General features: G+C 39.5%; 1 protein-coding gene, 4 long non-coding RNA genes and 2 pseudogenes across 5 annotated transcripts; 3 read left to right on the top strand and 4 right to left on the bottom strand.

Moving 5' to 3' along the window:
* Positions 1–130: 130 nt before the first annotated feature.
* LOC114460512 (uncharacterized) lies at positions 131–4,337 on the bottom strand. The gene is made up of 4 exons (XR_003673662.1): positions 4,171–4,337; positions 3,703–3,795; positions 866–1,036; positions 131–474 (listed from the first exon to the last, which is right to left on the bottom strand). It is a non-coding gene; the product is annotated as an uncharacterized LOC114460512 (long non-coding RNA).
* Positions 4,338–27,544: 23,207 nt separating this feature from the next.
* LOC114460518 (hydroxycarboxylic acid receptor 2-like) lies at positions 27,545–31,609 on the bottom strand (annotated as a pseudogene).
* Positions 31,610–32,678: 1,069 nt separating this feature from the next.
* On the top strand, positions 32,679–39,993 carry LOC114460517 (centrosome and spindle pole associated protein 1-like). Its single transcript, XM_028442395.1, has 19 exons — positions 32,679–32,887; positions 32,988–33,049; positions 33,125–33,248; positions 33,452–33,585; positions 33,659–33,687; positions 33,799–33,862; positions 34,910–35,003; positions 37,232–37,283; positions 37,368–37,451; positions 37,524–37,626; positions 37,719–37,782; positions 37,934–38,103; positions 38,178–38,608; positions 38,951–39,017; positions 39,119–39,188; positions 39,262–39,409; positions 39,494–39,592; positions 39,674–39,735; positions 39,832–39,993. The coding sequence occupies exons 8-19, from the start codon at positions 37,259–37,261 to the stop codon at positions 39,991–39,993; spliced, it is 1,485 nt and encodes a 494-aa protein (XP_028298196.1). The 5' UTR covers positions 32,679–32,887; positions 32,988–33,049; positions 33,125–33,248; positions 33,452–33,585; positions 33,659–33,687; positions 33,799–33,862; positions 34,910–35,003; positions 37,232–37,258.
* An 8,891-nt stretch (positions 39,994–48,884) lies between these two features.
* Positions 48,885–56,035, top strand: LOC114460513 (uncharacterized). Its single transcript, XR_003673663.1, has 4 exons — positions 48,885–49,023; positions 52,143–52,520; positions 54,675–54,896; positions 55,900–56,035. It is a non-coding gene; the product is annotated as an uncharacterized LOC114460513 (long non-coding RNA).
* A 401-nt stretch (positions 56,036–56,436) lies between these two features.
* LOC114460516 (hydroxycarboxylic acid receptor 2-like) lies at positions 56,437–57,926 on the bottom strand (annotated as a pseudogene).
* A 4,796-nt stretch (positions 57,927–62,722) lies between these two features.
* Positions 62,723–64,360, bottom strand: LOC114460510 (uncharacterized). The gene is made up of 3 exons (XR_003673660.1): positions 64,257–64,360; positions 63,685–63,813; positions 62,723–62,787 (listed from the first exon to the last, which is right to left on the bottom strand). It is a non-coding gene; the product is annotated as an uncharacterized LOC114460510 (long non-coding RNA).
* A 5,015-nt stretch (positions 64,361–69,375) lies between these two features.
* Positions 69,376–71,554, top strand: LOC114460511 (uncharacterized). Its single transcript, XR_003673661.1, has 5 exons — positions 69,376–69,872; positions 70,773–70,862; positions 70,963–71,024; positions 71,100–71,223; positions 71,428–71,554. It is a non-coding gene; the product is annotated as an uncharacterized LOC114460511 (long non-coding RNA).
* The last annotated feature ends 535 nt before the right edge of the window (positions 71,555–72,089 follow it).

Here is a 72,089-nt window from a genome sequence, read left to right as displayed (position 1 = left end):
GCAACCACAGCTGCCGGTATTTTACCGTTAAAAAAATACAGTATAATACATGAGGAACATAAATGACATTTTACAATAGCAACCACTAAATCTAGAACAATCTAAAGATTCTCATATATAACCAAGGTAGTGAATATTACTAATAAACAATAAGAAAATTGACATTTCATCTATAAAACAGACTGAACAGGTCATGTGTTGTGTTTCTATACTCACAAAGCAGCATAGATCTTGAGTATACAGCATGTGTCCATATTTATATGGCTGGTAATCCATGAAGGAATGAATAAACATAAAACAAAAAGTCACTTGCCCCTGACCGATCAAGAGTAATGAGTCACTGGGTCCTGCCTTGGTTAAGAAAACACTCAAACGTGTAGTGAAGTTTCTAATGCACATGATGTTGAAGATAGAAGCTCTGCTGGAGTACTGAGATGTCCATCAGGAATTCACTATGGACTGGCAGGATCTCCTCTGTAGAAAAACATGGACACAAAGTTTCAAAAGTTTGATCAGTGCTTGAGCAAAATGTACAGTAATGAACAAAACCTGTTGTCAAAAACAGGTCCAATGATAAATTATTTAAGTAGTAAGTTTGCAGTTCTTAAATCTATTTATGTAAAAGTGATACACAGCACAGCCCTAATTATAATCATTATTTGTGTTACAGTGTATTTAAGTTTCCCATTGATTTATTATAGAACTTGAAGTTAATGACTCAATGTGACGGTGACTTATTTTATAGTGTCAGTTTCCTTCATTGTATGAAACTACTCACCTGGACAATGAACCTGACCTAGACTGATTAAGATTTGTGTTTTCTGTCCATCTTTCTTTAGTTAAATTGATCAATACCCTTGCTTACCTCTTATTGAATCTTTAGGTGCAGACTTAATTGAAGATGGTGAGGGCCTCGTACAGACAGGGTGTGATGTTTAGGGAAACCAAAGAATTCATACAGGTGTCATCATTTCTGCCAGAAGACTCACAGCAACGTTGGCAATGAAGCTTTGATTGTGGACTGGTTAGATCCCTTCTGCATTCAGAAAGAAAACAACAAAAAGGGCATACACCATAAATAATAACAATGACAAGAAATTAAAATAAAATAAGTGCAAAACAAGTTTCCCAATATTGACACTGTGCAAGTTTGTGCTGCTTTCCATACGAGTGATGACCAATACATCGGCCAGCTGATATTATTGGCCGATGTGGGCTGGTGCGTTCGCCGATCCGCATTATATACAAAGAGCAGAAATATTTTTTACTTCATCTTGTTCTACATCACCTGTTTTTAATATTTGTTAAATATTTTTTTACTTGTCGTTCTACCTGACCTTTATTAATTTCAATAAACGTTTGTTCTTTTAAAATTGAGACTCGTACCATTTGTGATCATCATTGTGTAATTTTCATGATGTAAATCCCTATTCCATACTAGAGATAGACCGATAGGGCCGATACAGATTTTTTTCCATCAGCCTTAGCCGATGACCGATACAGACGGCTGATTTTCTTCAGCCAATATTTGAAGCCGATACTACGTTTGCTCCCTCAATTTACATCATAAAAACTACACAACGATGATAACAAATGGTGAGTCTCAATTAAAAAAAAGAACATTTATTGAAAATAACAAAGGTGAGTTAGAACGACACCAAGTAAAAAATATTTAAATAATAAAAACAGACGATGTAGAACAAGAAGTAAAAATAATTTCTGCTCTCTGTAAATAATACGGATCGGCGAACGCAGCAGCCAACATCGGCCAATGTCGATACACGTAAAAAACGCAAAAATCGGCCGATGTATTGGTTCAGTAATAGGCTAAATTACTTCTCAAGTATCATTATTTAGACGTTAAGTTTTATACAATGACATAAGTAGTTGTTTGCTTTGGGCTGAGGTTTATCCAAACTACTTAAATTTTTTTTTTTTTTTACTTCCTGGTATCAGTTAATTTAAAAAATGTGCATGCCTTAAATGTATTATAATAAAACATTGAACCAAAGATACATTAGTTGGTTGTGGTAATTTTAGCTGAATGTTTTTCAACAATTTGATTTAAACTACGGTGTAACAGTTAGGCAAGTGTCAAAAGGGTAAAACAAAAAATCTACCTAATGCTACAAATAAAGTAACCTCGAACCTTGTATGTATGAAATGAATAGTTGAATTTTTTTCTCAACTTTACTTTGGCAGTGACCAAATTCTAGATTTTTGGGGGCACACAACCAAGCTAGAAAATGGTAAAGATTTCTAATGTATACATAATTTGGATTTTAGATAAATTAGCAAAAATCCTTGCAGCCTGTGAATCTATTGAAAAATACAGCAGTTTAAAGGGGACATATAATGGTTTTAAATCCTTCCTTTTTAGATATAAATCATACAGTTGTGGTCTATATAAAGTGGAACTGCACTGCTTGGGTCTGAATTCCTCATTATTATAGCTCCCCAGACCCCTTTTCTGATGTGCTTCTAAGAGCAACTCATTTTGGTGCGGTCTCTTTAAATGCAAATGAGACACTTCATACCCCGCCCCCTCTCCAGGTTCAACTCCACCCTGCTCGGCCATTTTTGTAGTTTGATAGAAGAGATATGGCCACGTAGCGGCGCAGAAAAAGTTTATTCACACGTTATTTACACAATGTCAACAACGGAATACTTGTCCATCCAGCCTTACATGTTTGAGCCAGAGTTGGACCCGGCAGAGCGAGATGAAAATGAAGATGATGAACCTGCAGAACCCTAACAAGTGAGCTAACACAAGCACCGAGCTAACGCTAGCGCCAAGCTAACGTCACGAAATGCATTTTAATAGTCTTTTCGGAGACAAAAACGGCAAAATGAAATGACTAATGAAAACTTTAGACTTAAATTAAACCACGTAGGCCATATCATCAAGGATCTAAAACGAGCACACAGCGCTAACAAAACAATGACAGGGACGTCTTATCGTCACACTTTTGAGCGTTATTTACAGCATACCGAAGTGCTCTGTTCGTCATCTCCAAAGATAGAAGGAATTGACCCCTCAATCAGACAAAGTCTTTCGGCAAATCCTTCTTTATACTGGCGGAGGTTGCAGAAGCAGTCATCCTTGAAGTGCTGTGCGCGCACAAAAATGACCTTACCCACAGATGTGGGTACATTTCCGTGAAAAATAAAACTCAACCAGGCACTTTGAAAAGGTTCTGATGCTGGGAGACAGTGTAATGAAGCGTGTGGGTTACTATATCCAACAACCAAACATTTTGACTTATCCTCTCACAACTTCTGCATCCTGGAGCTTGGACTACAAAATAAAAGCGAGAAATAAAAATGGCGGATTGCTCGAAGTGTTGGGCCTGGAGTCGATGTCCTAATTTGGCAGTTCCGCTGACATTATTGTTCAAAAAACGGAATAGATAATCGAAAAATTGAAACAGATTGAAAAATATGACCAAAACAGAATATAAAGATATCTACAGAGCACCTGAAGAGACTAATTTGAACTGTGCTTCTAAACAATCTAAATATACATCAAAATGCATTCAAGGGCTAAAAAAGTGGATTTAGCATGATATGTCCCCTTTAAGACATAACCACAGAGTTTAAAATGCACAGACTACATATTACAATCAAATGACTAAATACACAGTCAATAACATTAACAGTTAGACCATCCAAGTAGTCAAAATGGTAAAATACTGTACATACCAAATATTTCCAACCAAGGTTTTATTATATCTTCAGCATGTTTTTTCCGCTGTTGTCTTGACACTGTTTCACCTGTCACTCTCTTCTGATGCTCTTCACAAAAACAAAACAGTAATATTGTAAAAAGAAAGGAAAAATAATTTGAAAATTTGCCTTAAACGTGCCATACTTGGTACATGTCTGCTAGCAGTCGGCTTCATTACACCTAAATAAACGTGGTTCATTCCGATGCAGTTTACAATGAACAATTACAATGATGACTAAAGTACTTTACCACATAAATTACAGGTTAACATGTCTTCAGGTACTTTGGTAATTCATCCCTAACAAATTAAGCATATCAAACACAGAAATTAATCACGGGCAATGCTTTCCTCACCACAGTAATGCTAACTTAATAAACATATCTATCATAGCTGTGCTGGTGGGTTTTTATAACAGATATAACTTGAAGTCACATGTACTCACCTCACGAGTTCATTTAAAGCTGCCAGGATGTCTAAAAAGTCCAAAGATGCTGTGGTCCAAGCACCTAAAATGGCGCTGGTACGAATTCAAAACTGCGTCCGTTAACGAGGTCACCAGGTGTCCAGGTAAAAAGAGCGGTCTGTACACGTCTCAGCAGCGAGCCACGCTATTGGTCTTTGTCAGATGACGTGTTCTTCTTCTTCTTCGTTTTGTTTTTTGGCGACTGACACCTGGTGTTGCAGATGCACTACCGCCACCTACTGTATTGGAGTGTACCTTTAACTGAGAGGACCCATCTAACTTTAAATTAAAACACTTAAGGTGGTCTGATAATATGGCGTGAGACATAACAGAACATAAAGTTGTTTTTAAATAATAATTAAAAAACGATTATTTAAATCAATTTTATTCAGCAACCTTAAACTTTATTTTATACATATGTTTTTGCTGTTGATTTTTTTTATGAAAAGGTTAACAATGTTATACTGCAGACCAAACTATTAATGTGCATATCAGTATCTGAATTAAAAAATAAATAAATAAAAAAAGATAAAATTTTATTGTCTTTTGCTGCTGATATTTGCCTTTTTTAATAGTTTTTACTGGTTGTATTTTTACAGTGGACCCTATTTTTTAACATTTTGCTTCTGTAAAAATGAAGGTTTTTGTTTGCTTAGCAATCAACAGATTTATATTGTAAATTCTAATGTAAACAACCCCATAAGATGTAGTTTTGGCCGAATAATGCCGTAAAATCTAAGGTTTTCAAACATTTTTTTTCATTACGATATTTACTTTTAAAATGTTTATTTGTTTCTACAGAAAATCTTTATCATTTCAACATTTTATTACAGTAAAAATTGAAGTTTTGTCCAGTTTCACAATTAACTGTTATTCGATGTATTTATTACAGTAAAAGGACGTTTTGGGTTTTACGCTACTTTACTGTTGGAATTTGACAGTCTTTTGCTGTATATTTTACGGACTTTTTTTTACAGTGTATAAGATTTTGCAGCATCTGGATGAGCCAGTGCTGGAAGAGATCCATGCCTTGTTTAACTACATTTGGGAAGCTGGATCGATGCCAAGGGTGTGGAAACATGCTGTAGTAATTCTAATCTTGAAGCCGGGAAAGGATCCCTCTTCTCCGTCGTCGTATAGACCTATTGCATTGACTTCAGTGCTATGTAAGGTGATGGAGAGGATGGTCACTAATAGACTTGTGTATTTTTTAGAAAGAAATGGTTATTTTGTGAATTATCAAAACGGATTTAGGTTTGGAAGAAATACCATGGACTCGGTTGCAGTATTGGATCAGGATATCCGAAGGGCAGTGGTTAATAAGGAGGCCGTGGTGGCAGATTTCCTCGATATAGAAAAGGCTTATGACAGTATGTGGCGGGAGGGTTTGCTGATGCTGGCATTAGGGGAAGAATGTTTGTATGGATTAAAGAGTTCCTTAATGGTAGAACAATACAGGTAAGAGTAGAAAATCAACTTTCAAAAATCGTTAGTATTTTGAATGGTACGCCTCAAGGATCTGTAATTAGCCCTGTTTTATTTAATGTAATGATTAATGGTATTTTTCAGGGTGTTAATCCAGGTTTTGGAAAATCCCTGTTTGCAGACGATGGCGCTATTTGGCATAGGGGTAAAAATACAGAACACTTAATCAAGCAAACTCAGGTAGCCCTGGATCAAGTAGTACACTGGGCAAAAATGTGGGGTTTTAGGATTTCAGCATCTAAAAGTAAGTACATGATCTCTGGCCTGAAAAAGAAAATTCCACAAATGACTTTGTATTTATATGGAAACCAGTTAGAAAAGGTAAAAGTGTTTAAATTTCTCGGAATGTGGATGGATGAGAGGCTAACATGGAATACGCATATTGAAAAGACTGTTGGTAAGTGTGAAAAAGTTGTAAATGTACCTCGTAATTTGGCTGGCAGTGACTGGGGAACATAGGTCAACTCTGATTATGATTTATAGAGCAATGATAAGATCTGCATTGGACTATGGGAGTTTTGTATTTGGGGATGCAGCAAAAACTGTGTCACAAAAGCTGGGCAGAGTTCAAGCAAAAGCCTTAAGAGTGTGCAGTGGAGCTTTTAGAACCACACCCATACCTGCACTGTTGGTTGAAATGGGGGAAACATCTTTAAAAATTAGAAGGCAGAAGCTGGGGCTCCAGTACTGGACTAGACTAGCAGGACTGCAGCATAAATCTGCGGCCAACTGCCTCTTGGAGGATTGTTGGGAGTTTGCAAAAAGGGAGGGAAAAGCGCATTTTTTGAGACATATTTGTCAGCTGGCTGGTAACGTGGGTTTGGAGAACGGGAGTGTTGCTGAGCTAATGTGGTCCCCTGTCCCATTCTGGCTTTTGCCAGAGCCGGACGTTCAATTGGGCATGTTGGGGATGGATAAGAGTTTTGTTTGTGGCCAAGTAAATGAATTTGTGGCTCTAAATAAAGAAACGGCTTGTCACATTTTTACAGATGGGTCTAAGGATCCGACATCAGGAAAAGCCGGTCTTGGAGTCTACATTATGAATAATGAAACTGGGAAAAGTATGCGTGTATGTGATTATGTATCTGTGTTCACGACTGAGTTGTTAGCCATTAGGTGGGCTTTAGATTGGACTGAACGAAATAAACCTGAGATGTCGTATATATATTCGGATTCCATGGCTGCCTTACAGGCAATTTCTGACCATCCCTCCGGGGCTAGGATAGATACTGTGGTAGAGATTTTGTGTTGCCTTCACCGGATAGAGTTGATGGGGTCTAGTATTGTTTTCTCCTGGATCCCATCTCATTCAGGTATTGTGGGCAATGAAGCTGCTGATAGGCTAGCAAAGAAGGCTCTTCTCGAGACGGAAAGTGAATATGTGGTCCGATTGGGGAAGGCTGAGTGTGTCAATGTTTTCAAAGCTACTGTGTATCAGCAATGGCAAAGGGAGTGGGAGAATGAGTCTAGAGGGAGGCATTATTTTAAGTGTCAACCTTGTGTGCAGGGCAATAGACTCCTGTGGGCAACTTGCCGATCAAATCAAGTTAAGATAACCAGATTAAGACTGGGGCATTGTGGACTAGCTGCATATTTAAATCGAATAGGCAAACATCCGGATGGATTATGTCAGTATGGTCAACTTGAGACTATTTCCCATGTTCTATTGGCCTGTAGATGTTATTCTGTTGAAAGGGGAACGTTATTTAAAGAACTTTCAACTCTTGGGCTGATAGTGTTTTCAATAAAGTCAATATTTGCACCAAGAACAGAGTCGATTTTAATAGATAAGGCAGTCGTGAGGTATCTCCAATCTTCCAACCTCTATTTGAGAATCTAAAATGGAGTGACTCTAAGTGAACAGAAGAGGGCAGCATTACGCTTCTTTTAGTGTATAGCCTGCCGGAAACCATTAGAAGAAGAAGAAGAAGATAATTTAGACCGAAACACGGAGCTCTCTGAATAGATCATTTGAAACCATCAGCCACTGGTGAGTCTTTTGCAGACACGTTTCTCAACCCGTTCAATTCTCCATCTGGAAAAATGTGGATTCTCTGTGGTGCCGTGCATGGAAGCTAAGCTCTGACCACTCGGTTCAAAGATAAAAAACGATTTTTGTTTTTTAAAACAAGACAGCCGAATTGTAGATAATACTTTAATTTACTTACTCACTCATGTAGTTTGGAGCTTTACGTTTTGTTTTGCGCAGTTTTGTTGTTTTTCTGATTGGCGCTACAATCAAAAATTATACTAAATGAGTAAAATAAAACAAACAACTAAACAATATTTATACAAAAAGTACACAAATTGACTCCAGAATCACTCTATAATGGCAACCAAAAACACTTACACAAAAAAATGCACAAAAAGACAACTGAAAGATAAAAAAACACTCAAAATGACTCCAAAAAACATACATTACAGAAAAATACACCAAACAACAAAAACGTAAAAATGACTCAATACACAAAACTAAATATTTATACAAAAAATACACAAAATGACAGCAGAATCACACTCCAATGGCAACAAAAAACTATAATTATACAAAAACACAACAGAAAGATACAAAAATACACAATGACTCCAAAAAACATACATTACAGAAAAATACACCAAGCAAAAAAATATAAAAGTGTGTAAAAAAAAAAAACAACAACAAACACATTTATCATGTTCTTGGAAATCACACACACTGTTTTACTTTGCACCCACAAATAAAGCCCTTTATAACACTACAGAGCACAGAGTATGTACACCTCTTTGTACATCCAACCTTCAAACACATACTCATTTGGCCATAATTAACTCTACTTAAGCTCCCACATGAATGCATATTTCTGACGGGCACTGTACTAGTTTACAGAAATAAGAATAAACCAGTTGTAACCACAGGGTGCGACATCAACCCAGTTCTTCTCTATATGTTGCTTTATGATGAGCACTTAGGGACTGTTCTCTCACCCAGGGGGTTGATGGGTAGGAGGTGTGGTTTTACGCCCTATATAATGTGTTGACGCGCTTTGTATCATTTATTCATGTGATGCTGCTGAACTGATTAAAAGCTATACTAACCTCCACCTCATCGTTCCTCATCCTGCCCCAACATCTTCAATTACAAAAAGATTTTGTGATTTATATGCAGAAAAATAGCATATGGATTTATAATGATTAACATTATATTTTATAATATTAAAAATATTGATAATCCAATATTTGAGAAATAATATTTATCTTTTTCATTTCATTTTTTCATTTTTATTTGCACAAATAAACAAGACAAAATGTATACAGTGGTTAAAAGAACATAACTGTGCAGGAGAGAGTGAGAAGACCATTTGAGGCATGAGCAGGTAGGTCAATATTTTAAATATATATACACATATTTAAAGATGACTTGTGTATTAACATTTTTTTAGCTGCATTTTAAAAGAGTCAAAAGTGGATATAGTCTTTAAAACAAGAGATAAATGATTCCAGAGTGAAGGTCCTCTATATTTGAGTGTATTTTGTCTGGCTGAAGTTCTACAGAAGGGCAGATGCAAATCTCTGCAATGCCTGGTGGAGGACGTATGAACATCTGAAGTATATATGAAAAAAATGCTACAAGCCCTGGGCCTTATATTGGACATATGCACATATTTATACATGAAGAGACAAGTGCAATAAATATTAACATTATACATTGTATTTCCTGAAAAGAGGAGCAGATTAGGAAAATCTATTTGAAAAATTCAAAATTCTTAAAAATATTTTTTGTATCAATAAAATCTTATTCAGATAAGTTTGGCATGTAGCACCCCAAATCATATTACAGTATGTTATATGTGGATAAAGTAAACTATAATACAGTGTCATCATACATTTAGGATCTATTAAGGAGGAAATTCTACTCAAAATAACTACAGATTTCATTATTTTTCGACAAACATGTTGAGTGTGAGATTTCCAGGTTAATTTTTGGTCTACAATGACGCCTAAAAATTTAGTTTGAGTCCCTTGACTAATTTTGGTTCCATCAATTAATAGCTCTGCATCTTCTTCATTGAATCTTTTGTTTTTTGTGCCGAATATCAAAAAATTAGTTTTTTGTACATTTAGAAAGAGTTGATTTATTTTAAACCACTCAGAGATATTTGATAATTCTTCATTTGCTTCTCTTATTAAACTATTATAATTTGAATGAGATAATAAAAGACGTGTCATCAGCAAACATAAGAGGCAGTACATTATTACAAACATTTCTTAAATCCTTGACATAAATAAAAGAGGTCCCAAAATGGAACCCTGTGGTACCCCGCATCTGTGTTTACCTCTGTTTGAGCTTTGATTGTTAACATAAACAAATTGTTCTCTCTCATCCAAATAGTTTTGTATCCATTTTAAGGCATCATCTTTAATACCATCATTTTCTAATTTTGTTGAAAGGATTTTATAATTAACAAATGCTTTTGAAAAGTCTAAAAATATACCAATAGTGTTATTTTTATTATCTAGATCATTTGTGACTTTATCGACAAACTGCATAAGTGCCATTTCTGTACACATTTTTTCTCTAAAGCCATACTGATGGTCATACAAAATATTATTTTCTGTCGTGTTTAGATATTCTTTAATTTTTCAAGTACTTTAGAAAACAAGGGTAAGACATAAATTGGTCTGTAGTTGTTAAACAAACTGGAATCACCAGATTTGTACATAGGAGTTACTTTGGCTAATTGAAGATCTCCAGGAACAACAGCTGTTTTGAGTGACAAAGAGAGAACATGAGTCAAGGGCTCAAGAATAGAGGAAGCTACTTTCTTTATAAGACAAGCTCTAATTTAATCGTGTCCTGGTGCTGCGTCCCTCATCTTTAATATTATCTGAAGTACCTCATTTGGAGTTGGAGGATCAAATGCATTTAAACAAGAATAAATTTTAGCACATTTTAGTAAAGTAGGTTTTCCTGTTAATACAATATTTTTTGCAAGTGAAGGACCAATATTTACAAAAAAAATTGTTAAAACCATTTGCTATGTTTATGGGATTATTATAATCTCTGATGCCATCAGAAAACTGTGGTGTATACTTCTAGTTGTTTGTTTTTTGTTTAATAATTCATTTATGACATTCCATGTTTTTACTTGAATTTACCAGTTTTTCAGAAATATATTTTCTATTGGCAACATTGAGAATTTTAATGAATTTATTTTTATATTTTTTATAGTATGAAATATTTAAAGGCGCAGGACTAGTGAGAGACTTTTTATACAACTTATTCTTGGTAATAGAGGATTTTTGTAAACCATGGCTCAGACATTTTCCTTTGTTTATTTTTACTTTGTACATAAGGTAATGATTTATCAAACAAGGATGAAAATACATTCATAAATGCGTGATAAGCCATCTCGGCATCCTGGTGTTTGAAAACCTCATCCCATGTTGAATGAGCGAGTGCGGTTTTAAAACATTCCTCATTTTTCTGGTTGAATCTACGACGTCTCAAACTGCATTTTGACTTTGTTTGCAACGGATTTGTAAAATACTGAAATACAGGAAGATGATCTGAGATATCAGCAAGCATAACACCTGAAATAATTGGATTTACAAAATAGTTTGTTAATATGTTATCAATTAAGGTTGCAGTTGATTTAGTTTTCCTTGTGGGTTTATGAATAAGTGGATAAAAATAATAGGTAAAAAGTGTATTTAAGAAGTCAACTGAAGAATTTAATTCATGTTTCAAAAGATCAATATTAAAATCCCCAAGGAGGATCCAAGTCTTATTTTTAACATTTATCATCTCCAGTGTAGAGGACAACGCCTCATTAAAAATACCAATATCATTTTCAGGTGGCCGATAAATGCAACCACCAATGATTAAGGTTTGACCCCCAAAACTGCTGCATTTTGGAATTTCTGTAAATGATGTTTCTACCTCAGTTTCAACAAAATGAATACTCAGATCCTCTCTTTCAAAATATTCTAAATCTTCATGTATAAAAACAGAAACTCCACCAACCTTTTTGTGTTTTCTACAGACATGTACTGCATTATATTGGGGTACAGAGTAAAATTGTTCACTATCCTCATTAAGCCATGTTTCAGTCAGAGCAAACACAGATAATTTATGTTCTAAAGTTGATAAGAACTGCATTAATGCGTCAAAATTCTTTGGTAAGCTACGGACATTTAAATGAAAGCTAGAAAAGACATTTTAATTTGATTTACTTTTGAGCAATGAATTAAAGTCAATTTCATTATAATAATTGCATTTATTATTTGGCCTTAAATTGAAACTATTTTTATCTGGATCAATCAGATCATTATATGATCTGTCCTTGTCGTCAATATCATATGGATTAAAGACTAAGTCACTAACAGAGAAACTTTGTGAAAGTGACATGAAGAGTTAGAAACAATCAAACAACAGTAAATACGTTTAGAATGGAAGGCATTTACACTGGATTTAGGAGAATGTACAACCAGTAGGTCATACTTCAGGAAGGCCATGTTCCCTTTTCTCCTCTCTTCTCTAAGTTGTGAAAGCAGTTCTTTGTGTTTCATGCGAACTTTGTCAGAGAAGTCCTCGTTGATAAAGATGTTTGTGCCTTTCAGGGACTTTGCTCTCTTCAGTATTTCTTGTTTGTCCTTATATTGAAGAAGTTCAATCTTGTCTGATTTATCTTTCATATCATCCAGATCAGCTTGAGAAAACTGGAGGCTTGATTTTAGGTCGTGAATGTCTTTAGTCACACTTTGGACATCTTTGAATAAATTATCCATGTGAGTAAACATGGAGTCCACAATCACTTGAACACATGATCTGAAGCTCTTCCTTTGCTGATCAAGAAATTCTTTATAAAATGTCTTTTGTTGTTCAAGTAGCTCATGAACCATAGACAATGTAACAGAGTCGTTGATGATGTTTGAAATATTGCAGAAGATTCAGGCTAGCTCACAAGGAGCTGGAGCAGGCCTTGTTTTCAAATCTGTGTTTGGCTGGATCCTGGACCTGGTGGATGAGCCTCAGTGCTGCTGCTGCTGCTGCTGCTGCTGCTGCTGCTGCTGCTGCTGCTGCTGCTGCTGCTGCTGCTGCTGCTGCTGCTGCTGCTGCTGCTGCTGCTGCTGCTGCTGCTGCTGCTTGTCATTTTTTGTAGTTCATTGTGGTTTTTTGTTTTTACTTTTTGAGCTTTTGTAGATTTTGTTGGTTTTTAAATGCAGTTCACATTCAACCTGTAAAAACATATGTATATATAATTTAGATTATAGACAACCATTTAGAATAAAAGCATATTTAATTCCTGATTTTAATTATTTATTTCATTTTTGAATGTTTTTTCGGTTTATTTATAACATCAAACTGATGGAAACGTCATTGATGTGTTTTTTTGTCCTGATTGCACGTTTCACTTGTTTGCTTTTTAACCGTCGGCTTTATTATTATTTTATTCTTAATAAAGTTATTCTAGTGACGGGTGATAAAAACTAGCTTTAGCTACAAACACTATGATACTTGCATGTTTTCAGCTGTGTTTGTTCATTGTATCTGTCACTAATAATGAATAACCTTAAATCAATCAATAAATCAATATATTGGATGGTTTCACAGAGTGCTGCTATCTGCTGCCCTCTGGTGGCTGTAGTGATCACAGCAGAATATGAAGCTCAGATACTTTCACATGTTTGATTTCTGTCACAAATTTTTCTTTTACAACATTCATGTTTTCATAAAGTCTAACAATGTGTGAAAAGTGTGTTTTTGTGTATTTATTGTTGTTGAATTAAAGAAAAACATTCAGGTCACAGGGCCGGAATAGGGGGCCACATCCCGGCGGGGCGGTCTGGCTTGGCCCTTGGGGGGGCCCTGGCTTTAAAAAAAAAAAAAAAAAACTGAAGCTCGTGGCGCGGGCGGCATCAGCGAAGGGTGATCTGGGGCGCCGTGGGGGGCTAGGTTGGGGTGCCTGGGGGCCGGCAGGGGGACTCCCGGCGGCCCCCTGGTGCCTTATGCGGCTTGGGGTGTGGTCGTCCTCCCTGGGCGGGCTGCTCCTGGTGCTGCATCCGTTCCGGGTCCTTCCGGCCTGGGGTCGGGCCCCTGCTGGCTCTGGGCTCGCCGGCGGGTGCCCGCTGGCTGCCTGTTCGGCGCGGCTCTGGTCGTCTGCTGGGCGTGGGCTTCGGCTCCTCCGCTGGTGCCTCGGGCAGGGAGTTCTCTGGGCCCTCCCCTCGGGGGGTGGGGTGGGGGGGTGGGGGGGCCGATGGGGTGGGGGGTATGGGGGTTGGGGGTGGGATCGGTGGCGTGGTGCGCTGGGTCCTTGGCTCCTTGGGGCTTTCTCGGGTGTGTATGGGGGGGGCGATGGCTGCCTCTCGGCTTGGGATCTTGGGGGCGTTCGGGGGGCTGCTTGGCCGTGGGGTGGTCGCCGGGGGCCCTTAGGCTGCCTGCTCTTGCTGCTGGCCTGACTGCTTCTTCGGGCCCGGGGGCGGCTCTTGGGTTTTGCAGTGGCGGTTCTTGGAAATACATTTGTCATGGATGCACTGGCCTTGGGCGGTGGGATAACACTCATACTGGGCTCAACCTTAGACACGTTGTTCCCAAATACCTGTTTTATGGAATTTCCACTCACCTCTTCCTCTGTTCACAGCCACCACCATTATTCCTAAACCACACACTGGTCACCAAACTGGCTTGACAACACAACAATAAGCACAATATACACAACCACAATTTCACATCGCATCACTTAAAACCTAACAACTATTCCCCACCCATTCTATATCCTATCTTGTATCCCTCTTCCCTGTTAACTTCCCCACCCCCCTCCAACCCCTCACCTTGGTGTAACACTGCCCTCTCTCTTTTACATCCTCCCTTTAATAAAGTATTTCTTACCCTTCCCTAGGGAGGGCTGGTGACGGTCACAATTATGCAATGAAATAAATAAATTTATTTAATTGCAATAATAAAATATGCATTGCTGTTAAAAGATTGCACTTCTTGTAGTGTTAACCTTCGACAGAATGTGCAGACAAGGTAGAAAAAAAAAAAAAAAAAAAAAAGGTGTGAAAGATAAACTTTGTTCCTTCACAATAAAAGACTCAAAAATGGGTCTCACTCTTTAAATCCTCCTGGTCAGAATCAGAATCAGAATCAGAATCAACTTTATTGACCAAGAGTGTATGAATACACACGAGGAATTTGTCTTGGTGACCTGTGCTCTCTCAGATAGTGTAACATTAAATAATAACAATCAACTAGAATAAAGAAAAATAAATAAAAAAAGAAGTATAAACATAAATATAAGAGTAGTTAGACTAATATGTGCAAATTAAATAAAATAACAAGATAATAATAATAATAACAAAATAAAATAGAAATACAATAATAATAATAAGATAATAGTGCAGTAGTGCATTGATGAGTAGTGCAGGTGAACATTTAAATGAAAATATTATGTCCATGAACATTCACAGTGACAGGTTGATCCAGGGTTGTTATGTTTAGTTCCATGGTTATTTCACAGAAACTAAACATAACACAGTCCCAGTTCTGGTCCTGAACCTGGTCTTAATGTTGGTCCTGATATTAGTTCTGGTTCAATTCTAAACCTGATCTAGTTCTAGTCCTCGTCCAGACATAGTTCTGTTCTGGTTCTAGTTTGAATCCTGATCCTGGTTCAGATCCTGATCGTTCATATTCTTTGTCTACATTTATTCCTGATCCTGATCCTGATCCTAGTTCAGGTACAAATTTTAATCCTGGTGCTAATCTTGGTTCTGGTATTAGTTCTGGTCTATGTTCTCATTTTAATCCTAATCCTGGTCCTAGTTTTGGTTCTGATCTTTGTCCACTTTTTATTTCTGATCCTAATCTTGGTCCTGATCCTGGTACAGGTTTTAATCCTGGTCCAGGTCTGAGTCTCTGTTGACCAGGGTTGGGATCAATTATAATTGATAATTAATTGCAATTATGGCATAATTATAATCGCATTTGTAATTTTGAAAATCTGTTGCGTTGTAATAGTAATTAAATTGTAATTGAGCTCAGATAATTAACAATGTAATTGTAATTGGCATGAAATTTCTATAAAAATTGTCAATTATAATTTAACATTAAACCCATGTTACAGTTCTACACATATGTAGTTTATAATCATTAAAATATGTTTCATATCAAACTTTCTCACATTTAAAAATATATTTTGAATATATATAAATCTATGGGTATAGTGACACACCATTAACATTAATACCAATATCTTTATTAATTATGAATCCGAACAAGGTAATCAATAGATGAGAAACTAATTTGATTATAAATAATATTTATTAGTGCATTTTACAGCTGATTTAAGACATGGGTCACACTGACCCGTTAGCATTAGAGATGCTAACAAAAAGCTAACACATAAGAAAGGTTACATTTAATAAGGTTATTTTTTAAAGGATTAGGTGATTAATTGTAATTCAACTTTGGTCATTGAGAATGTAATTGTAATTGACTTTTTTCTTTGTTTGTTTTTTCATACAAATTTTATTGACAAATTGCAGGTTTACAAATCAGTAAAACAACATCAGAGGAACAAAGAACAAAGTCAGGGAAAACATCAAAGTAAGAATGAAACAGCATCACAGTGTGTGTCACATGGAGATACAGAAACAGTTGTTCATTTAGAAACAGTTCTTATTAATATAATATCTAAACTCCATTAATAAAAGAACATTTAGACAGTTTCAGTTCATGAATATGGAATTTTGCCAATAATATTATTGGTTATTAAAGCTAAAAATAACATATTTTGGTGTTATTTCTATCATGTTTTTGGTTGTGTTGTAAACATAATCCTTAACCATATTCCAGAATAATAACGTTTATAAATTGGCAGAAGTAAAATAAATGTAAAACCATTTCATTTTAACAAAATGTGCATTTATCACTATTATCGGTATATTTGGAAAGTAACATGTTCCAAAGATGAATGTTATGTAATCTTTTAAATTCACATTTGAAATTAACTGTAATTAGAAAAATAGTTAATGTCAATGTCATTGTAATTGAGTTGTAATTGAACATAGATAAATGAAGACATAATTGTAATTTTATCTTTTTATTTGACATCCTCAGGTGAGTTGGTAACTGATCTCCTCTGTGACGTCACTGTGGAACCTGATCCTGGCCCCGCCCCCTCCTCCTCTTCCTCCTCCAGTTCAGGGTCTGAGGGTGAAACATGGCGCTGGACTTCCGGACCTGAACGGGACCAGGACATGGAGAAGCACCGGTACCGGAGGATCCAGGTGAGAACACACCTGGACCTGAACCTGAAAGTTTGAACCTTCTACCTACGTCACTGATGTTTACATTCAAAGACATTTGTTCAGCTTTAAATGATGAAAAATGGGTTTTTTAATAAGAAAAAGTTGATCAACGTGTCAGAATTAACATGAAAACCTCTTAAAAATCACGGGATTTGAAGAAAATTAGGTCAGAATTTTTTTTCAAGACGAATGTAACGGGTTCTCAACACGTGGGTCGCGGCCCTGTCCGTACATAGAGTCATGTGGAATTCAGATGGTGAAAACTGGGAACATTTCCAACATTTTTGATGCTTGTTAAACTAATAGACTGACCTAACACAGACGTGTACAGCACGTGTTCTCAATCTCAGGGTCAGGACCCCGTTTACTGGAATTACTATTTACCAGAATTACTATTGCAACAACACATCATCAGTAGGGTAAAACTAACCTGTCTCACGACCCCCTGCTTGTGTCGTTCGACACAAGCAGGGGGTCCCCAGATGCCTTAAAAAAACAAAGAATATTTCTGAACAATTTCAGCCCATTTTTGCTTATTTTTACCTTTTTCTGCAACTCCACCATATTTTAACCTATTTTCATCACTTTTTCTTGCCATATTTTTGCTCCTTTTAATGTATTTTTGCTACATTACTCCCATTTCTGACACTTCTACATCATATTTTCTTTTCTGCACATTTTTTCTACTTTCCAGACATATTCAGCACTTATAAATCCTTTCAACCACTTTTACACCTAATGTCACATATGTTGACCTATTATTGTCACTTTTAACCTCTTTTCACCATTTTTCATCATTTTTTTTTTGCCACTTTTAAGGAAATATTGACACTATTAACTCTTTGTACATTTTCTAGTCCGTCTTTGCCAATTTAATTTGTAACTTTTAATCAATTTCCAAAATATACAAAATGACTTGAAAAAACAGGGATAACGAGCACTGAGCACGTCTTCAATAATAGACTCTGTGTGTGTGTGTGTGTGTGTGTGTGTGTGTGTGTGTGTGTGTGTCTGTGTGTGTGTGTGTGTGTGTGTGCGTGCGTGTGCGTGTGTGTGTGTGTGCGTGTGTGTGTGTCCTGTTCACTCTTGTTGTTCTTTGTCTTGTCACACATGGTCCAGAGTGGTGTTCCATAAAGCGGGTTATGTTCAAACTCTGAGTATGTTACCATGGCAACATTGTCCATGAACTAAACCTGGTAGCTGACAGGTTTTATCAAATAAACCCTGGGTTTCTACCTGGCTCCGCCCACCTGAGCATCATTTCTGAACACTTTAATGAACCTTAACACTTTTCTCTGAAACACATTAGTAACATCACACACCACAGACGTGTTCACATCATTACTAATGTTGTTTGCTTTACGTTTTTTTAGTTTGTTTTTTCTGTCCAAACGGTAGTTTTCTTTCTAACATTGTGGATACAGATCATTAAGTGAAAGACACTGAGAGGTTGATCTGCATGAAAACATCTACTGACGTCTGTAGTAAAGTTCAGTGAATTGTGACGCTGCTCTTGGAAGCGATGGGTCACGGGTTCACGTCCCGCTTCAGGGTTTTTTTACGACATTTTTTAGGACATTGAGATGACTCTGGTGACACAATTACATTAAAATCAATATAAATGACGTGATATGAAGCGGCAGTCACTGTGTTTATATCCAGTGTAACAGGAGGGCTCTCCTATGCTGCTGACACGTCTCCTCAGACACATTTTATTCATATTATTTACCGCTCGTCACGTCACTGAAGTGATGAAGCGACCAAAAAGTGACTAATTACAGGTGATTTAAGCCACTATAGTCACTGAAGACTGAATGCACCTTTAGAACAGGCTCATATTCCTCAAACACCGGCTTATTTCACCATCAGGGTGAATAAATCACTCTCTTCTGGGTGGTTGCCATGGCAGCTCGACTCATCTATGATCCATTGATGATGGCTTTTTATCGCGCGTGCACGTAAGTAACCCCAGGTTTACATACTCAGGGTTGATTGACCCACTTCATACCAGCTGTAATGGAATCAGATACCCAGAGTTTACCATCGCGGGGTATGTTGCCCCAGAGTTTATGGATAGACTCAGTTTGTTAACCCTCCTTTATGGAACACACCTCTGGAGAGCTCCTGTCCTGCATGTCTCAGGTGTTTCACTGAATCTAACCAAGTGTGATAACGAGCTGTGTTTTCCAGTGAACAAACATGTGATTGTATCTGACCTGAGGGTCACATGATCAACATTTAGAATAATGACCAATCAGAGCATTGACAGGAAACAACAAAAGATGAGTTTCCTAATGTTTTCCCTTTGTGTGTTTTGTGATGTTGTTTTGTGTATTTGAAGTCATTTTGTTGCTTTTTTAAATATTTCTGTGTATATTTGTAGCCGTCTTGTGAGTTTTTTGAGTATTTTTTTTGTATTTTTGTCGTCCTTTTGTGTATTTTGAATAGTTTGTTTTGTGTATTTTTTTGTCATGTTTTTAAGACATTTGATGTATTTTATGTGTCATCACTGTGGGATGTTGATCATGGTTCCTGGGAACCTGCAGTTGGCATCCCTCTGTGATTAACAAAGTATACATTAGTTATTATTGCCATCTTTTTGTGAATTTTTACTGTTTTGTGTACTTTTCTGTCATTTTGTGTAACTCCTTTTTCATTTTGTATATTTTTTCTGTGTATTTGCAGTTTTCTGCTTAATTTTGTGTCTTTTTGTTGTGTTTTGTCATTTTCTGTTGTTTTTTTTAAAGGTCTTTTGTTTTTGTTGTCATTTTGTTTGTTTTTCATTTATTTATGTGAATATTTTTAACAGTGTTTTTGGAATATTTTTCTTGTCCCTTTGTGTATTTTTAGTGTTTTGTGTACTTTTCTGTCATTTTGTGTGTTTTTGGTGGCTTTTTGTCTATCTCCTTTTTCATTTTGTGTTTTTGTTGTAGTTTAATGTGTCATTTTGTGTATTTTTTCTCACCCTTTGTTGTTGTTTTCTCTGTTTTTCTTATATTTCTGTGTGTATGTGTAACTGTGAGTAGTTTTGTGTGTTTTTCTGTGGTTTTGTGTACTTATTGGATGGCTGCAGTGACCCCTGGGCCTCTTGATCTAAAACATACAGGACAGAGGCTCTCTAGGGCTGAATAGGAGGAGTGTAACTCATACACATTGTGTAACAACGTAACACTCTGAGCACTAATGGTCACATGACACCAGAACAGGATCAATGTTTGACTTTAATCTGTGTTTTTCTTCTTGTTTTCTGACAGTTCTCCCTGATTGGTTCTCGCTCTACCAGCACAAATGATCCTCCATCTTCTTCCTCCTCCATCATCCCTCCTTCCTCCATCTTCTTCCTCCTCCATCATGTCTCCATCCTCTGAGGTGAAGGTGTTAGATCCGCCCCCCCTCAGAGTTCTTCCTCTCTGAGTAGATCACAGTTTGTGGAGCGTGTGCGTCGCAGTAACCAGACGTGCCAGCAGGGGGACTTTTCATTGGCTATCCAGCTCTACAGTGAGCCTGACCTTTGACCCCCACAACGACGTCCTGTACAGCAACCGCTCAGCAGCTTACATCAGAGTGGGCCGCTATAGCCCCGCCCTCAACGACGCCATCAAAGCTTGACTCATCAACCCCAAGTGGCCCAAGGTAGGAGCTAACCCCCCCCATTTATTTTATAGATCTGAGTCACTGAATTGATCTGATTCGTGAGAGTCATTTGAATTCCCACCATGGCCAGTGTTCTTACACTTTTATTATTTAATTTGATTTGATTTGATTTAATTTAACGAGTACAGTGCCCGTCGGAAGTATGCATTCATGTGGGAGCATAAGGGGTATAATTGCGTATTTTTGTATCTTTCTGTTGTGTTTTTGTGCATTTTTTGTATAATAATAGTTTTTTGTTGCCATTGCATTGTTATTCTGGAATCTTTTTGTGTATTTTTGTATCTTTTTTAGTGTAGTTTTCTTTTATTTTGTTTATTTTTGTATAAATATTTTGTTTTGTGTATTTTGAGTCATTTTCATATGTTTGTTGTTGTTTGGTGTATTTTTCTGTAATGTATGTATTTTGGAGTCATTTTGTGTGTTTTTGGAGCCTTTTTGTATATTTTTATGCATTTCTGTTGTCATTTTGTATAAATGTTTAGTTTATTTATTTATTTTATTTATTCAGTTCATTTCCGACATGGTTGCATTCATCATTGTTTTTTTTTTTTTTTTTTTTTTTTTTTTTTTCATGCCGGAAAGGGCGACGGAAAAAAGCATTATGCTTATCTAGATCCGTCCGTTTGTAGTTTTATTTTACTCATTTAGTATATTTTTATTATAAATACTGTGTGTGTGTGCGCCAGCCAGCCATCTTCTCTGTGCGTTATCTATCACACATGCGTGCGCGCTTCTTGCACAATAACCATCGCAGGTTGTTAAGAGAGACACGGTAACTACGGTAGACAGTTAAGTCAACTATTCATCAGCATGTATGTCTATGCTGTACAACCCCTCGACTAACAGAGAAAGTTTGTCACACCAGTGCCACCACTGGATAAGTTTGTGTAGAGCCCTGATAATAATAAATATGTTGATAGGGATATAATATTAATAGTGAAAGTAGTAATAGTAATAAAAGTAATGTTGTAATGATATTAATGGTAATAATTGCAATAACAAAATAATAATGTACTAAAAACAAAACTAATAATAAACAATATTAAATAATTATAAGGTCATATAATGATAATAAAGCAATGCTAATAATACAATGAGAACACCAGTAACTATAATACAATAAAAACAATCACAACATAAAATAATAAGGCAATAATAATAATAATACAATGACTATAAGATTAAAGAATACTACAAAAGAAGAATAATATAAGAATAGCAATAACAATAATATAATACTGTGCGTGCGTGTGTGTGTGTGTGCGTGTGTGTGTGTGTGTGTTAGCTATGATAAGATCAGTGTGGAGATGGAACAATGTGGCTGTAGTTACATTAGGCCCAATTGGAATATTGATCCAGAGGGTACCTCAAAGTTTGGATGAGTCCGTAGTGGTCCTTCTCTGTGACAAACTGGTTGTGGAAGAAAAGTCTGATGCCACAAGACGCGGTTCTGGACCAATGGGTGTCCACAGGGTCCATTCCTGGGCCTGGTCAGCTTCAGTGGTTTGGCTCACAGGCATTTGTCCTTATTCAGAATCAGCACAGTTTTCCCTGCTTCTGGTTTGTGTTATCTTCACCACAGTTATTACTTATTGAGCCTCTCTTTGTTCAGCCTGAGGCCATATATCGTCTATATAAATGTGTCCCACTGTGTGTAAAGCACTACAAATACTTTTTCATAATACTTCAGTACTTTCTTTAATAGAAAACACACAACATGACACTAAAAACACACAAACCATTACAAAATGTGTTATTTTGTTTATTTTTGCTGCATGATTTCAGTTTTTTATGTATTTTTGTAACTGTTTTGTGTTTTAATTTTATTCATTCCTTCATAAAATCTGACTAGTTAGACCTACAGGGAGTGCAGTTTACTGTGCCTCACTGAAACGTGGCTAACAGCTAGCATCCCAGATGCTAACGTGGAGCTACCGGGCTTCAGCACAGTCAGAGCGGACAGAGACACTAGAGCCTGCGGGAAGCGCAAAGGAGGAGGACTCGCACTGTATGTAAACAAACGGTGGTGTAATCCTGGGCATGTGAGCGTTAAAATCTCCCACTGTTGCAGGGACATTGAACTTTTGGCTGTAAGTTTACGTCCCTACTACGTGCCGCGGGAGTTCAGCCACGCCATTGTTGTCACTGTTTACATTCCTCCGCGTGCCGACGCGGAGGCGGCGTGTGACGTCATCCATAGCGCTGTAGCTAAACTACAAACACAGCATCCTGAGGCTCTAATGCTTATCTCTGGGGACTTCAACCATGCTACACTGGACAAAACACTGACTGCTTTCCACCAGTATGTGGACTGTAACACCAGGGGAAATAGGACTCTAGATCTAATGTATGCAAACGTTAAGGATGCATACAGTGCCATCCCCCTGCCTGCACTGGGGAAAGCAGACCACAATCTCATCCTGATCAAACCTCACTACACACCAAAAGTGAGGAGGTCACAAATAACCACACGCTCATTCAGGAAGTGGTCTCCTGAAGCTGAGCAGGCTCTGAAAGACTGCTTTGAGACCACTGACTGGGATGTATTGCAGGAGTCTCAATGACAACATGGAGGAGATGGTTGACTGCACTACGGACTATATAAACTTCTGTATGGACGTTGTTGTTCCAGTAAGATCTGTGCGCTGCTTCGCTAACAACAAGCCCTGGATAACCAGTGACATCAAAGGCCTCCTGAACCAGAAGAAGAAGGCCTTCAGAGATGGTGACACACAGGAGCTCAAGCGGATACAGAAGGAACTAAGAGTCCAGCTCAGAGAGGGGAAGGAGCAATACAGAAGGAAAATAGAACAGAGGATGCAGAACAACAGCATGAGGGAGGTATGGGAGGGGATGAAGACCATCACTGGCTGCAGCTCAAAGAAAGGAGCCCCCATTGAGGCTGATGTGGGAAGGGCAAACCAGTTAAACCAGTTTTTTAATAGGTTTGATCTCCCTGCACCTACGAGCACAGCAACCCCCACCCACCTAACCCCACAAGCCATCTCCAGCACAGAAGAGGACACCTCCCCCCCCCCGCTCACATCACCCACCATCACAGCAGCTCATGTATGTGGAGAGCTGAGGAGGCTACGCCCTGGCAAAGCTACAGGTCCAGATGGAGTCTCCCCCAGACTACTGAAGACCTGTGCGCAGGAACTGGGACACCCCCTGCAGCGTATCTTCAACCTGAGCCTGGGACAGGGGAGGGTGCCCCAGCTGTGGAAGACATCCTGCATCATTCCAGTCCCCAAGAAACCACATCCTGGGGAGCCGAACGACTTCAGGCCGGTCGCCCTGACGTCCCACGTGATGAAGACCATGGAACGGCTGCTGCTCCATCACCTGAGGCCACAGACCCACCACGCTCTCGACCCTCTGCAGTTTGCTTACAGGGAGAAGGTTGGAGTAGAGGATGCCATCATCTTCTTGCTTCACCGTTCTCTTTCTCACCTGGACAGAGGCAGTGGTGCTGTGAGGATTACATTTTTGGACTTCTCCAGCGCCTTTAACACCATCCAGCCTCTGCTCCTCAGGCACAAACTGTCAGAGATGGGAGTAGGATCAGACCTGGTGGCATGGATTACAGACTATCTGACTGGCAGACCTCAGTACGTCCGACTGGGGGACTGCAGGTCCGACACTGTTACCAGCAACACTGGAGCACCGCAGGGAACTGTGCTCTCTCCGGTCCTGTTCACCCTGTACACGTCCGACTTCCAGTACAACTCGGAGCTCTGCCACGTGCAGAAGTTCGCGGACGACACAGCCATCGTTGGCTGTATCAAGAGTGGACAGGAGGAGGAATACAGGGAACTGATCCAGGATTTCGTCACGTGGTGCGACTCTAACCACCTGCTCCTCAACGCCACCAAGACCAAGGAGATGGTGGTGGACTTTAGGAGAACCAGGCCGCACCTTGAGCCTGTCAACATCAAAGGTGACTGTGTGGAGGTGGTTCACACTTACAAATACCTGGGAGTGCAGCTGGATGACAAACTGGACTGGACTGCCAACACAGAGGCCCTGTGCAGGAAAGGACAGAGCCGTCTGTACTTCCTCAGAAGGCTGGCGTCCTTCAACATCTGCAAGAAGCTGCTACAGATCTTCTACCAGTCTGTAGTAGCGAGCGCCCTCATGTATGCAGTGGTGTGTTGGGGGGGCAGCCTCAAGAAGAAGGACGCTGGACGCCTGGACAAACTGGTGAGGAAGGCAAGTTCTGTTGTTGGCACAGAGCTGGACAGCCTTACATCTGTGGCAGAGAAACGGACTCTGAACAGGCTACTGTCCATCATAGACAATCCACACCATCCACTGCACAGCGCCATCTCCAGGCAGAGGAGCAGCTTCAGTGACAGACTGCTGTCATTGTCCTGCTCCACTGACAGACTGAGGAAATCGTTCCTCCCCCACGCCATGCGGCTCTTTAACAACTCTAGGGGGGGGGCGATAAAATCAACCATAGAACACTGGACTTAATGCTAATCACACCATGCACACTCTGTCACACACGCACTTTATCACACACACACATCTACTGTATCTTGCACACTGTCATCTGCACAACTGCACTTCAACTGGACTGGCACACACTATACTGTATTTCGATATTATACCATTATATTTTACCTTAGTACTCTCTTTGCACTGTTTTAAATTTTTTTCTTAATTTTTAAATTTTTAAATTTCTACATTGTACTTTCCCTGCATGCCCCTGTGTTCCCATACCTGTAAGCTGCTGGAACTGTGGATTTCTCTTGGAGATGAATAAAGTATCTATCTATCTATCTATCTGACTAGTTACCTAGGTATGTTCTGTGGGGAGTTTGCATGTTCTCCTCATGCTTATGTAGACACAGATTTTCCTCCAACTGCCCAAAAACATGTACGTCAGATGATGTTGCCCTTCTCTCTGCAGTATTAATTCTTTCAAAATAAAAGCACAAGATTATTTCTTCTGCCTGGGACAAATAAATGTCTGCCAACAAATATAAACAGATCTGTGACACACTTTTGGGTCTCGACCCAATCACAACACTAAAAAAATGTGTTTGTCATTTTTATCGTGTAAATATTGAATTGAGTTGTTTTATTTGTTTAAATTGAACCCTTTTTTAACTGAAAACCATCGCTGACGGTGCACTTTGTGTGTGTTCCAGGCAGCGTCCAGCGCTCTGAGCAGCCTGGGCCACGTGTACACAGCCATCAGTGACTACCCCAACGCTCTAGCTAGTCATAAACAGTGTGTGATGTTAGCCAAACAAACACAATCACTGCTAACTGAGGCTCGACAGCTGGGAAACATGGGCTCAGTTTATACTGCGTTAGGAGACTTTACCAACACTGTTCACTGTCATCAGCAGCACCTGGACATCGCTAAGGTACGCCATGGAAACAGTCACAGTAAAGCAGTGGTTCTCAACCTTTGGGTCACGAGACACTGGGAGGGGGTCGTCAGATAGCTTTAAAAAACTAAGAATATTTTTGAACAATTTCAGCCCATTTTTGCTTATTTTTACTTTTTTTTTTTTTTACAACTCCATCAAATTCACCATATTTTAACCTATTTTCATCACTTTTTCTTGCCATATTTTTGCTCCTTTTAATGTATTTTTGCTACATTACTCCCATTTCTGACACTTCTACATCACATTTCAATGACTTTTCTACAAATTTTTTCCACTTTCCAGACATGTTCATCACTTATAAACCCTTTCTACCACTTTTACACCTAATGTCACATATGTTGTCCCATTATTGTCACTTTTAACCTCTTTTCACCATATTTTATGATTATTTTTGCCAATTTAACCACATTCACCATTTGTCATGCCCAATGTTTGCCAGTTTAAACTAAATGTTCCAATATTGATATTTGAACCCTTTTTTTCCACTTTTTTCTCTCTGTTTTTGCAACTTTTAACCAATTTCTGTGGTTTTTAAATTCCCATTTCACCACATTTTCCACCATTTTTGGTCACTTTGAACCCATTTTATTAGTGATTAAAACCAGGATTTCCATCTTTAAGATGACTATAATAATAATAAACGTTCCTAGATAACAGTGGATATTATTCAGATGAATAAATAAATGTGGTTATCACAGATTCATAGAACAATAGACCATCATTTTGCTGACTTTATGGATGGACCCCAAAAATCTCTCCCCTTTATTCCCCTTATAGATGGCCCTGTCTCCACATGACTGTTTTTCAATGTTCATGTCTGTGTTCAACCACCTTCAGCTACAGTGGGGGTCCCCGCCCTCTGGAACCTTTATTTTGGGGGTCGTGGCCTAATAAAGGTCATGAACCACTGGTATAGAGAACAGTTCTGTGACGTTTATCATTACTCAGCATTATAGATTGATGTGTGTTGCGTCTGCAGACATTAAAGGAGCGTTCCACTCACAGAGGGACTATGAAAAGGCCGTGTCGTACCACAGTAAGGTTCTAGAGCTGGGCCAGGAGCTGTCGGACAGAACTATCCAGATGAGGGCGTACGCTGGGCTGGGACACGCCACACGCTGCGTGCAGGTCAGCCTTTCAGCTCATTAAGAGAGATCTGAACCAATAATGAACGTGTAACGTAATGACTGGCCTGTGCAGGACCTGGAGGGGGCTGGGCGGGACCACCAGAACCAGCTGCAGACGGCCCAGCAGCTCCAGGACCACGCTGCACAGTGACGAGCCTCTTCCAATCTGGGTAGGATTCACTTTATACATGAGACAGGTTTATTCTTCTTCCATCAGTGATAAGAGCCTCTGCCTTTTTAAAAAAAATGTTTATTATATATTCACAAGATATTATTCAAAAAAGAAGACAAAAACAATCTTGCTGGCATTACTATGTGGATATCAAAGAAACTTCAAAGCAAACATCAAAGTGATCAGCAGACGCCTCTGACGTAGACTGGCAGATGTCACTCGAGTCGAAACATGTCAGGAGACGAAGTAGAGAAGTAGTAGACCACAGGGTTGAGAATGCTGTTGAAGTATGTGAAACACTCCGAGGTGTAGAAGGCCACGTTGGCCTTTTCAAAGCAAGAGCACTCGTCGTACCAAACCTTGAGGATCCACAGGGAGAGGCGGGACATGGTGTTGGGCAGAAAACAGGTGATGAAGATCAGCGCCACGGCCAGGACAAACTGCACGGCGCATTAGATCTTCCCTCTCCTCTCCATGGCTCTTCTCCTCAGCTGCCACGCGATCCTGACACTGCAGAAAGCCACGATGGAGGTGGGCAGAAAGAACTGGATGACGTAGAAGGCGTTGTGCAGATGTTGAAGCTCTCACACTGCATACGGTTGTTGGATTCAAAGAAGTGCTCATCGGCCAGAAGATGTCCAGTGGCCAGAAAGATCAAGACCCAGAGGCCGAGAGAAACCCAGAGGGCGTAGCTCAGAGACATCCTGTTGATCTAGTGCTAGGACTTTAATGCTTTAAGTTGCAATTAATTATTTACAGAAAAATAAAGCACTTAACAACCCCACAGTTTATAGTTTTTTTGTCAAAGCCAAAGGGGGTGGAACCTTTCTCGTTTCACAAGTTCCTGGTATACCCATATTACTGACACAGACCACAACACAAGAAACAGGAGAACCAGAGAAGAAGTTGTTGCTGTGCTTCGTGGACGTTCATATTTATTTAAATAAAAACACTGAATACAAAACGAAAGCCTCAGCTAGCACTTTAATGCTAAACATGTAGCAGCTCGCACCTTAATGCTAAACATGTAGCAGCTAGCACATTAATGCTAAATATGCAGCAGCTAGCACCTTAATGCTAAACATGCAGCAGCTAGAACATTAATGCTAAACATGCAGCAGCTAACACCTTAATGCTAAACATGCAGCAGCTAGCACCTTAATGCTAACAACATAGCAGCTAGCACCTCAATGTTCAATATGTAACAGGGAGCACCTCAATGCTAACAACATAGCAGCTAGCACTTCAATGTTAACATGTAGCAGCTAGCATCTCAATACCACCATGTAGCAGCTAGCACCTTAATGCTAAACATGCAGCAGCTAGCACCTTAATGCTAAACATGCAGCAGCTAGCACCTTAATGCTAACAACATAGCAGCTAGCAGACAGTGTCTCCAATCCACACTGGACACTCAGACAGGGTTCAGAACCAAAATGAATAAAGTCAGTGGATAAATGATTGTAGTGGACAGTCGACAACTCTCTGTGGTAGAGGATGTGGGCGGGGCTAGAAGCACTGCTACAGACCCAACTTATCAACTGCTATGTAGAAAAACTATTTCAAACTAAATTCATCATCTTCATCAGTTGCTCTGTTTATTTCATGATATCCACAGATATTCTAAATATTTTACACTGTTCAGTTTATACTTCTCTGGAATGTTCTGGACTCAGTGATGTTTTTTTATTTTAATACAAAAACTACATTTGTTTTAGAAAGTTTACTAAATATCTAGAAAATGGTGAATATATCTTAGATAAATGTAAGTTAGTGCTTTGTGAACAATACAATAATAATATTCTTTATTCATATTACACATTATGTTAGCACTCAGTGATGGAAATAATAAACACTATATAGTTGTTTAAGATCATTTATTGTTTTCATTGATTCAGTCATGTACTGTATACCAACATACATTTAAATTAGGAAAATGTTGCTTCTCGTGTCAAATATTGTAATGAGATTTATTTAGATTAATTAATGAGTCTCTAATAATTAGTGTTACTTTGAACACAACAGCAGTTATAACTAGGTAAGGTTTCAGTAAACTATCTTTGTGTAAATGTACATTTTAAAAGCTAAATTAATTCATTTTAAACTTTTTTTAATATCCGAAATATTGAATACAACAAATTAAATTTGTAGATTTAGATTTTTTATTTATGTTTTTATTTTTAACATGGAAACAGAATATCATAAGAAAAAACAAAAACATAAAGAATCTCAAGATATATTCACATTTCAGTTTACAATTTATATTACCAAAGTGGAAGAAGTACATACTTATTTAATCATATCCATAAATCCCTTAATGTTTGTATTTTTTTTTTGGTAATTAACGAGCTTCTCACTGGTGGTGTAAAGAGTAATGAAATATCATAGTCAAGTAGAAGTACTGTAAGTTACTTGATTAAAATTGTACTCAAAGACAAGTGAAACATCTCATGCATAAACTTAAAAAGTTAGAGACCAAATGTTGCACAATTGTAACTTCATTTATTTTCCACAAAGGCATCTGTATAAAAGAGCTGCTATTGCAATAAACTTTATATTCTCCATTACTAAGTTCACTTTCAGTTTATTTTAATGCAGATGATTCAAATCCGTAACAGCTATATTTATTTAACAAAATATTATAGTTTAATAACTTATTTTAGCTCTAGTTCCTCTTTCTCTAACTTTTGAATCCAAGTCCCTCATGTCGACTACTACATTTGTATAAACATCAATAGATCATAATGATGGAATGAATAAATAATAACACACATTTTAAAGAATCTAACTTTCTAAATAAGTGAAATAAACAGTATTTAGTGTCTCCTGAAGAGATTTATTTCAATAGGTTTTTTTTTTTTTTTTTAATCATTTAAGGTCATTTTCCTCCTAATGTGGGACCAACACTGACCTTTATATTTTCAATTCATGTTCTAATAAAAATCATTTCTAACATAAGTTTTTTGTGTCATTTTGTGTATTTTGTTGTTTGTCTGTTATTTTTATTATTCAGTTTATTTCTCTTTGTCTGTTTTTTGTGTTATTGGTATTTTTTAAATATTCTGTGTTTTTTTTAGTGTTATTTTGTTTATTTTGTTGTTTATTCTTTTTATTATTCAGTATAATGTTCTCTTATTTGTGTGTTTTTGTTGTCATTTTGTGAGATGCTGGTAATATTTAGTATGATTATCTTTTTTTTAACTAAAAACAAATATTATTAAACCACATTTTAAAATGCTTTTAATTGTTAATTTTCCTCTCACTTTATCTCTAGTACCCCCTGTAGTGCCATCGCCTACCCCTAGGGATAGAATGACAGCGGCGGAGCCAGGCACCGCAACCTCACACCAATGCTGCCAGCAGACCCCCCCGCAGGAGCACAGCACAGCCCGGAGGACAGTGGGCCCCAGCCACCAGCCCTACCCCGCCCAGGGCGGCGCGGTGCCCTGCTGAACCGCGGCTAGTCGCCAGACGGCGGGGGAGCGCGCCTCGAGACGCCAAACCCAAAGACCCACCCCCGGGACACCCCCGACCAGACACGGCACCCACGGGGCCCGGCGCCCCCAGCCAGCAGTCCAACCACCCCCAACGCGGATCCGCCAGGACCGGAGCCACCGGCCGCGCCCGCACACACACCCAGCATGATCCAGGGGAGGCCCCAGCGCGGGCGAGGCCCCACAACTCACCCTTCCCTCCCCCCCGAAGTTACACAAGCCGGCCCGTGCAGTCCCCCAAGTGAGCCCCCAGGAAGGGAGGGGCGACCCGGCCCACCGCGCCAGCGGCACCCTCAGCGAAGGCACACCCCAGGGAACCAGGCCAAGGCGCCCAGACCGGCCGGCGGAGCAACCCACCGCAACACCTCGCCACCCAACAACCCAGGAAAGAGTGGCAGGGAAACACGCAAGCCCCCAGCCCCAAGGGCCACCCAGACGTGCACGGAGGGGGCAGGAGAGCAACACCAAACCGCCCAGGGACTGAACGGGATTTTAAGTCGACTAGACAAATCCCTGTCCAAGAAGCTTTTGTCTGTTCCGGAGTCAACGACGGCCCTGGAAGTGAACTTCACACCATTAATGGAGATTAATAAGAGCTTGCGTGAATGCGGGGGCAAGCAAGGTGAACAGAAGTCCTCAATCTGGTCATGATCTTTACACTATTTGTGACTCATACTGTCGCACCTGTGCTGCCACTTGCTCCATCTTTAAGGACAGTGTGTATCCCAACTGAGCTTGGTGCTGGAACTCCTTGAGGCACCTGTTGACTGTTCCTGATGAGTCCATCGTGGCCAGATTTTTCTGAAAGGCGATGTGTACAGGTTTGGACCTAGAGACAGGGACAGAGGCAACAGATGTGTTTAGATGGCTCCTTTCTGTCACCACGTCTTGGATAACTAGGAAACTTAGCATGTCAAACACTAAGGAAACGAGGAAGAGAAATCCCTGCCGTGTTGCAGGCTTCACATCCAAATAGAATTTAAAAGAAAATATCACTTTCCACACTCCATTTTTACTCCCAACACAGTCTGGACTGGAAGTTCATCGTGGGGATCCACATCATGAACTCCACTGGTGCGTTCTAAGAACAACAATGTATTAATTGTCCACGCAAAGCACTTTCAACAAATAATGGCATCTATGAACAAGTGAAACTTGCGCCTGTCAAACCAAACAGAATAGTTAAATTAGAACTGATGACCTTATCACTGTCGAGGTAGGAATGATTACATTATCACTGAGTCCATCGAATCAGGAGGTGGGGGTGGGGTGTACAAAAATAAATTCGACATCACACACCCTTTAGCCAAACAGCAGCCATGTTGAAAATCTCAGGTCAGTCTGATCCTGATCTGCAGAGATATTTGAGGAACACACAGAAACACAGACAGACAGAGATCTGTTGTTTTTATAAAGAGATATGAACTCCAATGTTTATGAAATGATCACAGAAACTAGAAATCTATCATCTCAACAATCACTGTCTCCTGGACAGTTACAGATGGACTAACCTAAAAGGCTTCATTTACTCTCAGGTGAATCGGGTTAAAAACCAACATGAAGTACGTCAACATGAACCATGTGGCCATACCAGCCTGTTATTGCCCAATCTCGTAAGATCTTTGAAACTAAACAGGTCTGGGCCTGGTTAGGAGACCACTGAGAATTCCAGGTGCCACATTGGGGGACAGTAGCTCCAGTGGTATCTGTCATTGTGTCCTTGGGCAAGGCACTTTACCCACATTGCCTAGTATGAATGCAGTGTGTTAGTGAATGTTGGTGGTGGTCGGAGGAGCCGCTGGCACACAATGGGCAGCTTCGCTTCCTTCAGTCTGCCCCAGGGCAGCTGTGGCTACTATAGTAGCTTACCACCACTAAGTATGGAATGAAAGAATAATGCCTTAATTATGTAAAGTGCTTTGAGTGTCTATGATAAAGCGCTATATACTGTATGCATTATTATTATTACAACAGAAGGAGATGAGAAAGCAGGTGAGGCCGATGAAGGAGATTGTGGAAGTTCTCCAGAAAACCCAGGAGGAGCACTCACAGAGGAAACATGAGGTATGGAATCTGCAGGTTTGGAGCTTTGTATAAGATCTTTGTAGGGTTAAATGTGACTATGCAGGGAGGTAATGTATAACAAGCCCCCATTTGTTCACAGGAGCACACAGTGTCGTCTCCAACTGAACGACCCCATCCTGAAGGAATCCCACAGTTAACAATGTAAGAAGCTGGTGATCTTATCACTCTGCTAGTGCTAGTTTCACTTAATACTGCTTTTCTAATCCGTCACGTCAGCGCATCAACAGGATGTGATCAGAAAGCTGTCGGCCCTTCGTGGACATCTCAGAAAGGAGGAAAAACAACTGGAGGTCCAGGTTCATTAAACTCAAACAATCCCTGACTACATTGGATCTAACAGGTAACACTGATCAACAAGAGATTTGTGTTTGGGTGGAACACAGACAATGGAAAAGAAATGCTGCTTTTTGGATTCAAATTAGCCGATCTAATTATATTCAATCTAACCTCACATATGACAGGGATTAGACACACACCTGGCATTTTAACTAGACAAAGTTGGTCAATTGATATATTTTTTTTTCCCTATTTGTTTAAACACAGAAGACAATCCAGAGCAGACAATTTTTGATCTGCACCAAAAGAAGCTCCTTGGACATTAGTTTACTGCCATTTTCCAGCTCCTTTACATGTGAACAAGGACAACATCAGGAAGTTTGACCAGTTTAAACACAGAGGTAATAAAGGACACACTCACACAACACTGGGACTATGGTGCTTTTCTCCTCATGGCTTTGTGTTTATTTCTAGAATATCTGGAATATGATCAAAGCCATCAAGTAGGTGTTTTTTTTTTTTTTTTTTTTAACTGTTTGATCCAGAAGTTGATAAGGGTTACTGCAGCAAAATGTAGACCTCTTAAATGTTCTTTATTGTATGTCTTCTCTTAGAGAAATCCCAGTGGACATTCAGCCCAGAGAGACAGCATCTTAGAGTCTGATTCCACTTTTATTGGTAAATCAGGCTGATCGTTCACTTTTTCTCACACTTTATGCATGGATGGGATTTGACATTGGATGCATAAAATCCCACAATGATGAACACAATATGTAAAATGTAGAGTAGCAGTTTGCAGTCGAAACATGTCAGGAGATCAAAGTAAAATAAGTTGTCTAAACAAATGAAAGGTTATTCTTTTTTGTTTGTTTATTTATTTTTATTATTGTTGTAATCAATATCCTTTGGGGTTTTTTTTTTACACACTGACTCATGTGTATATTCTCCCAAAATTTTTTGGAGATATAACTGAGTTTATTTTTTTGTTGTGATATCAGTTTCTGTGAATTGTCATTGTATTTTTTCTATGTTTGTAATAAAAAGAAATAAATCTCTGTTTCAACACATTTCTGTGAGACTGACGCTGCATTCAAGGCAACTCTGAACTCTGTGTTTGATCAGGTAAAAGGTCAGAGAAATTGCAATAAATGCTATAATGTTTGTATGATTAAGCAATGATTAATCTAACAAAGCAAGGCGACATTATAGCATATCTCAGCAACAGGGCATGCAGAGTGACTCACGTAAAAACATCAATGACGTAACTTTTTCATTTCACTCTATGTAATTTCTATATTCTGGATTGTTTTCCCCCATTACTTTAGAAAAAGGATTGGAAACGAATTAAACATAGTTTTGCACATGATGCTGGTCTATCCTTACCCATTGATAACATATCTGTGAGGGTACGTGTTCACTCTTTTGTCTTTGTGCACGTGTAGTAATTTCTGTTTTAGTTCAGTAAGTGATTCCATAGGAACACTTTGTATTGTCAAGACAGTTCGTTAGAAAACAATAACAAAAAAGCTACAAAAACCATGACCAATAAGCCATGTTTTCTTTTTTTGTGGAGGAAACTCTTTAAATACAAAAGTACATTTTGTGTATTGTGTCTTGTCATAAAAGCTGAGCTGCAGGAAAGGTGTGCTTAGGAGTAAGACATGGGATGTCAAATTACAGGGAAAATTCCCTCACAAGTAATGACTTAATTTGTTTTTCTCAAAGGAAAAACTGAGAGAAAAAAGAATACAACCTCTCCCTCGTGAATGAAGCCCAAAGCAGACAGATAAGGAGGAGAGCATCTGCTGTTCCTTTACCTGTAAGTTCATCAGCCAATAAACAGTAGAAACCATTTGTTTGTGTTATTGTTGCAGAGTAGGTAAAAAAATCATTTTGGTCTGTATTTTCATGACAGGAAGTTGGGTGACAACCAATCAGGGCCTCCTTACACTGAATCACAAACTATTGTTAATGAATGCTTTATCATTCACCTACACTAAATCTCTCACACACATTATCAACTACATTATAACTTTTATGTCTTTACGTATTTGATTGAGCTCTGGTCTTGTATGAATATGTACCTTAAGATTAAAAGTGGCAGTCAATGCAGTTAACATCAAATATCTTTTATTTGCTCTTGGTTTGCAAACTGGAAATAAGTGCAGACAGTCAAAAAAAATAAATAAATAAATGTCTTTAAAAAATATATTAAAAAAACAGTAATATTTATTGAATTATGTTGATCAATATGTAATAAATGCAGTTTAAACATGCAGAAAAACAAACTAGAAATAGACAATTGATCAAGACTTTAATGTAATGTTTACTGATATGAATAAAAAAACAAAAAAATGGGTATACAGAAATATTAATCTACTCGTGCAAACATTACAAAACGTCCCTGAAGGTATTAATGCACCTTAACTACAACTGTTAAATAGTTGTACAACTTCCATTTACAGTTCATGTTTTCTTTATTAAAGCCTGCGGTAATGGTCAACGTGAGGTAATGCTTTGAAAAACACATACAATCACTCTCTAGGCCATATGTGTCAAACTCGAGGCCCAGGGACTAGATCTGGCCCTTTAGAGCATCCAATGTGGCCCACAGTAGAAAGTAAAAAATGACAGAAAACATGAATCATTGTGTACATTACCAACTAATTAATTTGTAGAAATCTTAAATACACAAATTCAATGAAATTTCACAATAATTGCAAGGCTCACAAATGTTCTTTGCTTACATCACATGATCTCAAATTGTTAAAAAAAAACTCAACATTTTTCAAAAGCCTAGCATTTTTCCTGAAATTATTCCACCACATTTCTATGAATTAATTAAAAAAAAAAAAAATGGTCACAAAATCAAAATGATTTAAAGTGAATATCCTGTTAGGACTGATTAATGACACTTATTGTTTGGATATTGTCTGTATTAGATATTTTATTTATTCATACCTGGAAGTGCAAACTAAGGCACATTAATCATAAAAAATACTAAATTCTGTGGCCCAATTGACATAAAACTAGTCTCAATTTGGCCCCTGAACTAAAATAAGTTGAGACAAAGTTTGCTCAGAAACTACAGGATCTCAACTTAATTTACTATTTTTAAAATCTCACCATACATTTTGACCAACAGATGTCCCCATTGAGCGTTGTGTGTCCGTGTGAGTTTCTACTGTGACACGGTTGTGTAGCATCATTAAAGGTGTGTTTATGTCTTGTTTTGTGCAGTAGTTGATGTTAGTTTGTCTTGTAACACTCAAAATCCATTGTTCTTATCCTTAATGAAGTGAAAGCAGTGTTTGCCATGTAAAATGTTTTTCCCCCGTATTTTTGAAGCCAATAGTTTGCATTATAAATGTATCAAACACTACTCTACGCCTTGATAGGTTTATTGTTGTCTTTATTATACTAAATAATTAGTTATTGTAACATAAGTGTAACGTCCGAGTTTTAGGGGCTCTAACTTGCTGTTGTAGACGAGGAACACACGACTTATGCTACAACACTTCCGGACACAACCCGATGCATACCGATGACGTCACTTACATACACGGCGCATCTTAACAGCACAAAACCAATTCGAAGTGTGACGTCAGTGCCGCTGTTTGGAACAACGCCTTCTTCTTAGATACGTCATAAATTCAGCTTTGAAGAATCTACAGGATCGAACCCTCGAAGCATTGTGTACCTTTGTGCTTTCAAATTAACCAAATGTGTTCTCAAAGAAGCCATAAACAAGCAAGAACAAAGGTAATAGAAAATGAAATGAGTGAATATGTGTCAGGGTTGTTATACTAAAATTGGATTTGTTTTTATTTAGTCTTTCCGATTTTTATTTATTTCTTTCAATTCATTTATTTATTTATTTAATTTTTTTTTCATTCCATAAAACAAGGCTTTACACAGCAAAATAAATAAATCTATACATAATAACTGAAAGGGTTAAGGCTGAAGTATATTTCTTATTATTGCCTTACCCAATGAGCACAATTCCTAAATACACAGAACCAATTTTAATCTAAATACTTTTCACAGTTTGGAGCTGGTGTGAGTGACGAAAAAATGCTGCATTTTTCAGCTGACAGAGGTAATGTATAATCTCATCATCTGATAGTAAACACGGGGTTTACTTTTTGCTACAAGCTGCCTGTTTGTGTTTTGCACTCTACAGGTTTAGGTTCAGGATCCAAGCTGGGAACAGACTATGAAAGAAAGAAGAACAAACTTCAACCGCTGGCTACTGGACTCATGATTGGTAAACACATTTCAAATACGAGTAAATATCCTGGCTTCACCCTAGTCAGGAACATCACTGGTGTTTTTGCAGGAGTGTCAGAGGAAGAGAATAAATTGATCGCTGCGACGAAAAAAGAAAAATACAAAGCGGAATTGTTGAAGCAAATCAATGAAAATAAGAGAAACAAAGTCAGGTAAGTTTTTTTTTTTGTTTTTTTTAAGTGAATTGAACACTGAGGGAAAAGTAAAGAAGGATTGAATACGTGTATCTGCCCTTGTTTGATAGAGAGAAAACACTTGAGGGGACGATTGGTGCCACTGGAGCTACAAAAAAAGATCTACATAAAAAGGTAGAAAATAGCAGTAGGAAGTAATAAATAAAATAGGAAGTAATATATAAAATAGAATTATATATATATATATATATATATATATATATGGATAGAAACACCATTGTTTGTCTCTTCTGTGTGATGCTTAATGCTCTAGCTTCCTGAACAGGAAACGCAAAAGAATCCTTCAAGAAGCTCACAGGAGGACTTCAAAGAACCACTGATGAAGTGTTCTGGGTTGGAAACTGGTGCACCTAGAGATGAGGCCTTGTTGGACCATTCCAGTGAAACCTCCCACAGGAACCTCTCACAGGGGCTGGGAGACATGGCTGTACCCAGGTAGCTCTCAGCTGTTCAATGGCCCCATGGTAAAATGTTAGCTGCACAAAGCTCAGTCTTTTCTTACTCTACAGGGTTGCTGGTTTGGATCCTGTAGTTTGTCCTCTTTGCTACACTCCACTTCATGCATCTCATCCTTTATATGGGACTCTAGCATATGCTCCTCCTCATCCTGATGGGACTCTAGCATATGCTCCTCCTCATCATAATTATGGGACTCCAGCATATGCTCCTCCTCATCATTATGGGACTCTAGCATATGCACCTCCTCCTCATCATTATGGGACTCTAGCATATGCTCCTCCTCCTCATCATTATGGGACTCTAGCATATGCTCCTCCTCCTCATCATTATGGGACTCTAGCATATGCTCCTCCTCCTCATCATTATGGGACTCTAGCATATGCTCCTCCTCCTCATCATTATAATGGGACTCAAGTTCATCCACTTGATCCTCCTGATGGGGCCAGTTATCCTTTGGAGCCAACTTTGCCTGACAATCAAGGTAAATAAAGTATTACAACTATCATCATGAAAACACAGATAAAACTTTAAAATGAGATTTTAAGAATATTTTTAAATGAACTACATAAATTATTTTCACTCACACTCATTGTGATGAGTATTCTGCAGACTTTTGTTACCTTTGTTCTCACCATCTTTGCATTAATTAGGTGATGGCATTCATTAATTGTTACTGGGTGTAAATTAGATAAATTCACATTAAAGCAGTTTATATTCATTTATTAAAATGCTACAAAGGAAATGTGAAATGTAGGTGATATATTATTGAACATCCTTTTTTTTTTTTTTAACAAATATTGCATACCTGTGTTTGTTTAATCAGATGCTCTGTGTAGAGAGACTTCTCAGTGTGGAAGGGCAATTGGCCAAAGATCATCTGCAGCTATTGAGTGAGTGTTCTCTGCATCTTGATGTCATCATACAGTGGTTTTATGACGTGTATCAAAAAGTTACCAATGTAAATCTCTATGTGATCACTTCCAACTTCCAGACTCTGTGCTGAGAATTCCAGGCAGCAGGGAGAAAGCAAACAGAGCCACTGGGAGGCTCTAAGACAGCAGGTGAATTCAGAATACATGCCATCATATAAAAGGCTACATCGTTTTGTAAACAACCTGTCTCACTGTATTACAGATCAATGAGAGAGAAAAGCTCAAAAAAATGAAGAAAATAGAGGAGGAGCGTTATAATGCTAAAATAGAAGCTGAGAGGATGGCCTACAATCCCTGGGGAAGGGGTGGAGGAGGTGCACCGGTCACAGACGAACAAGGCAACCTCCATAGTAAGTTGATGAGCTAAAGGTAGATGTGAAAAATAATCACTAGCCAGTTTCGTTTTGGAGATTAAGACCTTTCTTTGCCTTTAGGTGACTTGAGACAAATGCACAAAGTGAACAAGGAACGGAGCTTGTTTCCTCGGTGTCCCAGAGCCGGAGCTCACGTTCCTGTTTCCCGTCCTCTGTCAGGTAGTATTTTCTTTTGAATTTTCCAATTACACTTTGCATTGGCAATGTTTGTTTATATCTTTTATCTTTTGGGATTTGCAGCTCTCACTGGTGAGCGTTGCTCAGAACAAGTGAACAAGCACAACCAAGAACTGAAGCAGCAAGTAAGCATGCAAACAGTCTCGACAAATATTCAAACCTAACCTGGTTTCATCTACTCAGACTGACTGGAGATTTAATTCTTGTTATGTTCTTTTTAGATAGAGGAACGCCGTAGAAGGAAGGCTGAGGAGAAAGAGCGTGAGATGAGGGAGGAGGAAGAGCTGGATAAAAAGATAGAGAAGGAGAGGGCTCTGCTTCACAAGATGTACGAGGAAGAACAAAAGCAGCTCAAGATGAAGGTCCTTAAAAAAGGAACTTAATAAATACATTTTTAGCACAACTGTGGTTTATCATACAGATGTCTTTTGACATTTATTGTTCTTTCCAGTCATCCAACGCTGTAAAAACATTTCAGACACAAACATTCAGCAAAAGGTGTCTTTTATCAGACAGATTCCAAAATATGTTCATCAAGCTAGATTCAGTCATTAAATGGGTCCAAAAAGCAAACTTGAAACAACAATGTATTAAAGGGGACATATCATGCTAAATCCACTTTTTTAGCCCTTAAATGCATTTTGTTGTATATTTAGAGTGCTTAGAAGTACAGAAAAAATCAAATTAGTCTCTTCAGGTGCTCCGTAGATATCTTTATATTCTGTTTTGCTCATATTTTTCAATCTGTTTCGATTTTTCTATTCTCTATTACGTTTTTTGAACTATTACATCACAGTATTTGCAGTGGAACTGCCAAATTAGTCCATCAACTCCAGGTCCAACACTTTGAGCAATCCGCCATTTTTATTTCTCGCTTTAATTTTGTAGTCCAAGCTCAAGGATGCCGAAGTTACGAGAGGATAAGTCAAAATGTTGGGTTGTTGGATGTAGTAACCCACACGCTTCATTACACCGTCTCCCAGCATCAGAACCTTTTCAAAGTGCCTGGTTGAGTTTTATTTTTCACAGAAATGTACCCACATCTGTGGGTAAGGTCATTTTTGTGTGCGCGAAGCACTTCAAGGATGACTGCTTCTGCAACCTCCGCCAGTATAAAGAAGGATTTGCCGAAAGACTTTGTCTGATTGAGGGTTCAATTCCTTCTATCTTTGGAGATGATGAACAGAGCACTTCGGTAAGCTGTAAATAACGCTCAAAAGTGTGACGATAAGACGTCTCTGTCATTGTTTTGTTAGCATTAGCAGTTGCACCGTCTTCAGACTTCATATGTTAGCGCTGTGTGTTCGTTTTAGATCCTTCATGATATGGCCTACGTGATTTAATATAAGTCTAAAGTTTTCATTAGTCATTTCATTTTGCCGTTTTTGTCTTTGAAAAGACTGTGTTAAAATGCATTTCGTGACGTTAGCTTGGCGCTAGCGTTAGCTCGGTGCTTGTGTTAGCTCACTTGTTAGGGTTCTGCAGGTTCATCATCTTCATTTTCATCTCGCTCCGCTGGGTCCAACTCTGGCTCAAACATGTAAGGCTGGATGGACAAGTCTTCTGTTGTTGACATTTTGTAAATAAACTCTAAATAAAAAGTTTATGCGCCACTACATAGCCGTATCTCTTCTATCAAACTACAAAAATGGCCGAGCAGGGTGGAGTTGAACCGAGTGTCACCTAAAAAGGGGGCGGGGTATGGAGTGTCTCATTTGCATTTAAAGAGACCGCACCAAAACGAGTTGCTCTCAGAAGCACATCAGAAAAGGGGTAGAAAAGGGGTGGAGCTATAATAATGAGGAATTCAGACCCAAGCATTGCAGTTCCGCTTTATATAGACCACAACTGTATGATTTATATGTAAAAAGGAAGGATTTAAAACCATAATATGTCCCCTTTAATTGTTCACACACAGCACTTTTAACAAATAATGGCAACAAATATGAAGAAGTGAAACGTGTTACGTGTACTCTCACAAACTATACAGAATAGGTATGTTTTTGGCCATATTGTTTCCCTCTGCTGCAATATTGGCATTTTTTTGCATCTGAATCAGCACACCGCAGCCTCGCCATCCTTTGCATCCACAAGATACTGGCGGCCCCGCCCCCGACAAATTTTCAGGATCCTCTTGATAGGACGGTCTGGTCTTTTGTCCACCGATCCAGGTGGGATGGCGGGGGGGCTTGTGTGGAATGTTGGGTGAATACTGAGACTGTCAGAGACGGGGTTAATTAGTCTTGTTACTGGGAAAGGACTCAGTGTGGTTCATCCTTGCCATCTGTCAATTTGACTGCGGATGGAAGCCTGAGGATAGAATGACAGCTGCCCTCACTAAGGCACAAAACTCCTTCCAGAATCGGGAGGAGAATTGGGGCCCCCCACCCCAGCCCACGAACCGGCAACAATCCAGCAGGACTGCACAGCCCCAGATGGCGCAAGAACAGCAGCCCAGGCCCCGCCCCCCACCAGACAGTGCAAGCCATGGGGCAATGCCTCCCCCCGGCGCAAGAGAGACCGGCGGGAGAGAGGCACCCCAATGGCACACAACCAATGCGGAGCAGCAGCCCCCAGCCAAAGGCGCAGAACCCACCCACCCTCCAGTCTGCAGATAGCAGGACAGACCTACCAAGCCGCCAATACCGACCTCAACCACCGGAACAGCTAGAGCTGTCCCCCAGCAAAGAGCACCATCCCGGAGCGCCAAACTACCCTGCCCCAACCCCCGCGTAAACGCCAGCCCCCATACCGGCGCGGCAGGCCGCCCCACATGCCGTGAGGCGTGCCCTCAAGGCAACCAGCAGACAAGCAAAGCGCCAAGCCCCACCCGTAGGGAAGGGGCACCCCCGCGCCCCACCAGGCCGGCACCGCTCGGATAAACCCCGCAAAGAGAGCCCCCTGCAACACCACTCCACGCCCACCAGAGACCCACCACCCCGCCATGCCCGACAGCACCCCCCCAATCTCTACAGCGCGGCCCAGCCATCAACAGAGGGATCGGGCCCCCACCCGACAGGCCCACATGTGTGAAGTTACCCACCACCCTGTTATGGTGCCTCTCCATTCCCCAATGGCATATATGTGTATGTGGTCCAATAGCTCCGGAGGGTGGAAATGGTGGTCCCACCCTACGGGGGGTGGTGTGTTGAGGTGCAATTAAAATTGGAGGGATTAGTAGTGCCGCCCCCTTTTTAGTAGCACAGGCCCCACACACATACACCCAGCACGACCCAGGGGAGGCCCCAGCACGGGCGAGGCCCCACAGATCACCCTTCCCTCCCCCCGAAGCTACACAAGCCGGCCCCTGAGGTCCCTCAAGTGAGCCCCCAGGAGGGGGGCGACCCGGCCCACCGTGCCAGCGGTACCCTCAGCAAAGGCGAGCCCCAGGGAACCAGGGAATTTAGCACTTTTTTAGATCATTTAACAGCTTTTTCAGTCACAATAAGAAATTGTGCTGCTTTTAGTTGCTTTAAAAACAGGAAAAGTTAAAGATGTCGATGTAAACCTCTTATCTACCTATAAAAGCAAGGTGTGTGTGTGTGTGTGTGTGTGTGTGTGTGTGTGTGTGTGTGTGTGTGTGTGTGTGGAGCACATATCTCCCCGACACAGGGCGAGTTCGACCTGAAACTTAGTCAATGGGTTCCAAATACCCCAAGTGTGTGTATCTGTTATTTTGGAGTAATTTGGTCATTTCAAAATGTTTATTTTAACTTTATTTCACCTCTGAACGGCCCCGAAATGAACCCTTATTTAGCTTTTCACCTCAGGGCGTGAGGGGGCGCTAGCGCACCATCTATATCTATTTCACTACACAGTTCCTCACCCGAGCAAGAGTCACGTGTCCTGCCAGAGCCAATCGCTGCGCACACAGCCAAGCAGACACCGACTGTAAACACACGAGCGACAGAGAAGAAGATAATTTAGACCGAAACACGGAGCTCTCTGAATAGATCATTTGAAACCATCAGCCACTGGTGAGTCTTTTGCAGACACGTTTCTCAACCCGTTCAATTCTCCATCTGGAAAAATGTGGATTCTCTGTGGTGCCGTGCATGGAAGCTAAGCTCTGACCACTCGGTTCAAAGGTAAAAAACGATTTTTGTTTTTTAAAATAAGAGCCGAATTGTAGATAATACTTTAATTTACTTACTCACTCATGTAGTTTGGAGCTTTACGTTTTGTTTTGCGCAGTTTTGTTGTTTTTCTGATTGGCGCTACAATCAAAAATTATACTAAATGAGTAAAATAAAACAAACAACTAAACAATATTTATACAAAAACTGCAAAAGGGCCATTTCTGTACACATTTTTCTCTAAAGCCATACTGATGGTCATACAAAATATTATTTTCCGTCGTGTTTAGATATTCTTTAATTTTTCAAGTACTTTAGAAAACAAGGGTAAGACATAAATTGGTCTGTAGTTGTTAAACAAACTGGAATCACCAGATTTGTACATAGGAGTTACTTTGGCTAATTGAAGATCTCCAGGAACAACAGCTGTTTTGAGTGACAAAGAGAGAACATGAGTCAAGGGCTCAAGAATAGAGGAGCCCTTGTCTTTATAAGACAAGCTCTAATTTAATCGTGTCCTGGTGCTGCGTCCCTCATCTTTAATATTATCTGAAGTACCTCATTTGGAGTTGGAGGATCAAATGCATTTAAACAAGAATAAATTTTAACACATTTTAGTAAAGTAGGTTTTCCTGTTAATACAATATTTTTTGCAAGTGAAGGACCAATATTTACAAAAAAAATTGTTAAAACCATTTGCTATGTCTATGGGATTATTATAATCTCTGATGCCATCAGAAAACTGTGGTGTATACTTCTAGTTGTTTGTTTTTTGTTTAATAATTCATTTATGACATTCCATGTTTTTACTTGAATTTACCAGTTTTTCAGAAATATATTTTCTCTTGGCAACATTGAGAATTTTAATGAATTCATTTTTATATTTTAAAATCCCCAAGGAGGATCCAAGTCTTATTTTTAACATTTATCATCTCCAGTGTAGAGGACAACGCCTCATTAAAAATACCAATATCATTTTCAGGAGGCCGATAAATGCAACCACCAATGATTAAGGTTTGACCCCCAAAACTGCTGCATTTTGGAATTTCTGTAAATGATGTTTCTACCTCAGTTTCAACAAAATGAATACTCAGATCCTCTCTTTCAAAATATTCTAAATCTTCATGTATAAAAACAGAAACTCCACCACCCTTTTTGTGTTTTCTACAGACATGTACTGCATTATATTGGGGTACAGAGTAAAATTGTTCACTATCCTCATTAAGCCATGTTTCAGTCAGAGCAAACACAGATAATTTATGTTCTAAAGTTGATAAGAACTGCATTAATGCGTCAAAATTCTTTGGTAAGCTACGGACATTTAAATGAAAGCTAGAAAAGACATTTTGATTTGATTTACTTTTGAGCAATGAATTAAAGTCAATTTCATTATAATAATTGCATTTATTATTTGGCCTTAAATTGAAACTATTTTTATCTGGATCAATCAGATCATTATATGATCTGTCCTTGTCGTCAATATCATATGGATTAAAGACTAAGTCACTAACAGAGAAACTTTGTGAAAGTGACATGAAGAGTTAGAAACAATCAAACAACAGTAAATACGTTTAGAATGGAAGGCATTTACACTGGATTTAGGAGGATGTACAACCAGTAGGTCATACTTCAGGAAGGCCATGTTCCCTTTTCTCCTCTCTTCTCTAAGTTGTGAAAGCAGTTCTTTGTGTTTCATGTGAACTTTGTCAGAGAAGTCCTCGTTGATAAAGATGTTTGTGCCTTTCAGGGACTTTGCTCTCTTCAGTATTTCTTGTTTGTCCTTATATTGAAGAAGTTCAATCAGAATAGATCTTGGTCATCCGCTAGGGTCATGTTTCCCAATCCGATGTCCTCTTTCAAATTCAATGTGCTTTGGGTCTATTTTAAGATGCTCCAAAAACAGTTTCTTCATCTTAGACTCTGTTTCACTCCATATTTCCATCTTTAAATGAGGAACTCCATCAATCACAATGTTTTTTTTTCTTGTGATGTTATCCATATAATCCAGTTTAGCTGTTAAGGTGTTTAAAGAAGCTTGATAATCACCAAGACTTTCTGAAATGACTAAGTTTTTCAGCTCTCTTGTCTGATTTATCTTTCATATCATCCAGATCAGCTTGAGAAAACTGGAGGCTTGATTTTAGGTCGTGAATGTCTTTAGTCACACTTTGGACATCTTTGAATAAATTATCCATGCGAGTAAACATGGAGTCCACAATCACTTGAACACATGATCTGAAGCTCTTCCTTTGCTGATCAAGAAATTCTTTATAAAATGTCTTGTTGTTCAAGTAGCTCATGAACCATAGACAATGTAACAGAGTCGTTGATGATGTTTGAAATATTGCAGAAGATTCAGGCTAGCTCACAAGGAGCTGGAGCAGGCCTTGTTTTCAAATCTGTGTTTGGCTGGATCCTGGACCTGGTGGATGAGCCTCAGTGCTGCTGCTGCTGCTGCTGCTTGTCATTTTTTGTAGTTCATTGTGGTTTTTTGTTTTTACTTTTTGAGCTTTTGTAGATTTTGTTGGTTTTTAAATGCAGTTCACATTCAACCTGTAAAAACATATGTATATATAATTTAGATTATAGACAACCATTTAGAATAAAAGCATTTTTAATTCCTGATTTTAATTATTTATTTCATTTTTGAATGTTCTTTCGGTTTATTTATAACATCAAACTGATGGAAACGTCATTGATGTGTTTTTTTGTCCTGATTGCACGTTTCACTTGTTTGCTTTTTAACCGTCGGCTTTATTATTATTTTATTCTTAATAAAGTTATTCTAGTGACGGATGATAAAAACTAGCTTTAGCTACAAACACTATGATACTTGCATGTTTTCAGCTGTGTTTGTTCATTGTATCTGTCACTAATAATGAATAACCTTAAATCAATCAATAAATCAATATATTGGATGGTTTCACAGAGTGCTGCTATCTGCTGCCCTCTGGTGGCTGTAGTGATCACAGCAGAATATGAAGCTCAGATACTTTCACGTTTGATTTCTGTCACAAATTTTTCTTTTACAACATTCATGTTTTCATAAAGTCTAACAATGTGTGAAAAGTGTGTTTTTGTGTATTTATTGTTGTTGAATTAAAGAGAAACATTCAGGTGTGAAAGATAAACTTTGTTCCTTCACAATAAAAGACTCAAAAATGGGTCTCACTCTTTAAATCCTCCTGGTCAGAATCAGAATCAGAATCAACTTTATTGACCAAGAGTGTATGAATACACACGAGGAATTTGTCTTGGTGACCTGTGCTCTCTCAGATAGTGTAACATTAAATAATAACAATCAACTAGAATAAAGAAAAATAAATAAAAAAAGAAGTATAAACATAAATATAAGAGTAGTTAGACTAATATGTGCAAATTAAATAAAATAACAAGATAATAATAATAATAACAAAATAAAATAAAAATACAATAATAATAATAAGATAATAGTGCAGTAGTGCATTGATGAGTAGTGCAGGTGAACATTTAAATGAAAATATTATGTCCATGAACATTCACAGTGACAGGTTGATCCAGGGTTGTTATGTTTAGTTCCATGGTTATTTCACAGAAACTAAACATAACACAGTCCCAGTTCTGGTCCTGAACCTGGTCTTAATGTTGGTCCTGACATTAGTTCTGGTTCAATTCTAAACCTGATCTAGTTCTAGTCCTCGTCCAGACATAGTTCTGTTCTGGTTCTAGTTTGAATCCTGATCCTGGTTCAGATCCTGATCGTTCATATTCTTTGTCTACATTTATTCCTGATCCTGATCCTGATCCTAGTTCAGGTACGAATTTTAATCCTGGTGCTAATCTTGGTTCTGGTATTAGTTCTGGTCTATGTTCTCATTTTAATCCTAATCCTGGTCCTAGTTTTGGTTCTGATCTTTGTCCACTTTTTATTTCTGATCCTAATCTTGGTCCTGATCCTGGTACAGGTTTTAATCCTGGTCCAGGTCTGAGTCTCTGTTGACCAGGGTTGGGATCAATTATAATTGATAATTAATTGCAATTATGGCATAATTATAATCGCATTTGTAATTTTGAAAATCTGTTGCGTTGTAATAGTAATTAAATTGTAATTGAGCTCAGATAATTAACAATGTAATTGTAATTGGCATGAAAGTTTTATAAAAATTGTCAATTATAATTTAACATTAAACTCATGTTACAGTTCTACACATATGTAGTTTATAATCATTAAAATATGTTTCATATCAAACTTTCTCACATTTAAAAATATATTTTGAATATATATAAATCTATGGGTATAGTGACACACCATTAACATTAATACCAATATCTTTATTGATTATGAATCCGAACAAGGTAATCAATAGATGAGAAACTAATTAGATTATAAATAATATTTATTAGTGCATTTTACAGCTGATTTAAGACATGGGTCACACTGACCCGTTAGCATTAGAGATGCTAACAAAAAGCTAACACAAGAGAAAGGTTACATTTAATAAGGTTATTTTTTAAAGGATTAGGTGATTAATTGTAATTCAACTTTGGTCATTGAGAATGTAATTGTAATTGACTTTTTTCTTTGTTTGTTTTTTTATACAAATTTTATTGACAAATTGCAAGTTTACAAATCAGTAAAACAACATCAGAGGAACAAAGAACAAAGTCAGGGAAAACATCAAAGTAAGAATGAAACAGCATCACAGTGTGTGTCACATGGAGATACAGAAACAGTTGTTCATTTAGAAACAGTTCTTATTAATATAATATCTAAACTCCATTAATAAAAGAACATTTTCAGTTCATGAATGAGGAATTTTGCCAATAATATTATTGGTTATTAAAGCTAAAAATAACATATTTTGGTGTTATTTCTATCATGTTTTTGGTTGTGTTGTAAACATAATCCTTAACCATATTCCAGAATAATAACGTTTATAAATTGGCAGAAGTAAAATAAATGTAAAACCATTTCATTTTAACAAAATGTGCATTTATCACTATTATCGGTATATTTGGAAAGTAACATGTTCCAAAGATGAATGTTATGTAATATTTTAAATTCACATTTGAAATTAACTGTAATTAGAAAAATAGTTAATGTCAATGTCATTGTAATTGAGTTGTAATTGAACATAGATAAATGAAGACATAATTGTAATTTTATCTTTTTATTTGACATCCTCAGGTGAGTTGGTAACTGATCTCCTCTGTGACGTCACTGTGGAACCTGATCCTGGCCCCGCCCCCTCCTCCTCTTCCTCCTCCAGTTCAGGGTCTGAGGGTGAAACATGGCGCTGGACTTCCGGACCTGAACGGGACCAGGACATGGAGAAGCACCGGTACCGGAGGATCCAGGTGAGAACACACCTGGACCTGAACCTGAAAGTTTGAACCTTCTACCTACGTCACTGATGTTTACATTCAAAGACATTTGTTCAGCTTTAAATGATGAAAAATGGGTTTTTTAATAAGAAAAAGTTGATCAACATTTCCAACATTTTTGATGCTTGTTAAACTAATAGACTGACCTAACACAGACGTGTACAGCACGTGTTCTTAATCTCAGGGTCAGGACCCCGTTTAAGGTCGCTCGACACAAGCAGGGGGTCCCCAGATGTCTTAAAAAAACGAAGAATATTTCTGAACAATTTCAGCCCATTTTTGCTTATTTTTACCTTTTTCTGCAACTCCACCATATTTTAACCTATTTTCATCACTTTTTCTTGCCATATTTTTCATCCTTTTAATGTATTTTTGCTACATTTCTCCCATTTCTGACACTTCTACATCATATTTTCTTTTCTGCACATTTTTTCTACTTTCCAGACATATTCAGCACTTATAAATCCTTTCAACCACTTTTACACCTAATGTCACATATGTTGACCTATTATTGTCACTTTTAACCTCTTTTCATCATTTTTTTTTTTGCCACTTTTAAGGAAATATTGACACTATGAACTCTGTACATTTTCTAGTCCGTCTTTGCCCATTTTAATTTGTAACTTTTAATCAATTTCCAAAATATACAAAATGACTTGAAAAAACAGGGATAACGAGCACTGAGCACGTCTTCAATAATAGTGCGTGTGTGCGTGTGCGTGTGCGTGCGTGCGTGCGTGTGTGCGTGTGTGTGTTTGTGTGTGTGTGTCCTGTTCACTCTTGTTGTTCTTTGTCTTGTCACACATGGTCCAGAGTGGTGTTCCATAAAGCGGGTTATGTTCAAACTCTGAGTATGTTACCATGGCAACATTGTCCATGAACTAAACCTGGTAGCTGACAGGTTTTATCAAATAAACCCTGGGTTTCTACCTGGCTCCGCCCACCTGAGCATCATTTCTGAACACTTTAATGAACCTTAACACTTTTCTCTGAAACACATTAGTAACATCACACACCACAGACGTGTTCACATCATTACTAATGTTGTTTGCTTTACGTTTTTTTAGTTTGTTTTTTCTGTCCAAACGGTAGTTTTCTTTCTAACATTGTGGATACAGATCATTAAGTGAAAGACACTGAGAGGTTGATCTGCATGAAAACATCTACTGACGTCTGTAGTAAAGTTCAGTGAATTGTGACGCTGCTCTTGGAAGCGATGGGTCACGGGTTCACGTCCCGCTTCAGGGTTTTTTTACGACATTTTTTAGGACATTGAGATGACTCTGGTGACACAATTACATTAAAATCAATATAAATGACGTGATATGAAGCGGCAGTCACTGTGTTTATATCCAGTGTAACAGGAGGGCTCTCCTATGCTGCTGACACGTCTCCTCAGACACATTTTATTCATATTATTCACCGCTCGTCACGTCACTGAAGTGATGAAGCGACCAAAAAGTGACTAATTACAGGTGATTTAAGCCACTATAGTCACTGAAGACTGAATGCACCTTTAGAACAGGCTCATATTCCTCAAACACCGGCTTATTTCACCATCAGGGTGAATAAATCACTCTCTGTGGGCGCCGCAAACGGCTGCTCCGGTGTGTTGATGTGTCTTCTTTCACTGCAACTACCAAGTCAAATTCCTCGTATTGTTCTAAACTGTACCTGGTCAATAAAGCTGATTCTGATTCTCTTCCGGGTGGTTGCCATGGCAGCTCGACTCATCTATGATCCATTGATGATGGCTTTTTATCGCGTGTGCACGTAAGTAACCCCAGGTTTACATACTCAGGGTTGATTGACCCACTTCATACCAGCTGTAATGGAATCAGATACCCAGAGTTTACCATCGCGGGGTATGTTGCCCCAGAGTTTATGGATAGACTCAGTTTGTTAACCCTCCTTTATGGAACACACCTCTGGAGAGCTCCTGTCCTGCATGTCTCAGGTGTTTCACTGAATCTAACCAAGTGTGATAACGAGCTGTGTTTTCCAGTGAACAAACATGTGATTGTATCTGACCTGAGGGTCACATGATCAACATTTAGAATAATGACCAATCAGAGCATTGACAGGAAACAACAAAAGATGAGTTTCCTAATGTTTTCCCTTTGTGTGTTTTGTGATGTTGTTTTGTGTATTTGAAGTCATTTTGTTGCTTTTTTCAATATTTCTGTGTATATTTGTAGCCGTCTTGTGAGTTTTTTGAGTATTTTTTTTGTATTTTTGTCATCCTTTTGTGTATTTTTAATAGTTTGTTTTGTGTATTTTTTTGTCATGTTTTTAAGACATTTGATGTATTTTATGTGTCATCACTGTGGGATGTTGATCATGGTTCCTGGGAACCTGCAGTTGGCATCCCTCTGTGATTAACAAAGTATACATTAGTTAATATTGCCATCTTTTTGTGAATTTTTACTGTTTTGTGTACTTTTCTGTCATTTTGTGTAACTCCTTTTTCATTTTGTATATTTTTTCTGTGTATTTGCAGTTTTCTGCTTAATTTTGTGTCTTTTTGTTGTGTTTTTACTCTTTTTTGTGTACTTTTCTGTCATTTTCTGTTGTTTTTTTTTAAAGGTCTTTTGTTTTTGTTGTTATTTTGTTTGTTTTTCATTTATTTATGTGAATATTTTTAACAGTGCTTTTGGAATATTTTTCTTGTCCCTTTGTGTATTTTTAGTGTTTTGTGTACTTTTCTGTCATTTTGTGTGTTTTTGGTGGCTTTTTGTCTATCTCCTTTTTCATTTTGTGTTTTTGTTGTAGTTTAATGTGTCATTTTGTGTATTTTTCTCACCCTTTGTTGTTGTTTTCTCTGTTTTTCTTATATTTCTGTGTGTATGTGTAACTGTGAGTAGTTTTGTGTGTTTTTCTGTGGTTTTGTGTACTTATTGGATGGCTGCAGTGACCCCTGGGCCTCTTGATCTAAAACATGCAGGACAGAGGCTCTCTAGGGCTGAATAGGAGGAGTGTAACTCATACACATTGTGTAACAACGTAACACTCTGAGCACTAATGGTCACATGACACCAGAACAGGATCAATGTTTGACTTTAATCTGTGTTTTTCTTCTTGTTTTCTGACAGTTCTCCCTGATTGGTTCTCGCTCTACCAGCACAAATGATCCTCCATCTTCTTCCTCCTCCATCATCCCTCCTTCCTCCTCCTCCTCCTCCTCCATCATGTCTCCATCCTCTGAGGTGAAGGTGTTAGATCAGCCCCCCCTCAGAGTTCTTCCTCTCTGAGTAGATCACAGTTTGTGGAGCGTGTGCGTCGCAGTAACCAGGCGTGCCAGCAGGGGGACTTTTCATTGGCTATCCAGCTCTACAGTGAGCCTGACCTTTGACCCCCACAACGACGTCCTGTACAGCAACCGCTCAGCAGCTTACATCAGAGTGGGCCGCTATAGCCCCGCCCTCAACGACGCCATCAAAGCTTGACTCATCAACCCCAAGTGGCCCAAGGTAGGAGCTAACCCCCCCCCATTTATTTTATAGATCTGAGTCACTGAATTGATCTGATTCATGAGAGTCATTTGAATTCCCACCATGGCCAGTGTTCTTACACTTTTATTATTTAATTTGATTTGATTTGATTTAATTTAACGAGTACAGTGCCCGTCGGAAGTATGCATTCATGTGGGAGCATAAGGGGTATAATTGCGTATTTTTGTATCTTTCTGTTGTGTTTTTGTGCATTTTTTGTATAATAATAGTTTTTTGTTGCCATTGCATTGTGATTCTGGAATCTTTTTGTGTATTTTTGTATCTTTTTTAGTGTAGTTTTGTGCATTTCTGTTATTTTGTGTATTTTTGTATAAATATTTTGTTTTGTGTATTTTGAGTCATTTTCATATGTTTGTTGTTGTTTGGTGTATTTTTCTGTAATGTATGTATTTTGGAGTCATTTTGTGTGTTTTTGGAGCCTTTTTGTATATTTTTATGCATTTCTGTTGTCATTTTGTATAAATATTGTTTAGTTTTTAGTTTTATTTTACTCATTTAGTATATTTTTATTATAAATACTGTGTGTGTGTGTGTGTGTGTGTGTGTGTGTGTGTGTGTGTGTGTGTGTGTGTGTGTGCGCCAGCCATCTCCTCTGTGCGTTATCTATCACACATGCGTGCGCGCTTCTTGCACAATAACCATCGCAGGTTGTTAAGAGAGACACGGTAACTACGGTAGCCAGTTAAGTCAACTATTCATCAGCATGTATGTCTATGCTGTACAACCCCTCGACTAACAGAGAAAGTTTGTCACACCAGTGCCACCACTGGATAAGTTTGTGTAGAGCCCTGATAATAATAAATATGTTGATAGGGATATAATATTAATAGTGAAAGTAGTAATAGTAATAAAAGTAATGTTGTAATGATATTAATGGTAATAAGTGCAATAACAAAATAATAATGTACTAAAAACAAAACTAATAATAAACAATATTAAATAATTATAAGGTAATATAATGATAATATAGCAATGCTAATAATACAATGAGAACACCAGTAACTATAATACAATAAAAACAATAACAACATAAAATAATAAGGTAATAGCAATAATAATAATAATACAATGATTATAAGATAAAAGAATACTACAAAAGAAGAATAATATAAGAATAGCAATAACAATAATATAATACTGTGCGTGCGTGTGTGTGTGTGTGTGTGTGTTAGCTATGATAAGATCAGTGTGGAGATGGAACAATGTGGCTGTAGTTACATTAGGCCCAATTGGAATATTGATCCAGAGGGTACCTCAAAGTTTGGATGAGTCCGTAGTGGTCCTTCTCTGTGACAGACTGGTTGTGGAAGAAAAGTCTGATGCCACAAGACGCGGTTCTGGACCAATGGGTGTCCACAGGGTCCATTCCTGGGCCTGGTCAGCTTCAGTGGTTTGGCTCACAGGCATTTGTCCTTATTCAGAATCAGCACAGTTTTCCCTGCTTCTGGTTTGTGTTATCTTCACCACAGTTATTACTTATTGAGCCTCTCTTTGTTCAGCCTGAGGCCATATATCGTCTATATAAATGTTATATATAATGTGTCCCACTGTGTGTAAAGCACTACAAATACTTTTTCATAATACTTTAGTACTTTCTTTAATAGAAAACACACAACATGACACTAAAAACACACAAACCATTACAAAATGTGTTGTTATTTTGTTTATTTTTGCTGCATGATTTCAGTTTTTTATGTATTTTTGTAACTGTTTTGTGTTTTAATTTTATTCATTCCTTCATAAAATCTGACTAGTTACCTAGGTATGTTCTGTGGGGAGTTTGCATGTTCTCCTCATGCTTATGTAGACAGATTTTCCTCCAACTGCCCAAAAACATGTACGTCAGATGATGTTGCCCTTCTCTCTGCAGCATTAATTCTTTCAAAATAAAAGCACAAGATTATTTCTTCTGCCTGGGACAAATAAATGTCTGCCAACAAATATAAACAGATCTGTGACACACTTTTGGGTCTCGACCCAATCACAACACTAAAAAAATGTGTTTGTCATTTTTATCGTGTAAATATTGAATTGAGTTGTTTTATTTGTTTAAATTGAACCCTTTTTTTAACTGAAAACCATCGCTGACGGTGCACTTTGTGTGTGTTCCAGGCAGCGTCCAGCGCTCTGAGCAGCCTGGGCCACGTGTACACAGCCATCAGTGACTACCCCAACGCTCTAGCTAGTCATAAACAGTGTGTGATGTTAGCCAAACAAACACAATCACTGCTAACTGAGGCTCGACAGCTGGGAAACATGGGCTCAGTTTATACTGCGTTAGGAGACTTTACCAACACTGTTCACTGTCATCAGCAGCACCTGGACATCGCTAAGGTACGCCATGGAAACAGTCACAGTAAAGCAGTGGTTCTCAACCTTTGGGTCACGAGACACTGGGAGGGGGTCGTCAGATAGCTTTAAAAAACTAAGAATATTTTTGAACAATTTCAGCCCATTTTTGCTTATTTTTACTTTTTTTTTTTACAACTCCACCAAATTCACCATATTTTAACCTATTTTCATCACTTTTTCTTGCCATATTTTTGCTCCTTTTAATGTATTTTTGCTACATTACTCCCATTTCTGACACTTCTACATCACATTTCAATGACTTTTCTACAAATTTTTTCCACTTTCCAGACATGTTCATCACTTATAAACCCTTTCTACCACTTTTACACCTAATGTCACATATGTTGTCCCATTATTGCCACTTTTAACCTCTTTTCACCATATTTCGTGATTATTTTTGCCAATTTAACCACATTCACCATTTGTCATGCCCAATGTTTGCCAGTTTAAACTAAATGTTCCAATATTGATATTTGAACCCTTGTTTTCCACTTTTTCTCTCTGTTTTTGCAACTTTTAACCAATTTCTGTGGTTTTTAAATTCCCATTTCACCACATTTTCCACCATTTTTGGTCACTTTGAACCCATTTTATTAGTGATTAAAACCAGGATTTCCATCTTTAAGATGACTATAATAATAATAAACGTTCCTAGATAACAATGGATATTATTCAGATGAATAAATAAATGTGGTTATCACAGATTCATAGAACAATAGACCATCATTTTGCTGACTTTATGGATGGACCCCAAAAATCTCTCCCCTTTATTCCCCCTTATAGATGGCCCTGTCTCCACATGACTGTTTTTCAATGTTCATGTCTGTGTTCAACCACCTTCAGCTACAGTGGGGGTCCCCGCCCTCTGGAACCTTTATTTTGGGGGTGGTGGCCTAATAAAGGTTGAGAACCACTGGTATAGAGAACAGTTCTGTGACGTTTATCATTACTCAGCATTATAGATTGATGTGTGTTGCGTCTGCAGACATTAAAGGAGCGTTCCACTCACAGAGGGACTATGAAAAGGCCGTGTCGTACCACAGTAAGGTTCTAGAGCTGGGCCAGGAGCTGTCGGACAGAACTATCCAGATGAGGGCGTATGCTCGGCTGGGACACGCCACACGCTGCGTGCAGGTCAGCCTTTCAGCTCATTAAGAGAGATCTGAACCAATAATGAACGTGTAACGTAATGACTGGCCTGTGCAGGACCTGGAGGGGGCTGGGCGGGACCACCAGAACCAGCTGCAGACGGCCCAGGAGCTCCAGGACCACGCTGCACAGTGACGAGCCTCTTCCAATCTGGGTAGGATTCACTTTATACATGAGACAGGTTTATTCTTCTTCCATCAGTGATAAGAGCCTCTGCCTTTTTAAAAAAAAAATGTTTATTATATATTCACAAGATATTATTCAAAAAAGAAGACAAAAACAATCTTGCTGGCATTACTATGTGGATATCAAAGAAACTTCAAAGCAAACATCAAAGTGATCAGCAGACACCTCTGACGTAGACTGGCAGATGTCACTCGAGTCGAAACATGTCAGGAGACGAAGTAGAGAAGTAGTAGACCACAGGGTTGAGAATGCTGTTGAAGTATGTGAAACACTCCGAGGTGTAGAAGGCCACGTTGGCCTTTTCAAAGCAAGAGCACTCGCCGTACCAAACCTTGAGGATCCACACGGAGAGGCGGGACATGGTGTTGGGCAGAAAACAGGTGATGAAGATCAGCGCCACGGCCAGGACAAACTGCACGGCGCGTTAGATCTTCCCTCTCCTCTCCATGGCTCTTCTCCTCAGCTGCCACGCGATCCTGACACTGCAGAAAGCCACGATGGAGGTGGGCAGAAAGAACTGGATGACGTAGAAGGCGTTGTGCAGATGTTGAAGCTCTCACACTGCATACGGTTGTTGGATTCAAAGAAGTGCTCATCGGCCAGAAGATGTCCAGTGGCCAGAAAGATCAAGACCCAGAGGCCGAGAGAAACCCAGAGGGCGTAGCTCAGAGACATCCTGTTGATCCGGCTCAGAGGTGCACGATCCTCAAGTATCGATCCATAGCCACTGCAGTAAGGAAGAAGATCCCTGCTGCTCGGTTTGCAGCCAGCAGGAAGAGGTAACTGTAAATGTTATCAGAGCAGGAAGGACCAGGCCATTATAAAACTATTATACAAGGGATTAACACGTTGATGATGATGATGATGATGGAGAATCAAAAACCAAGCAACCAGAGGCTGTTTCAGGTGAATCAAACATGTAAATATACCAGGAAAACAATATAAGTGTCAATGATTATTGTAAGATATGTTATAGTCTGTGTGGTTTTTATTACTTTATTAGTTATAGTTAAATGATTAAACGATAGTTAGAATATGAAATTATCCATGATTAACTGTGTGTGTGTGTGTGTGTGTGTGTGTGTGTGTGTGTGTTTGCAAAACATATCCATTGTCCACCATAGCTGGTTTAAACTAGTTTGGGCCAGTGTGGGGGTATGTGACCCACTGCATGGACATATGAGCTGTTTCTCCCCCAAAGTTTTTGTGTTACCATATATGGTATTAATCCTGCACCCAGAGCGTTGTTGCACAGCCCTCTGGGTGTGGTCTATGTTTTCTATAATAAATACCTAGTTCTGAGGCATCACCGTCAGAGCAATCCAACTTATATCGGACTTTTGTGTCTCTTTTTGTTGGGTTTTTCTCCGAGCTGCAGCTCGCACCTCTCTGCCTCTGGTCGCCTTTTAAGTCAGATAGTGTTTTTCTCCTTGAGTTGTGATTGAGCAACGGTCTTAACGTATTTAGACCTAACATTCACTGGTGCCGAAACCCGGGACCTTACATCTTTTCGTCTGGATCGGCGCGGGCGCAACCGGACCATTAGTAAAACTGCCGGCACCCCCTCCTTTGCAGGGGCGGTCATAGCTTGTTCCAGCGCCGACCCGGACGGGGAGTGACGGGTCCCACGAACCAGGGAGAGCACTGACGAGGTGAGAAGCTGTTTCTTTTCACCATAGTACCCGTGACGTACAACGGGGAGTGAAGACCGTGGTGGGTGACGTAATACTCACACGGCGTGGTAAAGGGACAGAGGGCAGACGGGAGTTGTTGTGTGGTGTTTCTTTGTGTGGTGTTTTTTTTTGTGTGGTATTTCTTTGTTGTGACAGTGTCTGTAAATCCTATGCTGAGAACATGGGTAACGCGCAGCGTAAAGCATTGATGGAAAATAATGATGTGAAATTCATGCAGAGAAAGTATCCCGGTAGTTGTTGCTATCTAGAAGATTGGTACAAAAATTGTGGGTTTGCAGGGAAATTGTCAGATGAAGCTGGAATAGAGAAAGTGTCTATCTGGTGTAAGGGAAAAAGAGTGAAGGCATTAAAAAAGTTACGTCCTAAGCAGGCTGAGTTAATAGCAGACCACTTAAGAGTAGTGTGTATCTGGAAAGATGCTATGAGTATTAGGAAAACACAGATAGAGAAAGGTGAAGAGAGAAGGAAACAGAAAGTGGTAGCAGCAGCTAAAATACAGCCTTGTGATGAGACCGTGTGTGCACCGCGTAGAGTTGAGGAGACAGATCAGCAACAGATTGGAGCTGCAGGGGGATCACAGCAGGGGGGTGCAGTTGTAGGACAAGAAACAAAGGGACCTGTGACTAGGGCAGCTAAACAAAAGTCAAAACAGATGAAAGAAAGTGTTAACAGTGAGGAGGATGAGCAATATCATGTAGCGCAGACGGGAATAGAGAAAAATCTATATCCAATTTTGCCTATGATTGAGGTGGCTAATCCTCGTGCAGGAGAATTCCTTAACCCACAGGATCCATTACAGGGTGCACATCCCCCACAGCTGTTGTTGTTTCGGCCATGGACGGAACAAGAGGCATTAGATGCCTGTAGGGGCGTATGTGATGTCGAAAAGGACCCGACTGCTTATGCTGAACAAGTACGTGGGTTGATTGAGACATGGCATTTAAATGGACTGGAGGTGGAAAAGGTTTTAAAATTAACACTTAGACACCGATATCCAGTAGTGGTGGGCGGTTTTACCGGGAGACAAGTTAACCGTCAGCCCCTAGCACATAACTCTAATGAGCTGCGACAGCAGGTTGAAGCACTGATGCAAAGAGTGAGAGCGACTTACACTAAACCCCCAAGCCACGAAGAAATAAGTGCGTGTCGTCAGAAATCAGACGAGACGCCAATGGAATATCGTGCCCGTTTAGAAACGGTTTTTAGGACTAATAGTGGGCTTCCTCATTCTCCGCTGGCGGATAATCCATACCAAATACAGCTAAAAATGTGGTTAATCAGTGGTTTGTTGCCAAACGTGTCAGATTTCATAAAAAGAAACTGTGTCACACACCGCACCCTCACTGTTCCAGAGCTAATGGAATGGGCCGAACATGCTTATGAAGTCACTGAAAGAAAGAAAATAAAAACTGAGTCAGCTAATGTTAATGTATTGGCTGAGGCCATGGCTGCAGCCCTAGTGAGCCAACGCTCAGGGTTTAAAAGACAGGGAAAAAAGCCATATCGCACCAGAACGCCTGATGAGGAAAAACAAGCAAAAATAGATCGAGAAAAAAGACAATGTTTCATTTGTCATGAGGAAGGACATATGGCAAGAGATTGCCCAAAAAGAAAGCAAAAAACAGACCATACGTCGTTCGGGCAAACTCCTCGGCAGTGACGCCAGAACTGGCCGGAGGGAAATGTAATCAGTGACTCCGGAACAGATAATGAAACCTCAGAGTGTGACATAGCCTTTTTAGGGCAAGATGAGGATGCTGATCAATATGACAATGATTTACCTGCAGAATATGAACATCCCCCACCTTTAAATCCAAATCATTTTGTTGATTTCTCCATTTATGCAGCTGTAACATTAACACATGACAAATACCCAAAACGTACATTGTTGGTGGGACCAAAACAAACACCAGTCACTTTTCTGTGTGACACAGGAGCTGATGTTTCTGTCCTCCGTGATCAGGTGGAGGGCGTAGTCACTTCCAAAAAGGTTATTGGCATAGTGGGAGTAGATGGAAAGCCTCAATATGCATGTTGGTCTGAGGAGGTCATTGTGCAAGATGAAGATGGTTCATATTACACACACCCATTTATTTTGACAACTGATTGTCCCTTCAATTTAATGGGAAGAGATCTCCTCAGTAAGTTACAGATCAGTTTAGTGCCAACGGCTAATGGAATAGTGCCAAAGAAATTTTTATCAGATACTAAAGAATCACTTATGGTGTTGCAAAGCCCAGTCATTCCTAATAAATTCTATACATTGGATCCAGTGTCAACAGGCCCTCGGTCAGTGGTTGGGTCTATGGAAGAACTGCGGGCTAAAATAGCTAAAACATTTGTCGTTCCTACAGAAGCACAGACACAGTGGCCACTACATGTTACAATGATGTATGTCAGACCTGAAGGACCCCTGCCAGGTCAACCAGACTGGCTACGGAGACCAGACCTGTCCCCTGAGGGCAGAGCAGCTGCTAAAGCCTGGGAGGAAAAGTTTCTGCGATTGTCACCACAGAAAATAACATTGACAGACGTTTGTTGGTCTCCAGATGGATGGATTATAATCAGAGTGACGTTGCCTCCAGAGCTGACACCAATAAACCCCCCACGGTTTCCACATATATGTTTACAAAAACCTGCACATAAACAGTGGAAAGATGCAAATGAACTGTTGGCTGCACTTCCTGTCAAGAGTGACCTTTGGAGGAAAGAGAGACACAATGTATTCACATACAGAGGCTCCTTTTGTGGCTTTGTGAAAAAACAAATGTTGAACTGGTGTACTTTGGCGCCCCCTGCTGTGCATTTGGATGCATGACTGTCTATGTGCACTCTGAAATCAGATGACTTCCCTTCAGTGCCATCATGTCTGTGGGCTACATCAAAAACAGATGTTGGACTTATGACAACCGCAACATCTGTAACCATAGATCCAGCCACATCCCACAGGCCTCGAATTAGACAGTATCCACTCAAATCAGATGCAAAAGAAGGAATAAAGCCTGTTATTAATGATTTACTGACTGCAGGCGTGTTACAGGAACATGACGCAGCTGAATGCAACACCCCCATCTTCCCTGTAAAAAAGCCACAGGGCGGCTGGAGGATGGTACATGATTTAAGAGCAGTAAATCAGGCTGTTAAATCACGAGCTCCAAATGTACCAGACCCACACACATTGTTAAATGAATTACGACCTCATCAAAAATGGTTCACTGTAATTGATTTAAGTAATGCATTTTTCTCCATTCCTCTTCATAGTACAGCTCAGGGATGGTTTGGATTCACATTTGAGAACAAAAAATACTCTTACACTCGCCTTCCACAAGGGTTCTGTGATAGCCCTACGATTTTTACAGCGGAGATTAACAGATGCATCAGCCACCACACGTGGCCAGAGACCACACAGATAATTGTTTATGTTGATGACATTTTATTGGCAAGTCCCACCAAAGCGGAAAATGAAACAGAGGCAATCAGGCTGTTCACACATTTGGCAAAAACAGGAAATAAGGCCTCATTGGAAAAACTCCAATTTACACAGGAAAAAGTAACATTCCTTGGACATAACATTTCAGCTGAAGGGAAAGAACTTACTACATCACGTAGAGAAGCAGTACAAATGGCACCAAAACCGCTTACTGTCAGACAAATGATGGCCTTTTTAGGCCTAGCGAATTATTGCAGGTCGTGGATCGTTGATTATGCTATCATAACTGCCCCATTACAGAACCTAATGTTAGATACACATCAAACTTTAAGCGCACCTTTGCAGTGGACACCTGAAGCGGAAGAAGCATTTACAAAAGTGAAACAAATCATAACAGGAACAAGGGTGATGGCGCTGCCAGATTACAACAAGCCATTTACACAGTCTGTTGACTGTAAGAACGGTTACATGACATCAGTACTACTACAGCAATATGGTGAGAAGCAACGACCAATAGCCTATTACTCTAAACGATTAGATGATGTGGCTAGGGCACTTCCCCATTGCGTTCAGGCGGTTTGCGCCGCAGCCATGGCTGTGCACGCGTCTGCTGAAGTAGTGTTGTTCCATCCTTTGACACTGTTAGTCAGCCATGCAGTCGACATCCTGTTAACACAAACAAAAATGTCATTCTTATCTCCTGCCAGGTTTTTACACCTTACTAACACCTTGTTGTCCCCAGCTAACCTCACTCTAAAGCGCTGTGCTGCTTTTAACCCAGCTACATTGATACCAACAGCTGACGATGGGACACCGCATGACTGTGGACAGTTAGTGTCGGTGACATGCAAGCCACGTCCAGATTTGACAGACATTCCATTGGAAGGCGGAGATGTAGTTTTTGTAGATGGCTCCTCCTCCAAAGCACCTGATGGAACAAATCATACTGGTTATGCAGTAGTTACATGTGACACTGTGTTGAAATCAGGCAAATTGGCTGGAAATCAGTCTGCACAGGCAGCTGAAATCGTGGCCTTGACAGAAGCCTGTAGACTTTTCAAAGGCAAGAAAGTCACAATTTACACTGATAGCCAGTATGCTTTTTCCACAGTTCATGTGTTTGCTGCTCAGTGGGCTAGGAGAGGGATGAAGACATCTAGTGGTAAGCCTGTGCAACATGCCTCCCTGTTAAAAGACCTTCTTGCTTCAGTCCTCTTACCTACATCATTGGCGATATGTAAATGCAAAGCACATACTGGCGCCACTGATGCTGTCTCTTTGGGTAATGCGAAAGCTGATGTTGAAGCTAAAAAAGCTGCTTTTACTGAAGCACTTACTGTTCAGTTGTTGCCTGTTGATGTTGTACCACTTGGCTTGCCAGATGAAGTCCTGATTGATATGCATGCTAATGCTCCTGAAAATGAAAAAACAAAATGGGTTACTGAAGGTGCTGTTAAAAATGACTCTGGAATATTTATGTTAAATGACAAGCCGTGTTTGCCTAGATGTTTGTTTGACGTCGTTGCTAGAATGAGCCATGGGTTGGCCCATGTCTCAACAGGAGGGATGGTAGACATAGTCAAACAGTCATTTCATATACCACTAGGACTCCAAACCCATTTTAAAAACTTTTGTCGTCAGTGTATCATCTGTTGTCGTCATAACCCTCAGGGTAATGTTAGGCCCCCTCGGGGTAAAACGCCAGCTGGTACATATCCTTTTGAGGTCATTATGATGGATTTCATAACACTGCACACTATTCAGAGGTATACGTATTGTTTGGTTCTGGTGGACTCATTCTCAAAATGGGTCACCATAGTGCCCGCTAAAACAAATGATGCAATGACAGTGGCAAAGGCCCTTTTGACACGTATAATACCTCAACATGGCATCCCACGACAGATTTGGAGCGACAATGGACCCCATTTTGTTAACAGAGTAATACTCCTGCTGACAGAGGCCATGGGCATTGAATTAAAACAGCACTGCTCCTACCACCCAGCCAGTGCTGGATTGGTAGAACGCAACAATGGTACCATTAAAAACAGATTAAAAAAGGCTGTAGAACAAACAAACAGGCCCTGGCCAGAGTGTGTTAACCTGATAGAAATGTACATGCGCATAACACCAAACACACAGGGTTTGACCCCCTTTGAGGTTGTCACAGGACGACCTTTTCACCTACCCCTCACCAGTTCTAAGTGGGTGCAGGATCAGGAGGGAGAGTTGGATCCAATAACAAAATGGATGGTTAAATTATTCACAGATGCTGAAATTGTTAAAGCTAATACACTGCCTAGTCTCTCTTTACCTGTTTCAGATCCCCTGCGTCCTGGTGATTGGGTCCTCATCAAGGTGATTAAGAGAAAACACTGGTGTACTCCACGGTGGGACGGTCCTTACACAGTTCTGCTAACCACACCAACTGCATTTAAGATAGCTGAAAGACAGACGTGGATACACCAATCACACGGGAAAAAGGTACTGAAACCCACCACAGCAGGTGATACACCCTAGTAAAACACAGAGATGGATCTGTTGTTCCTCCTCCTCCTCGTGGGATCCCAGGAAATGCTAGCAGGGGCTCTAAGCTCACCTTGGTATGATTACACAGGTAGATGCCCCAAGGGCCTTAACCTCGTTATGTGCATACCACAAATACCGGACATTTTAAGTGACGTTACAATTCCCTTATGATAGAGACCCTCCAACACCGCCTTCACATGCTTCTTAATGCTACTTTAGCTGTTAATAACAAAATGAATGCTAGAACAGCGGCCACCGCGCAAATGGCTATTCAGAACCGTATGGCCTTAGATACGATTTTAGCTTCCACAGGTGGTGTGTGTGCTATGGTGGGTGCTACCTGCTGTACATACATACCTAATAACTCCTCGGAGTCCATCGAAGACGCCCTGCAAACACTCCGCAACCTGGAAGGTGCCATGTCAGCTGACGAGTCCAATGTCCATCCATCCGGGTGGGACTGGCTGTTCCAAGGCTCCTGGTTCCAATTTCTGCTACGTCTGGGTCTCCCTCTTCTGGCTGTGCTGCTGGTCGTTGGTCTTGCCTGCTGCTGCATCGTCCCCTGTGTGAAGAAAGGCATAGACAACATGATCATCGGTGCTATGCAGGTCCAGGCTTCCCCAGAGTACCAACTCCATGTGATGGGTCTCTCCCCTTCTGCCCCATTGATGGACTAAGACCCTGCCACATCTTCCCATCACCACAGTGAGCGGTAAAGGTTCACTGCTACTGAGGGTCATGTGCTAGTAACCTCTGACCCTCCCTTACCAACTCCAAAAACACACTGAGACCTAAAGCCCCATTTTCGACACCATGGTTTTGGGTCATCATTTGTACATACACCCTGAACTGTCTCCAGATCACCGTGGATCAGAATCGATGTTCGCCCCAGCAGGGGGGGACGGTGGGGAATTTTTCCCGTACTAGCTGTCGGGTTTTCGCCCCACCTCACGGTGGTCATCCCTGTTGTTTTGGTCCTATGATGGCACCGGGTAAACCTGTGAAGACGCCCGTCTGCTTGATGTTTTCCAAACCCACAACAGGGCGGATATGTAAGATATGTTATAGTCTGTGTGGTTTTTATTACTTTATTAGTTATAGTTAAATGATTAAACGATAGTTAGAATATGAAATTATCCATGATTAACTGTGTGTGTGTGTGTGTGTGTGTGTGTGTGTGTGTGTTTGCAAAACATATCCATTGTCCACCATAGCTGGTTTAAACTAGTTTGGGCCAGTGTGGGGGTATGTGACCCACTGCATGGACATATGAGCTGTTTCTCCCCCAAAGTTTTTGTGTTACCATATATGGTATTAATCCTGCACCCAGAGCGTTGTTGCACAGCCCTCTGGGTGTGGTCTATGTTTTCTATAATAAATACCTAGTTCTGAGGCATCACCGTCAGAGCAATCCAACTTATATCGGACTTTTGTGTCTCTTTTTGTTGGGTTTTTCTCCGAGCTGCAGCTCGCACCTCTCTGCCTCTGGTCGCCTTTTAAGTCAGATAGTGTTTTTCTCCTTGAGTTGTGATTGAGCAACGGTCTTAACGTATTTAGACCTAACATTCACTTTTGCTAATTTTTTTAAATCAAATACCAAACAACAGCTGTTAATACGAATACGAGGAAGTGATCAGGTGGGTTGGACCCAAAATCCTCGTAATGAAACTTACAGCTAAAACAAAGGACTGATATGTACAAAGTCAAAGAATAGATATTTTTGTAACTTCAGTCCGTGCTTTATTTCAGGGTTGCAGGGTGATTTGTGATAAACAAACGTCAGGACCACTGAGATTAAAATAACGCTTTCAGAAAAAAAGGCAAAAGAAGAGATTTATGGATACTTTAAACTAGTGCTAGGACTTTAATGCTTTAATTTGCAATTAATTATTTACAGAAAAATAAAGCACTTAACAACCCCACAGTTTATAGTTTTTTTGTCAAAGCCAAAGGGGGTGGAACCTTTCTCGTTTCACAAGTTCCTGGTATACCCATATTACTGACACAGACCACAACACAAGAAACAGGAGAACCAGAGAAGTTGTTGCTGTGCTTCGTGGACGTTCATATTTATTTAAATAAAAACACTGAATACAAAACGAAAGCCTCAGCTAGCACCTTAATGCTAAACATGTAGCAGCTCGCACCTTAATGCTAAACATGTAGCAGCTAGCACATTAATGCTAAACATGTAGCAGCTCGCACCTTAATGCTAAACATGTAGCAGCTAGCACATTAATGCTAAACATGTAGCAGCTCGCACCTTAATGCTAAACATGTAGCAGCTAGCACTTTAATGCTAAACATGTAGCAGCTCGCACCTTAATGCTAAACATGTAGCAGCTAGCACATTAATGCTAAATATGCAGCAGCTAGCACCTTAATGCTAAACATGCAGCAGCTAGCACATTAATGCTAAACATGCAGCAGCTAGCACATTAATGCTAAACATGCAGCAGCTAGCACCTTAATGCTAAACATGCAGCAGCTAGCACATTAATGCTAAACATGTAGCAGCTAGCACCTTAATGCTAAACATGCAGCAGGTAGCACATTAATGCTAAACATGCAGCAGCTAGCACCTTAATGCTAAACATGTAGCAGCTAGCACCTTAATGCTAAACATGCAGCAGGTAGCACATTAATGCTAAACATGCAGCAGCTTGCACCTTAATGCTAAACATGCAGCAGCTAGCACCTTAATGCTAACAACATAGCAGCTAGCAGACAGTGTCTCCAATCCACACTGGACACTCAGACAGGGTTCAGAACCAAAATGAATAAAGTCAGTGGATAAATGATTGTAGTGGACAGTCGACAACTCTCTGTGGTAGAGGATGTGGGCGGGGCTAGAAGCACTGCTACAGACCCAACTTATCAACTGCTATGTAGAAAAACTATTTCAAACTAAATTCATCATCTTCATCAGTTGCTCTGTTTATTTCATGATATCCACAGATATTCTAAATATTTTACACTGTTCAGTTTATACTTCTCTGGAATGTTCTGGACTCAGTGATGTTTTTTTATTTTAATACAAAAACTACATTTGTTTTAGAAAGTTTACTAAACATCTAGAAAATGGTGAATATATCTTAGATAAATGTAAGTTAGTGCTTTGTGAACAATACAATCATAATATTCTTTATTCATATTACACATTATGTTAGCACTCAGTGATGGAAATAATAAACACTATATAGTTGTTTAAGATCATTTATTGTTTTCATTGATTCAGTCATGTACTGTATACCAACATACATTTAAATTAGGAAAATGTTGCTTCTCGTGTCAAATATTGTAATGAGATTTATTTAGATTAATTAATGAGTCTCTAATAATTAGTGTTACTTTGAACACAACAGCAGTTATAACTAGGTAAGGTTTCAGTAAACTATCTTTGTGTAAATGTACATTTGAAAAGCTAAATTAATTCATTTTAAACTTTTTTTAATATCCGAAATATTGAATACAACAAATTAAATTTGTAGATTTAGATTTTTTAATTTATGTTTTTATTTTTAACATGTAAACAGAATATCATAAGAAAAAACAAAAACATAAAGAATCTCAAGATATATTCACATTTCAGTTTACAATTTATATTACCAAAGTGGAAGAAGTACATACTTATTTAATCATATCCATAAATCCCTTAATGTTTTTATTTTTTTTGGTAATTAACGAGCTTCTCACTGGTGGTGTAAAGAGTAATGAAATATCATAGTCAAGTAGAAGTACTGTAAGTTACTTGATTAAAATTGTACTCAAAGACAAGTAAAACATCTCATGCATAAACTTAAAAAGTTAGAGACCAAATGTTGCACAATTGTAACTTCATTTATTTTCCACAAAGGCATCTGTATAAAAGAGCTGCTATTGCAATAAACTTTATATTCTCCATTACTAAGTTCACTTTCAGTTTATTTTAATGCAGATGATTCAAATCCGTAACAGCTATATTTATTTAACAAAATATTATAGTTTAATAACTTATTTTAGCTCTAGTTCCTCTTTCTCTAACTTTTGAATCCAAGTCCCTCATGTCGACTACTACATTTGTATAAACATCAATAGATCATAATGATGGAATGAATAAATAATAACACACATTTTAAAGAATCTAACTTTCTAAATAAGTGAAATAAACAGTATTTAGTGTCTCCTGAAGAGATTTATTTCAATAGGTTTTTTTTTTTTTTTTTTAATCATTTAAGGTCATTTTCCTCCTAATGTGGGACCAACACTGACCTTTATATTTTCAGTTCATGTTCTAATGAAAATCATTTCTATCATAAGTTTTTTGTGTCATTTTGTGTATTTTGTTGTTTGTCTGTTATTTTTATTATTCAGTTTATTTCTCTTTGTCTGTTTTTTGTGTTATTGGTATTTTTTAAAATATTCTGTGTTTTTTTTAGTGTCATTTTGTTTATTTTGTTGTTTATTCTTTTTATTATTCAGTATAATGTTCTCTTATTTGTGTGTTTTTGTTGTCATTTTGTGAGATGCTGGTAATATTTAGTATGATTATCTTTTTTTAACTAAAAACAAATATTATTAAACCACATTTTAAAATGCTTTTAATTGTTAATTTTCCTCTCACTTTATCTCTAGTACCCCCTGTAGTGCCATCGCCTACCCCTAGGGATAGAATGACAGCGGCGGAGCCAGGCACCAGGCACCGCAACCTCACACCAATGCTGCCAGCAGACCCCCCCGCAACCCCCCCGCAGGAGGCCACCCCCAATCACCCACTTGCTGACACGAGGCACCCCAGATGCCAGCACAGCCCGGAGGACAGTGGGCCCCAGCCACCAACCCTACCCCGCCCAGGGCGGCGCGGTGCCCTGCTGAACCGCGGCTAGTCGCCAGACGGCGGGGGAGCGCGCCTCGAGATGCCAAACCCAAAGACCCACCCCCGGGACACCCCCGACCAGACACGGCACCCACGGGGCCCGGCGCCCCCAGCCAGCAGTCCAACCACCCCCAACGCAGATCCGCCAGTACCGGAGCCACCGGCCGCGCCCGCACACACACCCACCCAGCATGATCCAGGGGAGGCCCCAGCGCGGGCGAGGCCCCACAATTCACCCTTCCCTCCCCCCCGAAGTTACACAAGCCGGCCCCTGCAGTCCCCCAAGTGAGCCCCCAGGGAGGGAGGGGCGACCCGGCCCACCGCGCCAGCGGCACCCTCAGCGAAGGCACACCCCAGGGAACCAGGCCAAGGCGCCCAGACCGGCCGGCGGAGCAACCCACCGCAACACCTCGCCACCCAACAACCCAGGAAAGAGTGGCAGGGAAACACGCAAGCCCCCAGCCCCAAGGGCCACCCAGACGTGCACGGAGGGGGCAGGAGAGCAACACCAAACCGCTCAGGGACTGAACGGGATTTTAAGTCGACTAGACAAATCCCTGTCCAAGAAGCTTTTGTCTGTTCCGGAGTCAACGACGGCCCTGGAAGTGAACTTCACACCATTAATGGAGATTAATAAGAGCTTGCGTGAATGCGGGGGCAAGCAAGGTGAACAGAAGTCCTCAATCTGGTCATGATCTTTACACTATTTGTGACTCATACTGTCGCACCTGTGCTGCCACTTGCTCCATCTTTAAGGACAGTGTGTATCCCAACTGAGCTTGGTGCTGGAACTCCTTGAGGCACCTGTTGACTGTTCCTGATGAGTCCATCGTGGCCAGATTTTTCTGAAAGGTGATGTGTACAGGTTTGGACCTAGAGACAGGGACAGAGGCAACAGATGTGTTTAGATGGCTCCTTTCTGTCACCACGTCTTGGATAACTAGGAAACTTAGCATGTCAAACACTAAGGAAACGAGGAAGAGAAATCCCTGCCGTGTTGCAGGCTTCACATCCAAATAGAATTTAAAAGAAAATATCACTTTCCACACTCCATTTTTACTCCCAACACAGTCTGGACTGGAAGTTCATCGTGGGGATCCACATCATGAACTCCACTGGTGCGTTCTAAGAACAACAATGTATTAATTGTCCACGCAAAGCACTTTCAACAAATAATGGCAACTATGAACAAGTGAAACTTGCGCCTGTCAAACCAAACAGAATAATTAAATTAGAACTGATGACCTTATCACTGTCGAGGTAGGAATGATAACATTATCACTGAGTCCATCGAATCAGGAGGTGGGGGTGGGGTGTACAAAAATAAATTCGACATCACACACCCTTTAGCCAAACAGCAGCCATGTTGAAAATCTCAGGTCAGTCTGATCCTGATCTGCAGAGATATTTGAGGAACACACAGAAACACAGACAGACAGAGATCTGTTGTTTTTATAAAGAGATATGAACTCCAATGTTTATGAAATGATCACAGGAACTAGAAATCTATCATCTCAACAATCACTGTCTCCTGGACAGTTACAGATGGACTAACCTAAAAGGCTTCATTTACTCTCAGGTGAATCGGGTTAAAAACCAACATGAAGTACGTCAACATGAACCATGTGGCCATACCAGCCTGTTATTGCCCGATCTCGTAAGATCTTTGAAACTAAACAGGTCTGGGCCTGGTTAGGAGACCACTGAGAATTCCAGGTGCCACATTGGGGGACAGTAGCTCCAGTGGTATCTGTCATTGTGTCCTTGGGCAAGGCACTTTACCCACATTGCCTAGTATGAATGCAGTGTGTTAGTGAATGTTGGTGGTGGTCGGAGGAGCCGCTGGCACACAATGGGCAGCCTCGCTTCCTTCAGTCTGCCCCAGGGCAGCTGTGGCTACTATAGTAGCTTACCACCACTAAGTATGGAATGAAAGAATAATGCCTTAATTATGTAAAGTGCTTTGAGTGTCTATGATAAAGCGCTATATACTGTATGCATTATTATTATTACAACAGAAGGAGATGAGAAAGCAGGTGAGGCCGATGAAGGAGATTGTGGAAGTTCTCCAGAAAACCCAGGAGGAGCACTCACAGAGGAAACATGAGGTATGGAATCTGCAGGTTTGGAGCTTTGTATAAGATCTTTGTAGGGTTAAATGTGACTATGCAGGGAGGTGATGTATAACAAGCCCCCATTTGTTCACAGGAGCACACAGTGTCGTCTCCAACTGAACGACCCCATCCTGAAGGAATCCCACAGTTAACAATGTAAGAAGCTGGTGATCTTATCACTCTGCTAGTGCTAGTTTCACTTAATACTGCTTTTCTAATCCGTCACGTCAGCGCATCAACAGGATGTGATCAGAAAGCTGTCGGCCCTTCGTGGACATCTCAGAAAGGAGGAAAAACAACTGGAGGTCCAGGTTCATTAAACTCAAACAATCCCTGACTACATTGGATCTAACAGGTAACACTGATCAACAAGAGATTTGTGTTTGGGTGGAACACAGACAATGGAAAAGAAATGCTGCTTTTTGGATTCAAATTAGCCGATCTAATTATATTCAATCTAACCTCACATATGACAGGGATTAGACACACACCTGGCATTTTAACTAGACAAAGTTGGTCAATTGATATATTTTTTTTTTCCCTATTTGTTTAAACACAGAAGACAATCCAGAGCAGACAATTTTTGATCTGCACCAAAAGAAGCTCCTTGGACATTAGTTTACTGCCATTTTCCAGCTCCTTTACATGTGAACAAGGACAACATCAGGAAGTTTGACCAGTTTAAACACACAGGTAATAAAGGACACACTCACACAACACTGGGACTATGGTGCTTTTCTCCTCATGGCTTTGTGTTTATTTCTAGAATATCTGGAATATGATCAAAGCCATCAAGTAAGTGTTTTTTTTTTTTTTTAACTGTTTGATCCAGAAGTTGATAAGGGTTACTGCAGCAAAATGTAGACCTCTTAAATGTTCTTTATTGTATGTCTTCTCTTAGAGAAATCCCAGTGGACATTCAGCCCAGAGAGACAGCATCTTAGAGTCTGATTCCACTTTTATTGGTAAATCAGGCTGATCGTTCACTTTTTCTCACACTTTATGCATGGATGGGATTTGACATTGGATGCATAAAATCCCACAATGATGAACACAATATGTAAAATGTAGAGTAGCAGTTTGCAGTCGAAACATGTCAGAGATCAAAGTAAAATAAGTTGTCTAAACAAATGAAAGGTTATTCTTTTTTGTTTGTTTATTTATTTTTTTTATTGTTGTAATCAATATCCTTTGGGGGTTTTTTTTTTTTTACACACTGAC

This window comes from Gouania willdenowi, unplaced genomic scaffold (genome assembly GCF_900634775.1).
Source record: "Gouania willdenowi unplaced genomic scaffold, fGouWil2.1 scaffold_50_arrow_ctg1, whole genome shotgun sequence".
NCBI classification, from domain to species: Eukaryota; Metazoa; Chordata; class Actinopteri; order Blenniiformes; family Gobiesocidae; genus Gouania; species Gouania willdenowi.
Note: the sequence above shows the minus strand (reverse complement) of the source record. Positions and strands in the feature narration are given on the sequence as shown.

Excerpts from the sequence above, each read along its gene's own strand:
- LOC114460517 (XM_028442395.1), top strand. The coding sequence starts at position 37,259 with ATGCTGCATTTTTCAGCTGACAGAG. Across the intron at positions 37,284-37,367 it reads GCATTTTTCAGCTGACAGAG|GTTTAGGTTCAGGATCCAAG; the intron begins GTAATGTATAAT and ends TGCACTCTACAG. Across the intron at positions 38,104-38,177 it reads GGAGACATGGCTGTACCCAG|GGTTGCTGGTTTGGATCCTG; the intron begins GTAGCTCTCAGC and ends CTTACTCTACAG.